This window comes from Colossoma macropomum, unplaced genomic scaffold (genome assembly GCF_904425465.1).
Source record: "Colossoma macropomum unplaced genomic scaffold, Colossoma_macropomum, whole genome shotgun sequence".
Lineage (NCBI taxonomy): Eukaryota > Metazoa > Chordata > Actinopteri > Characiformes > Serrasalmidae > Colossoma > Colossoma macropomum.
The window spans coordinates 6639808-6709193 of record NW_023494789.1 but is presented as its reverse complement, the minus strand read 5'-3'; the positions used below and the strand labels follow the sequence as shown (position 1 = coordinate 6709193).

The following is a 69386-nucleotide window of genomic DNA, read 5'->3' as shown; positions in this document are numbered from 1 at the left end:
CAAACAGTATAGATCCTGTCTGGTGCCAAAAACAGTGTTTCTCCATTGACTTCCTTTGAAAATGACCTTCTTTTTCTGGTGTGTCATGTTTTATTGGCTTTCTGGACAAAACCTTGCATCCCCTGGAGTGAAATGTGATCAAAACACAGCCACTTTCTTATTCCGAAAAATCTGCTTATATCTCTATCCTTGATAGGTTACACTGGTTTCTAATAAATTTTCCAATAATGCAAAAAAGAAAAAACGACAAAAGTGGAGATTCAAGGTCTTTGCGTGACAGCGACTATATGCAATATTGGTACAAATAATAATAAATAATAATAAATAATAATAAAATAATGATAAATCTCTGTGTGACAGTATGTGTTTATTATCATAAACTATGTTACAATATACTGTTCTGAGTATATCATGGCTAACATCAGCAATTCTACAACACTGAACGAGTGCATGTATACCCTAGCAACCACCTGGAACATCTTATCAACCACCTAGCAACGCCCTAACAACTATCTGCAATACCAGCCATATCAACCACTTAGCAACACCCCAGCAATCACTTAGGATACAAGAGCAACAGACTACCAATACCCTAGCAACCACCTGGAACTCCATATCAATCACCTAGCAACTGCCTGAGGTACCGTAACAACAGCCACCTACCAACACCCTAACAACTATCTGCAATGCCATAGCAACTGCTTAGCAATAACATAGCAACCACCCAGAATACCATAGAAACCAACTGGCAACACCCTCTCAGCCACCTGGAATACCATAGCAACTACTGGTTGAAAAACAAACAATATAAAATAACATAAAAGAACCCAAAACAATCACATAAGCACATCATGAACTCAAAAAATATATATTCCTTATTTTTAAGTGTCACCTTGCACCTTGGAACTGAGTTACAGGTGGTAGTGGTTGAAATCTTCCTCTACGAAATGGGACCCTCAAATAAAAAAGAACATTACTTCATTAACAGCTACCAGCGCTGCTCTGTAGGCGACTCTGCCAGTCTGCAGAGATAGCAGAGGAGGGTAAAGTTCAGCTCCTCACTGCTGGGCTTTAGTTACATTTAGGGAATCATATGTCTTCAGAGAGGGGGGGCAATTATTTATTATCTCCCACCCTTAATTTTTTGGTGATATGAAGCTGAAGTCAGATATTCGCTAGCTTCTTGTTGGAATTTTCCTGTTCCACTTTAAACGGTGCACCATTTAAGGTGGAACGGAAACATTTATCTAGCTAACAACTGACACATCAGCAAACTACTAGCGATTTTTAATGCTTGTTATGAAGAAAAGGACCATAATACATTGAAACAACATTAAACTAAAATAATACAATGATTATCGGAATTTTTTAACTGAGAAAGTTCTCACATGTGTGGGTTTCCTTGGTCGCTTGCGCAGCCATCCTGCTGTTCATCTCATAACACAGCCTTTGAAAACCTCCTTTTGGAGGGCCATGTAGGCCTAACACTTCGCCCTCTATCTCAACAAAAATCAGGACACCCCATCCCTATTTGTGAATGTGCAAAACGGAGGGGTAAGGGCTAAATCTGATATCAGAAGTTTTTATTTAGTTATTTTAATAAAAAACATTTCAGAGTCGATTTCCATTCTGCCAGCAGAATGGCCACTAGGGGGCCTATGCATCATGATATTAGATTGTCATTGGCTCAAATGTTGGTGTTCCCACAAAGCAAATATGGTACAGGACACGTGCATGCGCCACTGACCAAATCCCATTGAAATGAAAAGGCGTTGATGCTAATAACTCTCTACAGGTCCTTTAATACCATCACAGCAGAGACTAAGGTGCAAATGTTCATATAATTGTGCACTTGGACTGGGTTATTTTGCTCTTACATCCCCCGAACCACACACAAAATCTCTCCAGTGAAGTCCAGTTAGGCCTTCTTTATAAAGTGCACATTTTACTCTCAGTGTTTCGCCTTAATGTCTAATGGTACTATTTTCCCACCCCCTTCAAATGGATCTGGATCATTTTGTCACCTCATGATGTTAACCTCAGTGCACACATGCCATTAGAAGGGCTCAGCACTGCGCTTCTTTTTTTAATCTGTAATGACTCTTCTTGGCTTGTGGCTTCAGCTGCTCATTAGCGGAAGCCTCTTGAAGCCCAGGAGGAGTTCATCAGAACTCCGCTCATGGACAGATTTAGAATTTGGATAAATTGCCACACATGGATGGATTCGGAATGCCTTTTAAGCAGTCGACCCATTAGCGTTTTGTCTATTTCAACAAAAGGGGTCTATAATTAAATCATAATTAAAGCCTGATATTTGTGATAAATCTCCATTAGGTGAGTCAGACGTGGTGTCAGGCGTGGAGCGCAACCCATCAAACTCTATTAGAGAAAGAACAAAGTTACGGCTTTGAATGCACCATTGTCCGCAGCAAACCCCTTCCACGGTACACCGTTTGAAAAAGCTTAATTGTTAACACTGAAAGTCCATTTATACCTGCATAAGCTTCATCTCATTTAGGAAAAGTCGGGCTGAACAATCAGCCGCTTCCATTATTCAAGTGTTTTCATGCGTTCCTACTCCTGAGCTGTTTCCATCGTCGGTGTTAACCTTACGGCATCCATTACCATCCACCCTGCAACCACAATTGCACATTAGTTCCCTTTGAATAATTGCCAGTTAATTGCAGTCTTTAGAGTGCCGTGCTGTTGGGATGATGGCGTCTGAAAAGATGGAGCCTCCGACTGGCCTCTTCATGCCTGGGCTGAATTTATGAGTGCAGGTTTCATTACAGCCCTTTCATCAAGCTCCTTGATGAGCTGCTAGTGGCAAGGGCATTGAGGCAGCCTTCGCATGTGAACCTGCTCTCAAACATGATTGGAAAAGGCTCTCGGATGGCTTGCAGATGTGTATTGCAGGTTTGTAATCAGTTAGCATTGAGCTAGGAGTGCCGCTAACTGTAATGCAAAAGAAAGAGTGAAGTCAGAGTACATCTCAATCACCGGAACAAGGGGTACAAATGCAAATCGGGAACTGGAGAAGGTGCAAGACTGGGTAGAGGAGCCAGCAGCAAGCTAAGGTCTAGTTGAGTTCAGTTCAATTCAATTAATTCGTTGTATCTATGTATTGCTCATCAAAAGTTTGGGTACAACTTGCCTTCTTTATGCATTTTTCAAGAAATGTTTCATTTTCACTGTTACTTTTTAACTGAACTGTACAAGAAAAACAGTACCTACAAACAGCTATGTGCAAAGTGTATGGGTAAATTTGGTTATCCTTGGTATGAACAGTAGGTTTTCCACAGATATATATACAACCCCATTTCCAAAAAAGTTGGGACGCTGTGGAAAATATAAATAAAAACAAAACGTAATGATGTGCAAATCGTTCAAACCCTATATTTCATTGAAAATACTACAAAGACAACAAATCAATTGTTGAAACTAAGAATTTGTATTATTTTTTGAAAAATATTTGCCCATTTTGACTTTACCAACAACAAGTTCCAAAAAAGTTGGGACGGGGGCATGTTTACCATTGTGTTTCAATACAGTTCAGGGGCTCATTTGTCACATTTTTCATTTTATAATGTTTTCAGTTTAGCACCCAGACTCTTTTAATATGGAGTAATGCTGTTGTAATACATACAGAATGCGGTTTGGCATTGTCTTGCTGAAATAAACAAGGCCTTCCCTGAAAAAGACGTCAGCTGGATGGCAGCATATGTTGCCAAAACATGTTTATATCGTTCAGCATTAATGGTGCCTTCACAGATGTGCATGTCACCCATGCCTTGTGCACTGATTACAAGCTGAGTGGTCTTTAGCCCGGAGGACACAGTGTCCATGATTTTTTAGAAAGAATTTCAAATGTTGAGTCGTCAGACCACAAAACACTTTTTCACCTTGACTCAGTCCATTTTAAATGAGCTCGGGCCCAGAGAAGGTGGCAGCATTTCTGGATCCTGTTTATTTTGACAACATTGCATTTTGTTTTGATTTACATTTTTCACAACGTCCCAAGACTGTAGTCCATCTGTTTATATACATACTTTGTTGACCCCCTTGTACCCTGTTCTTCAATGGTCAGGACCCCCAGAAGACCAATACAGAACATGTATTATTTTGAGTGGTGGATCATTCTCAGCACTGCAGCGACACTGACGTGGAGGTAGTGTGTTAGGGTGTGTTGTGCTGGTACAAGTGGATCAGACATAACAGTGCTGCTGGAGCTTTTAAACACCTCAGTGTCACTGCTGGACTGAGAACAGTCGACCAACCAACAATATCTAGCCAATAGCGTCCTGTGGGCAGCATCTTGTGACCATTGATGAAGGACTTAAGGACGACCAACACAAACTATGCAGCAGCAGATGAGCTACTGTCTCTAACTTTACATCTACAAGATGTAACAGCATGGTGGGTGTGTTTAATAGAGTGGACAGTGAGTGGACAGCAGCACTGCTGTTCTGGTACTTCATGTACTCCAGATTTGGTTGTTCAGCTATTTCATATTTGCTTATTTAGTTTTACTGTGTGTGAATTTTGCTGTGTGACAGACTGTAATCTATAAAAACAGATAGAAGCACATCATAAACAAGATGGTCCATTTTTATAAAGAACAGTTTGTCACGCAGTGTCAGAAACCACACGAGCAAGTCTGTTCATCACTTAACCTCAGTGTGGGTTGAGGCAAGTGTGGGGTGACTTAGCAAGCAGTTTGCACAAGAGCTGCTTCTTTAGAACCGTTTCTTTAGAACCTCCAGCCCTCACCACTGCTTTTCACCCTGCTTTTGCAAGTTTAAGACTAACAAGCAGAGCGCTATTTATGCACACAGAGCAGCAGGTAGCAGGCAGTTCAAAGGCAGTTAGTACCTGGGGATCCACCTCCGCTTACTCATTTTCACCCCCTGCTGGTCAGGAGTATCTGGCAAGCACAGCCTATGAGTCATCAAAGGGCTTTGGGGTCAGCGCAGGCCTCTCAGCTCGGCAGGTTTGTGAGGCTGCAGTGAGTGTTTGGAGTTTCTCTCCAGCTTCAGAATCTGACTGACGACAAGTCTGAGGTGCATTTGGAGATGCAATTCCCATTTTGCCTCATTATCTCCACAGCATGAATATTCACTGTTTCATTATCTACAGTAGAGTAGGCGCGAAATTCCCCACCCTACACTCGAAGTCCCACTCGCCCAAAATGCAGCATTTGCTCTGTCTTTGCTTTTTGACGTTTTGTTTGTTGGTTTGTTTGTTTGTTTACTGCAAGAACAAAATAGAAACAAGCAAAGGTGAGCAATGTGTTTTACTTGTTTACATACTCCTCATCTAATTAGGCACAGCCAGCATGCAGCAATTACATATACTGGGTAATACTTTATATGGATAGCCACTGTAAATCCTTCGCAGATGCTTTGCTTGTCATAAAACAGAGGTGGGTAGTAAATAGTCACATTCACATTTAAGCAAAATATTGATGGATTTGTACTTTTATGAGTATTTTCAAATTGTAATACTTTTCCTTCTACTCAAGTGTATTAGTGAGTAAAGGAATCTATGTTTTACTCTGTTATATTTTAACTACTCTTATTTACCATTTTGTGTTTAATTTTATTCTGTTTTGTTGTTGACAACATCTGTACTGCTCTTTTGACTGGTCACATCTCTGACTTTGGAGCCTTAACCTTTTATTTTAGACCAAAATAATACAAAAAAAAGAAGAACAGAGCCATACAAACTTCAGTGCCTATGCTGACTCATGCTGGATTTACTAAGAAATTCCAATGCAGTTCAAATCCAAGCAGTTCAAATCAAATCAAATCAAATCAAATCATGTTTATTGTCATGTTTATTGTTGGACAGAAGATACCAACTATGAAGCGATAATGGAATCATGTTTAGATTTAGGTGACACCAATTTTGTAAGTAAAATGTCACTCTAGGCCTTCTGGATGTCCTGGCTGTAGTGTCCCCAAAAAATATTTGGACACTTTAACTACTGGCAAATTTAGGTTACTTTATAAAATGTTTAACCCTAAATTTAAACCATTAAATCAAAAATCTATCATTTCTGTAAAAACAAAACCTTGTTTCTCAGTTTCTGTTGTTTTTCTTTTTATCTGTGTTTTTTTTACATAATTTGTAAATAAAAGCTGGTTGTCCTTTACATTGTCAAATTAGATATGAGATTTTGTTCTGTACATGGAACAATACATTGTTAAATATGTGTATGTGTAATCGTTTTGCCCAGTACACTACCAAAAAAGGCACAGGAAAATCCCTAAACCTTAACACTCATTAAGAATGTGAAGAGTTATGAATATGCACAATTATGCAACTATATAAACACCTCCTTGACTCCAGGCCCCCTTACCTCCACTCCTCTGCACAAGGGCTTTCTTTCCAAACATTCCAAACTGCAATTCCAAGTCATGGGAATTGATTGAGTCAATTCCAAAAGCCAAAAACTGATTCCAAAAGCTGATTCCACACAATTATCTTGTTTCCAAAAATCTAAAAAAGTTCAATAATAAAGCTGCACTATGTAAGATTTTTTGTTAAATGTGAAAGGAGTAGCATTGTGTACCTGCGCTTCTGTGAGTTGCCCTGTAAAGCCTCAAATAGTCACTTTAAAATCAGAAGCATCCGGTGGGATTTCACTGGAGTTTTTCGGTAAACATTGTATGTTTTTACGTGTTAACGTCGCTTGCATAGGCTCAAGAAGAAGGTCTGGCTCAATTCATAGGTCTCAAATAGCAATAGGAGATCAGCCAGCGAGTTCTTAAGTGAGATGCTTAGGTGACAATAGTAGATAATTCACTTACGTCCTTGGAAGTCATGTCGATCACCAGGTTTTCATTAAGTTATCTTTAAATACTCTTTTAGCACGATCATCATATTCATTGGATATTTCAGTAAAAGGGTCTGAAGCAGAACCAACAATACAAATTCTTCTTCCGCACGTTCTGTGCAATTACATATTTACACCAGAGAGGTCTCTAAATGCCTTACAGTGTGGCTTTCAGTACATTAATTAATATTTTGATCAATGAATGACGAGGAATCTTGACATATTTACTTCACGTCGTAAATTACTAACAGCTGTTAATGAGGAACACAAGATGCCAGTTTAATAATACAGCATATTTAACCTCAGCAAAGCAGTTCAGAGAGCCAAATGAACTTTGGTGACTATTAGATTTTACAGTTGACTTTTTAAAATCAACCCAATGATTGAATTATCCAGAAATGAATTGTACAGGTAGTACAATGTACTATAAAGTAAACATAAATCTACATTTAAATATACAAGAGCAAAATTACAAATATATTCTGTCATTAAATTATCATACAGACATAAAATCTGAAACACAGCATATCAGAAAGCCTGAAATGGTGGAGGTTCTCAGTATATTTGTTCTTGTGTGCAAACACTGACTGCTGATTATGTCTCTGCAGAATTCATCCAGTTCTTTCTGTCTTATGTAAAGCAGTAGGAGGAAACCAATTAAGCACTGGATATTAACATGAAACATCATGAATTATGTATTATGCTAACTGGGCACAAACAAAAGGCCTAACAAATAGCAACTGATCGATTGATTAGGGAAGCTGCATGTCAGCCTGTTATTGATAATCCTCTGAGATTGTCTGCATTCAGCTACAGCTCCAGTTCCACTCTCTCTCTCTACTGCACCACCAGACTCACTGTATGCTTTAATGCCCTCTTCAACACTGCACACATATATATGTGTGCCATATCTTACTTATACTGTTGTATGCAAAGTTTGAAGAAACCTGGTCAAAACTGAACAAATTTAAACGTTTTGAACAAATTTAAATATGACATTTCTCATCAAATTTGAACGTTTTATGTTTTATTTTTTCCCAATACATTAATTTCAGCAAACTGTAATCAAGCATTAAAATGTGCAGTCTTCTCTGTAGAGGGTGTGTTAATTTATTTTCACTTAGAAAATCAACAGAACATGTCATTTCACCAGAGCACCCAAATTTTTCTATACGACTGTCTAATGCACTACTCTGAACATACCACAGTATACTGTATTACCCCATACATGACATCTTATGTACACTGTATTAACAAGGATTCAGACACTTTTTTTGTTTTTGTCATTATCAATATACTTCCACTGTCCAAAATATCCACTTCAAATTCACACACATACTGTCTCTTGATTTAGTGCTATAAATATGAACAAAAAAGTCTGTATTCATTGGCATAAACAAAGATATGTTCAAAAACAACACTGATAGGGGAATTGATTGGGAGACACCACAAATGAATATCATTAGTTCTTTGTGGCAAAGCTGTTTTTGGCAATTACAGCTCAGAGACGCCTACAGTAAGAAGCAATTAGCTTTTTTGCAGCAAACTGTAAGTTTGAGGTCTTTGTCTTCTTTTAACATCCATCTTCTCCCCAGATTCAGTTTCTTGGCCAATGAAATTAAATTCTCCTCTAATATTCCCTGGTACATCGCTCCATTCATGTTTCCTTCAGTGTTGTGTAATGCAGCATATCATGATGCTGCCAGCTGTGTACTTCACTGGGCATGTTCTTGGGGTCATGGCACATATGGAATTACGCTTAAACAAATCAAAACCATCCAATAATTCTTAAAAGTAACAGTTTTATTCCAAGTATTTTGGAACATTGTTTGTCATTTTACAAAATGTCTGCATAATTCAGTTGTTGAGGTGTAAACAAAGTCATTCAGAGTGTTTTGATGTGAAATGGTTCACTGTAGAGAAACTTCCTGAATGTGATTTATTTGCAGTGGTGATGAACCAGAGGTCACTATGTTAACAACACAAATATGGCCATTTTATTGACTATCAAAATGACCAGTGAACCTGCATATCTATTTAGAGTTTCATAGTTTTCACCCTGCTTGTACCTCTCAGTCATGAGGAGATTAAACATATAGGTTTTAGGCAACAACTAAAGGGCAGATTTAGGAAATTTGGAGAAAGACTGTTGATATTTGAACTCAAAAGCAAAACAAATACACTCCTCCCTTCAGAAGCTCCACCCACCAAATTGATGGACCCACATTGCCAAGGTGAACAACACTGGGCAAGCAAACTTGTTTTTTAGATCTTTGTGACCTTAAAACTCTTCACTAACGTTGTATGGAGAAATACCATGATATAATGTTAGAGCGAACAACCACACAGCAAGTAATGTAGCTAATATTAGCTAGGTTGTGGGTTAGCAAACTGTCGCTACAATTGCTGCTGTGAAGCTAACCAGTTGCTATCACAAACATTAGCAAACGGGACAAAACAGTACTGCCCTATTGGGTTAAAGTTTAATGTCATCCACCTGTCAAGCAGAAACAGAGCAACCTCCTCATCCTTTTTCATGCCATTTAAGTCTCGATGACGGTGAAGTCACCTTCTTTTACGCCAGCTTCTTGTTTAAGGTGGAACAGGATAATTCAAACAAGAAGTTCGCGAATAGGAAGCCAACTTCAGCCTTGTCAACTCTTTCAGGTATCTCCGTTGTTGAAGTGCACAGCTCTTTGCCCTTAGCTGATCTAAGAACCTCTTTCTCAGTCTTTGATCTTCAGATGTTCTCCTTTTCGGCTGTTTCTCGGCCATCTTTCCTTCTTGATAATGCGTGAGTTCAGCACGTATCATGTGCCGGATATACAGTCTCTCCTGCCCTTCCCTTCCCCCAGTCTTGTGCATGAGCATTAACACCCCTATTGCTGATTGGCTGGAATGGTGATGTGTCATTTGGTCCGAACCACCAAACCGCTTTGTTTGATTTACAGAACTAGGGCTGTGTATGAACACCAGATTCTTTTTCCAGCACAGACAGGACGAACAGCTAGCGGATCGTGAGTGAATATTCACTGAATTTGACGAAAAATGTACTGGATTAACATCATTTACAGCCCCTTTAATCTCAAAACAATCATAAAACAATGTCTCAGACACCAGGTGGCATATTTATAACCATTCCATGTAGTAACTTTCTGTGAGGGAGCTTTTTAGAAGTCAGACATCTGGTTCCTATCACCACCACTGTAAACAATTCTGACTTTCTCTAGAACAGCGCACTTCTCATCTAACCTCTCTGAATAACTTTGCTTACATGTTAACTCTTTAATTATGCAGAAATGTTTAAAAAGTAATGGAATTCTGCTGTAAGCATGAGCCTGTACATGAAAATGTCTTTAAGCTGATGAAAAACATACATTCAAATCAGGTGGTACAGTGTGTATCCTGTAATTGAAGTGCACTGTGATTCCTCTGAGTGCACAGAGCGCTGTATTATGCATGCAGCCGTGACGGGTGTGTGGAGATAGTGTGCATTATCGAGCCTGAAACTCTACACATCTCTTGGGCTTCTATTATGAAGGCCTCTTGGCTACTACCGCACTGCTTTTCATGAAAAAAGATCCTTTCACCGAGCATCAGCGCCTGTCATGAAGCACTAAGATATGGCCTAATAGTGAACATTTGTGAGGCAAATGATGTTTTCCAGGAAAGTCTTTTCCGTCCTTTATCAGGGTGCAAACCTCATATTCAGCTGAGCGTTACACACACACCATCAATCAGACCATGCGTGGTGCTGTGTGAGTTCAGAGTGATCCCTCTCTCTGCTCTCTCTATGACTGTTCTCCTCAAGCTCCTCTTTACAGGCCTCCTCTGACAGTGATTTGAATGACGTGCTGCTGTTTGATGGATTGCTGGTGTTGACCGGTCACTCGTTGGGATTTGATATGCTTTATTGATTCGCCGTGTTTGAAAACGACGCCAACTGCTGTGTGTGTGTCCCACAGCGAAGAGGAGCCAGCGCACACTCCACCAACAGCACACACACACACACACACACACACACACACACACACACACACACACACACATCTGGAAAGAGATTTACACACACTCACGCACACAAACACATACACACAAACACAACCTCATACACACACACAGCTAACATATGGAGAGAGATTCACACAAGTGCACAAACTCATATACACACACATGCACAAATACTCACACACACACACAAACTCATACACACACACAAACTCACACACACACGCAAACTTATACACACACACAAACACACACACAAACTCATACACACACACAGCTAACATATGGAGAGAGATTCACAAGTGCACAAATTCATACACACACACACACACACACACAAACTTATACACACACATACACACAAACTTATACACACACACATATATGCACAAATTCATACACACACACAAGCACAAATACACACACACAAACGCATACACATATATGAACACACACACACACACACACACACACACACACATACAAACAAACTCATACACACATTTGTTTATGTAATAATATGAGTATAAAAGTGAATGTATAAGTACAAGTTATTCTTTTTTCAGGAGACTTTTAGAGGATAAGTGGATATTACACATAACACTGCATTCATCCACTTACATAAAGAAGGGAAAAGCAAAGTTAAATAAGTGAAAAATTTATGAAATGATCCAGAGAAAATGGGACTCCTAAGAACCGTGCAAGACCTGGTAGACACCAACACTGCCCCCATCAGATAAACAGAACTCAAAGCTTTCTACGAAGCCCTGCTGGTGACATCCCGTATAAATTAAATAATGTGTAACCACAACTTAGTAAGGCACTGGAACAAGATAATTAAGTTGTGGCCACGACTTAGTAAGGCGTGGGGACAAGATCCTATTGCGTGTCCATGACTTCGTAAGGCTTGGCAATGAGACAATTATGACTTGACCACAGCTTAGTAAGGCTTGATCTCGTTCCTACGCCTTCATAAGTCATTGCCACAACTTAATTATCTCATTCCTGTTCCTTACTAAGTCGCGGCCACACATTAGGACCTCGTTTCCATGCATTAATATGGCGTGGCCACACATTCTTTCAATTCATACAGGAAACATACAAACCAGGAGAGCATTTGCAAATCGGTCAAAGAAGCTGCTGGTGTTCTCAGAAATGAAATGAAATAAAATGAAATTAAATTAAATAAAATGAAATAAAATAAAATGTGTCCCATATGTATTATATATCTATGAATCCCGTATGTTAATGCAATAAGTACATTATTTGACACTATAATGTAATAATAACCTTCTAACCCTAATCCAAAACCTAACCCTAATCTTAACTACAGTAATCAAAAATAAATGTTTTTGCACTTTTAGCTTCAAACAAATGAAAGTATGAAGCTTTTGTAAAAAGCACTTTACAATGTCAGGCCTACTGTGGTGATCCTGACAGTGTGGATCAGCCAGTTAGGACATTTTAGCCCAAAAACTTACAAAAACAAGCACATTCTGACACACACACACACACACACACACACACACACACACACACACACTGCTTGAAGAAGGCACACTGAGCATGTGCTCAGATCAAACACTTCCCCGCACCGCCACACTCCACATGTTTGGTTTAAAGACCACACTGAGAAGGAGCCGCCGAGGGGCCACAGCTGATTAGATCAGGGATCAGACTCTCATTCATTCAGTTTTCCCTCCACCACGTGTGCAGGTGGTGCTAAAATGAAGTGCTGTGTTTTCAGCCTTATTGCTGAAGTCAATGCAAACGACAGTGGAGCATGACGAACGATTTGTCTGAGAGTGAGAGGGTAACCGAATGAAGGGGATGATGACAGAGAGAGAAATGAGACGGATCAGTCTGAGCACTGTAGATGTGACTGATTGATGGTTTGTGTAATAAACCCTCCTCAGGTGAGTCTGAGTTAATGTACCCTGATGCAGTAAAAGTGCCAGAATTCAACAAAGAACCTTAAAGAACCTTTGAAATGAGTGGTTTCAATCCATTAACTGGCTCTTATGGAAACTAAAGGTGGTTCTTCTATGTCGAGGGGTCTGAACTTTTCATCTCAAGGGGCTAAAGCGCAATGTTGGTGGTGAACTGAGGGCCACAATAATCAAATAGAGAAGGTAGGTGGGTTTCAAATTTTCAGTTTCAGTTTATGGTACTTAAGAAAATAAGAATTAAAAATGTATTTAATTCGGCAAAAATAATTTGCTTATAAAAACATTAAAATTAGAATAAATACAAATAACAAACACAATAAGTTGTATTTTATTTTATGTTAGTGTGTTTGTGTAAGCATTTCCAGATCTCTCCTGGACGAAGTCCAGTATTATATAAAGTTATCATCCACTACTTATTTTAGCCAATCAATGCTTCATTAAAGCATGTGTGCTGGTGGTGGAATGTAACTGTATCTATATGAGGGCAGGGAGCGTTCAGGAGTCATCTAGAACCAAACTTGGTCCTTCAAACAAAAGCTCTCAAGATATCACTGACTGTTTTCAAAACACAAAATCTTTGTAATTTTTACTGCGATTATATTTATTTGCATGTTATATAGTGTCTTTACATACCAAGGTCACTATTCATATTTAAGCAAATTGACAGTAACCATGTGATGGCCTTTTGTACAAAAAGATCAGATTTTTTTGGTCTTATTCTTTCTATTGAAGCTCGTGTTCAGACGCCTCTGAGGTTGATTTGATTTGATCTGCTCATCAGAGGCTTTTATCACTGTTAGTGGCAGTTAGTGAGCCGTGCCAGCTCGAGTGCATGTGGTCATATAATGGAGTTATGTCATAACTGAAGTTTGGGGGGAGGAACATGTCTGAAACCCTGCCTTCTTCCAATCTAACACCCTATAATTTCACATCCTCACCTTCTGATACTGTGACAAAGTGTTCGCAATCCCCAACACCACCCCATCTCTTCCCTGTTCCTCAGTCCAGCATCAGTCCTACTACAGCTATGACGAGCTGTCTGGCTTTCTAGCTACAGGCAGAAGCTGCCCAGAACTACAGCCAAAGTTCTCAGAGTTCTTCCCCTCCTCCCTCATTCAGTCTTCCCTCATACTACCACATACTACTAAACATTTTGTGCCATATTAGAAAAGACCCTGACTGTACGTCTATATCATATATATATATATATATATATATATATATACACATATGTCTATATATATATATATATATATATATATATATATATATATATATATATATATATATATATATATAATGTGTGTGTGTGTTTGTGTGTATCACACACCAATAAAAAAGCTCCTAAATGATTTACCTGAAATTACTTAACTTTAATTAAAAGTTGAGGATGTTTTTGCCCTCCTGTATAGTTACTATTTAGGTGATACATGTTTTTCTTTGGACAGTGACATCACAAGAAAGCAAAAACCTTAAAAAACATTCAGGAGAAGCAAACACTTTCTTAATTTTCATGTAAGTTAATGTAAAGAGATTTTGTTCCAAGCAATTTTGGAATATTTCTGTTGGTCCATTCATCATTAAATTTTCACACAATGTAAAGGACAGCTGTTGTACTCAAATTATGTAGAAAAATCAGTATCAAAATAATTGGAGATACATGTTTTTCCTTGGACAGTGATGATATACAGTATACAGTATATAGTATATCATGTATAACACAACCTTTTCATACAGCACTGCTCAAAGAACCCTTTTTGCTCTTTATTTGTAAGAGTGAAGACAGAAAAAGCCTTTTTTGGGAAAACCTCTTTTACCAGCACATCAGTGACAAAGTCATTGTGAGGTCAAAGGTGCGAAGACTCTTGACCACAACCGAAAGCATGACACCTGAGGTTCCTGAGCATGTCAGCTGTTCAGTAAGCTCATCAGCCAGTGTGAGAAACACTCTATCGCTCCGGTTAAGCTTTGAGTTGAGGATGAGTCATCATAAACCCCCGACCTAAAATCCTTTCTCCAATGGAAAGCTAAGAATAAACTTCAGAAAGGCAAGCGCGAAGATCTGGATGTGTTTCTGACTTTGTTGGGGGATTCTGACTGGCAGCGAGGACGAGAGGAAGAGAACTATTCAGAGGGATCTGATTTCCTGCCTGCCTTTCAGCTCAGTGGAAGAGGTGTGTACTTTCTCAGTGAGGGTTCGCCTCGATTCACCGCATGAACAGGAAACCAGCCGGCTTCTACGGCACTGAGGAAAGAAAAAAATCAATTGCAGTGGTGTCTAGTTCTCTCTTCCTCTCCTCCACTGACTCTGGGTGCCTTTGTTCTTTGTCTGGGACAGGGGGGCTGAAAATGCTGCTTAAGGAAAAGCACTGCTGCTCCTGCAGTGATCGTTCATTTCATTTGGCTAGTGAAACTACTGATAAAGACACATTGTTGTCAGCAGCAGTGAGCTGTCTATTCAAAAGCACTTGAGTAATTACTTTGTGTTCTTCTACCCTTAAGAAAAAGAAAATGTATACGGGGCAGTCTCCATTTGGAAGGGAAACCATGTCACAAAGGTTGCAGGGCTTAAAAAGATGCTTAAAACATTAGACACAGCTCCAAAAGTCGCTGTGTACATTTACACAGTTGGCCTAAGATGAAATAACACATTTCACTTATGATTTCTCTGATTTTTCTTTTTTTATCCTGTTTCATAGTCGCTCTGCATCTGTAAAACAGCTCGTCACATAATCAATTTTCAACATTTGAGAAACCATTTTTAATATAAAAGTATTTTTGAGAGGTTTAACTTGTATTACATGTTAAATTTAAATATATGTTAAACTTGTATAAAACATTGTTTACTTTTTATATTGTTAATATATCAATATATATTATATAATTAACATACTACATTTAAAAATATTAAATTAAAAAATTCATTTGTCACAGAGATTTTGGTCGCTGCTGTTATCAGGACTCTTATGTTACATTTTAACACAGTTTTTTCAGCTCTGTTAAACTGCTTCTTTGGGTCGAGGCTCATCAGAGAGGAAGCATCTCGAGGCATGAGACGGTGAGTCACACTTGCTCACTACATTTCATTAATTTATTAATAAATTTGTTTATCAGGCAGCTCATAACTTCTATGTGTCTATGTGTTATGTGCTTTAATGGCTGGGTAATCAAAATTTTGTCAAAATAGTGCCAAATGTCATTTATGTTACTGGTTTTAAATAGTTGCACAAGGTCACCTGACCACAAAGGGGTCAGCCAATTTACAAAATCCTAAAAGTTTTAACCAGGATGTCACTGGAGTCACCGTCACTGGTGTTACACCATATTCATACAACACCAGTGACTGTAAAATATGTTTGGAATTAAACTCCTTTTTGAATATATGATAATAGGAGATGTTAATAGACGTATTAAGATTATTTAGTTTTGGGATGAAATTGTTTTTTTAAAAATGTATCTACCTGAATTCCCACTCCAAACGGAGAATGAGGCCGTCTTAAAGAGGTGTAGTGTTTATATTTCTGAAATGACAAAACAGAAAGAACATAAGACTGTATTCTCCATTGTACCTCATTCACACCTGTACCTACACACTTAAAAATGATGGTTCTTCTGGGGTTCTTTAGTAAAGAAAATGGTTCTATATAGAACCATGAACACTCAAAGAACCATTTACATGATTGAAGCGTTCTTTGTATCATGAAAGGGTTCTTCAGATTGAAGGAGGATGTGCTGTATATGGTTCTATGTAGAATCTTTTTTGAAAAGGGTTCTAGCACCAAAAAGGGTTTGTCTAGTGCAGGGGTCAGCAACAGTCCTGAATTAGATTTGTAGGTAAAAATAAAATAATCCTCCTTTGCATTAAAATAAAGCTCTGTTGATCGTTCAACAACAAATGGTCTTAAACGCTGGAGTTAATGTCGAACTGCTAATTCACCCTTTAACCCTGAAGGCTGGCATACAGACTGCTGGTCACCATAGCAACACAGCAGTCTCCCCTAGCTGGTAGCTAACAAAACGGCAAAGAGAAAGATTTGAGATGAACATCGATAATTTGGATACGAATGGACTTATTGTGTTTATAATCACTCCAGCTGGTTTCCTGATACGTTTAATCTGCAATCAAAAATACTAAAAATTCGCGAAGCTGACATCAGTTTCTCATTCGCCAGCTTCTTGTTCGAACGTTCCCGTTCCACCTTTAATGGTGCCGCAGTTACATTCTGGCGCCTCAGGCACCATTTAGGGTGGAACAGGAAAGCAGAACAAAAAGCTGGTGAATGAGAAGCGACTTCGGCCTCGTAAAAAGTCGAACGTTGAGAGACATTTTACAAGAAACTATTCTACTTTTGTGGAAAAGTTTCCTGCTGGAGATGTGAGAAAAGCAACTACAGCTGAGCTAAAGCTTAAAGCAGAGCAAAGTAAGTCTGTGTTTTTGTTTTTATTACATTTTTTAGCCTATACTTGTACATCAGGACATACCGAGACATATTTACAGCCAAGATGGTAAAATGGACATACAATGTTTTGGCTCCCAAGGCGGTTTGATTTTTGTAGAAAGGACAAAATGGCTCTTGTTAACCTTTGGGTTGCCGACCCCTGCATGTAGCACTGTGCACTTATGATTGGAAGTGTGGATGTGGTCTTAGCAACTTTGGGTGGTCACTGGCAACTGGTGGGCTTAAAATGATCACATGATCAGCACTGATTGCCTGCTTACTGACCACTGGCTTATTGTATCATGTCTGTTTATATATTTACCATTAGTACATTGTGTGCCAGCTTCTTTTGTGTTCACATGGTGTCAGAGAAGTTTCCCACTTTTATTCATGACCTTGTTAGCTGTTCGACTGCAATATCTTTGTGGCAAATATAGAAATTCACAAGTTTGCAGGGACCATTTTAAAGCACTGTAATGCATTACTTTCCAGCTCTGGTCTGGGTCAGATCTCCAGACCATATCCAGACCCACGTGAAGCAGGAATGAGGTCAAGCCACACTGTTCCTGATCTGGTTTCATGCATGAAATTCCTGATACATTCTTGCTCTATGGGAAAGGCTAATAACTCGCTCTCTATAGTTTAACCACCTAAATAGAGCAATAAGAGCGACGGTGCGACACGGTGCCTCACAGATATGAGAGAGGAAGAAATTAGCACTCTCCATTAGAATGAAATGAAGTCTTCTGAGAGAAGCGGGTGAACTCTTTTATAGAGGTCTCACTGCAGTCCTGGTACTGAGAGCACTAAGCCTGCTGAAATGTAGCGGGTACAAAAGAGGAAAGAGGGAACTGTTCCTTCTAAAGCTTTTAAGATGGGCTTACTATGAATTAGAGGAGCCGAGTAAGAGCGCGTTAGCGAAGGCAGGTCATGCTCAAGCTCATTTGAAGAGAATTAATTTTAGGTCACTCCTGAAAAAAAAATTAAATTAAGAAAGTAATATATTAAAGCTTTGATTTACATCAAAGATTAGTTTATTATGCATGAATTAGTTTAAAAGTTAATAAGTTTTAAAAGTGTAGTTTGAAACACAGTAAGAAGTTTTTTATTGAATCATTGCTTCACAATACAGGCCAAGAGTTTGGAAGTAACATTTTGCAAAAATAAACAATATTTAAATAATTTTTTTTAGAGATAATGAACCATAAGATGTTTATTAACAAAGAGCAAAGTTTTATTGCAGTTCTAATCCACCTGATTCTCCCATTCAGGTCATCCTAAATGCTTGGTGAACTGCATCAGGTGTTAAATTCAGAGTTTATAAAGAATTAAAAGTGGTTAATGTGAAGAACTGCTATTAACAAAGACTTTACACTCATTACACTAGCACCCCATTTACACCTGGTCACTTTATGCATCTTGAGTATCAGGATTATATCTGATGAGGCCACATAAAAATGCAAGTGTAAACACATCCAAGACGCATTTAAATTAGATACAAATCTGATCACTCAAACCACTTCAGGAGGTGGTCTGAGACGCATGTGAACCACATTATAGCAGCATAAACGCATCCGTCTCTCCAAAACACACTCTATAACCAAAACCCCTCCCAGCACAACCAAAACTCCTCCCCCTGCAGGACGTCACTGGGCACGTGATCCGTGTCTGTGAGGGAGATAATCATGGGGGACGCACGTGGTTGCGGACCAGATGAAATGAAATGCTTAATAGCAATATGGACAGACATTACTGTGCAAAACAAACTGCAGATGACTAAATACATAGTTGGTAACTTGTTGCCACATAACAAGTGAATTTGCATATTTCATCCCACAAAGCAATCAGATTTCAGTCTGACTAATTAATAACGTATTTGACTACCAGGTGTAAATACATGTGGCTAAAATCTGGTCAGGATACAATCCAGATACTAATTACATGAAGTGACCAGGTGTAAACAGGGTAGGAGAGACTGGGGCATCTCGTCACACAGGTGAGTTGTCACACTGTTAATATTTCCAACATCAGAGGGTGCTACCCAAAAGTGTAACACTAATTTTGTGCATCTGTTTGATCTGATGTCACATCAAGCCTGGGAAAAAGAAATTTGCAATTTTCCACATTCAGAAGTAAAAATAGAAACTTTTTTTGAAGTTAAAATCTTCACTTTAATTTTACATTTGTACTTAGTAGAGAAGACTATAAAGTGTCTTATTATACTTTTCCTAATGTCCTGCACTAAGATAGCTTTAACCCTTGTGTGGTGTTTAGGTCTGTGGGACCCATTTTCAATGTATACCAAAAGAAAAAATGATGCAATTTATTATTATTTCAACCTCAGATTTCTTTTCTGTGGAGGACATATAAAATAACCCATTTTCAGTGTCTTCACTCTGTTCACCCCCCACACATTTATACTACACATGTGGTGTTGGGTGATCCTGCGGGGAGTAAAAGTGTGGAGGTGCTGTGTCCCTTCGTTCTCCTCCTACATGGCCTGCTGTTAGTGTGTGTCTGTGTGTGTGTATGTGTGTGAGGGTGGACAACATGGACAGGCTGCTGACTGGCAACAGCTGCTAAAGGAGAACCCTACGCTGACCACTTGTGATATTTTAAACATCTGGTATTTTTACATAAATTGTTAGGGCTGTATTGATTTGAAAGCCCATCAGACCACTGAGTAACAAACATCAACACCACACAAGAGGTAAAATATAGTAAACATGACAGTTTGGGGCAACTTGTCACAGCAATTTTGGGGCAACTTGTCACAAATAAAAAACTGTGATTCTCACTGACACACCAGTGAAAAAGGCACGTGAACATAAAACGCAGGCACAACCAAAAAAATGTTTTCCAAAAAAATGAAAATAGGGGGTGGGGGACATTTTTGAACAGCCGTCCAAATGAGACTAAGGGTCAGCGTGTGACATGCAGACAGTGGGCTCCTGAAGCACCCAAGACCAAGCAAATTATGTGTGTCAGAACTGTGATTCTGAAAATGAGTCCGATCAGTGAAGTCTGAGGTCAGATAACCTGATACAGACCGATACAGTCAGGAGTTAGGCCTGCCTTAATGCCTTGGCTTTGTAACTTTGTGTCTGGCCGTCGGCAAAGAGTTCGGTGTCAGAGCTGCTACTCTGATTGGCAAGAGCTCACTGGGGGAGTGGCACAGTGTACAGTACTGGGGCCTTTTATTTTCCTAGCCCTTGTAAATGAAGCTGACATCGATTTTGAAAATCGAAGTATGTGGATGATTTAAACCTTATCCATGTGTGTAAAGGTCCCAAAGTAGTCAAATGACATTGAATCCAACCAAATACAACATCATGACAGTGACTTTAAAGAAGAACCCACCTCCAACTACATCACAACATGCAGTTGTAAAGAAAGCAAGACTTAATTTCTTGAGAAGATTAAGAAGAACTGGAGTGGCTATCTCAGACCTGACTTTGATATACACTGGTTATGTTTGTCCCCTACTAGAGTACGTCTGCCTAGCATATGCATATCAAGAAGCTTTTCAAGCTCCCGCATTACCCACCCTTAAAGAGGGAAGGTCTATACTGTTTACTTAGCCTTCAGTATCCTAAACCCCTCTTTCAGAGAGTGGCTACCACCTTCAAGAGCCCAGATATCAGGCTGGAGAACCAGAGACTGTAATAAATCACAGATCCCAACAATGAGAACTGATAGGTTTCGAAAGTCACCCTTTCCTTTTTTACAAGAATGTTAAATGGAGATTTATACAATGGTTTGCGTCTCTATGAGGCTCTATACAGTGTCTTATTTTATTTATTTGTTTATTCCTTTATTTATTTTGCTTTCTTTTTTTTCCATCTCTATTATATTCTGTTATAAATGTATAAGTTGGCATTGTAAATACTGAGTTATTCAGTTTTGCTTTCTGTAAAACTGCAAAATGAGTGTGAAATAAATAAATCGCTGTTGTTAGAAGAAAACCCTGTATCTCCATTTTTGACGCTTTTCAGTTTTTGACATAATTTGAAAATACCTGTTATTCTTTACATTGTATGTAAATTTCATGATGAATGGACTAAAAGAAATGACCCAAAATGGCTTGCGAAAACTCCTGGTTCCATTGACTTACATTAAAAGTAAAGTTTGTTTTTTCCTTCTCCTTAAAGTTACCATTTTGGAGATACGAAGTTTTCTTTCGACAACAGCGAAATACTAAATCCTAAATCCATAATCCAGAGCCTACTGGGATAAAAAATGCAGGTAGCATTATAGTTTTATTTGAATGATTGAAATGTTTCATTTGAAAGATTTTGAAATGATTTTCTAGTTGTTGCAGTTGGGACTGTTTTACTGAGCTCTGCCACACCGCAGGACTGACCCAGCTATTGATGATTAATCAAATTCAATAATTAATCAAGCTTTTTTTCTGAAGTGACATATATTTTGAATTTGAAGTACAAAAAAAAACATTATTTATCAACAAATTTGTTTTTATTTGTTGCAAAAGCCAGTGTGATGTCTTACCCTGTACTGACATAAGATATGAAAATGTAATGAACACAAAACATAACAGAGACTGAGGCCTGTGCTTTCGCATGATGTTTGTAACATTATAATCTACTCATCCCACAATATATAAAAAACTGTGAGAAGTGTGACAAGATGCCCCGGTCTCCCCTACATCACTGCAAACCAATGGAATGTTTTGACAAATGTGTTGTGCTGCTGTGTTGGTTACTTAATTTTAAAATATTTAAAATATTTGATTGGCTCATATAATGGAAAATCAAGTTCTCCTCACTTTTAAAAAAAAATCATTTTAATGTATCACGTAAATATCGATGAAATATCATTCGCTCCCCAGTTCATACAGTCCATGTGTGAAAACTAAGCTGCAGTTTTGAATTGGTTGTTTTTGTGATGTCATGAAGACCAACGTATTTCCACAAATCTGTCAGTTCAATTTACAGCAATTTAGCCCCACCCATTCACAATGTAGTTATAAGGTGCATTTTAACCTGGATTGTGTTCTGAATGAGTTACAATAGGGGGCAGCCAATCAGAACAGCTTCAGTTGTATGCAAAGGTTTGAAACCCCCCTGGCCAAATGACACGTTTTGTTGATTTTCTAAGTGAGATTAAGTTAACGCATCCTCAACAGCAGGCATGGCAAACTGTGGACCTTCTGGGCCAAAGTGCATCTAATGCTCTGTATTCAGTTCATGAAGGCCTTGCTAATCAGCTGAACCAGGAGTGTTTATTGAGGCAGTGTGTTGAAGTCTGCAGTGTTTTGGCCGTCGAGGACCGCAGCCTGACACATGTGCTCTACAGGGACCAAACGTATTATTTTATTTTTTTGTGTTTACCATGTTGGAAAAATAAGCTTTCACATACACCATATTTTCTGTTTGTTTGTTTTTTTTTAAGGAAAATATTTAATTTAGCAAATAAGCAGTAAATGTGCATTGAAATGTGCAGATGTGTGTTCTCCATAGAGGATTTGTCACTTGGAAAATCGACAAAACTTTTGCACATAACCATAACAGTGTTGTGGCGTTGGGAGAGACAAAGAGGCAAATTCCTGGATTTTATTAAAATTCCATGACACAAAGGTGACAAAACGAAGACAGAACACTACTGAACCATAAGCAAAACCAAAGACAGAGGCACATGAAGAAAACTCGAAAACAAATGCAAGTCAGCCAAAACAGGGCCTGAGAGAATGAAACACCAAGCACTGACAAAGCACACAACAAGGGGTATAAATACACATGAAACAAACCAGAAACACCTGGGACTAATGAGAGGGCAGAGCTACAGACAACAGACAGGTGGGACAAATGACAAGGAGACAAAGGCCAAAACAACAACAGAAGCACATGACAAGACCAACGAGGGAAGAAAAACCAAGGCAGACACAGACAGAAACAAGGAAAGACAAGGCAAGACAAGACAGAATATGGATGTAAGACATGGGACACAGCTTGCTTACAAACAAGCTTGACCTGTAGTGTACATGAAGTGAGAAACAGGTCATTACAACATCAGTGATCATGTTTGTCCATGACTGCTGTAAGTAACCAGCTTACTGACTCACTCTCTCAGTGAGCAGTAGTGACCATCTGTTAGAGCTCTAGTGCTGATAACTCACTGCCCCACACAGGTTCACCTGTTCCCTACCCTAGAACACCTGATCAGCTCATGAAGCGCTTGGTAATTAGTGGGATCAGGTGTGTTGGGACAGGGAATACTTGAAATTGTGTGGGCCAGTGCCTCCCTAGGACTGGCATTGAGAACTCCTGCCCTAAACAGATGGTTACTACCATCTGTTGTGAGAGAGGTGTTAGTTATTGCTGTCTGTCTGTGCTGTGAGGGCCTATAGGAGTCTGTGTAGCAACTGAATCTTCTAAATGTCTGAAAGTCTGTATACACCTGCTTATTCAGCACTTTCTTCTGAAATTAAGGGTATTAATAGGGGGTTTGTCTCTCTTTGCTGCAGTAACATCCTCTACTCTTCTTTACACTAGATGCTGGAACTTTGCTGTGAGGGTGTGGTTGACAGTCACAAGATATATATCTCGCTTCTGTCGGAACAAAACAAAGAAAAAAAATTATTATATTATTTATATATATATATATATATATATATATATAAATACCCGCAGGCATCTTCCCATTTAGTGCAGAATTGGTCAAATCAGTTATACCTTTATGCAAATTATATGTAAAATAGACAATTGCACATTCGTCATTACAATTCAAAACTATTATAATGCAGACTTGTATGGGCTCCAAAACAAAACTGAACACAGTGTCATTGGTAAGATTAGGCCAATAAAGATAATGTCCCTCTTAATGACGTCAGCAAGGGTCACTCTGCGTCAGGCCCAAGGCCTTGAAGCTACCAGAATGGTCACGTTTCATCCAATTATACGATGGACAGATTGGAGACAGGAATAAACAAGTCCTTATCTCATGTCACAGTGTACTTCTCAAGGAACATACAAACAAGCCTCTCGAGGCACAAGAGCCACAGAACGATGGGCCTCATTCACCAACCGTTCTTAAGAAGACATTTCCTCTTAAAACCTACTTATGCAGTTTTCAGAAAGATTCTGATATTTTCATATTTGGGATTTATTCTTAGGTAAGAACAGTACCTGCGCACACAGTGTCTATAAGCACAAAGGTGCAAACAGTTCTGCATTATGAGAACAATTTAAGAAAAACTTAGGAAGGTATTGTGATGTTCCGAGGTGTAAGAATAACAGAAATTAAGAAAAAAAAATCTACATTAAAAAGATTCCAATTTGATTAAGGGAGCTAATCTACATCCCTTCATCAGGTACTAATATTGGATGATCAGTTCTAGACCGCCACTCCAACTCATCTCAAAGGTTTTGAGTGGAGCTCCATCACTCCAGAGAACACAGTTTCACTTGGCATTTTGACTTTAGGCTCATGTGTGGCAGTTTCAGAGCTGAACATGTGTCAGCAGTAGGTACACCTTAAAGCAGCTGAATTCACTAATTACAAATATTTATAGAATTAGTTTGAGCTGCAAGGACTAAAGGAAAAGTTTTGAGGCTCTAACTGAAGCACTACTACTGCATACATTGGAATCAATGACCTTGAATTAGCAACTCATGCAGAGGCTTTACGTGATATTTTGCCAGTGGCACAGATTATGGTCCTGTTTTAATCATTTTTCAACATGTTCTGACCAGCCTCAAATTACCACTTAAAAGTGTGTCACCCCTTATGTTACACAAGTGTCCACTCACAGTGGAAAGAGGAAGAGGATAAAATCTTTTCAGTCAGAACATGCTGACCCTCTGTTAGGCTAAGCTCAGTGAACTAATTAGTTAGCCGTGTAAATTTTGTAATGCAAAATATTATTTTGAGAGGTTTGAACATAAACACTAATTGTGTGAATAACTGTGTTTTGTGGTTATAAGCTTTGGTTTAAAATCGTGACATGCTGCCTTGCCTTTTGTTGTTGCTAGCTGTGTAGCCTTTAGCTTGCTAACTCTGAAGCTAGCAAAGTCATTAAGTTGTATCACCAGTTAAGTATAAAAGCCGAAGCAGTTTGCTACATAAAACCCAGTTTGAGCATCACAAATCAAATGTTATTGTTTTGAAATATTAAGTAGTTGTATGTATATAAAAGTATTGTTATTGGTTCTAAACGAATTTTGGGGGGGTTTGAAGAGGGAACTGAGTCCATTTCTGGGCACATTCTGCTTGTGGGCTCATCTAATAATACTCACTTGAGTTAATACAGTACTGGAACAGCCCTGGTGTGGAGGATTCCCTCAGGAGAAATGGTGATGCCAAGCTGACGTTAAAATAAGCTGAATGGCATAAAAACAGTATATTAAAAACAGTATATTTAAAAGAACATTGAAATAGGCGGTATCTACAGTAAATGCCCTAAAACAGGGGTGTCTAATCCTGGTACTGGAGATCTACCACCCTAAAGAATTAGCTCCAACCCCAATCTACCACACCTGATCCAGGTAACAAAGGCCTTCAGGGCATTCTGAATATTAGAGCCAGGTGTGTTGGATCTGAACTCTCCAGGGTGGAACACATTTCAGGGTTCTTCGCATCGTGAAAGGGTTTTTCAGATTGATGGAGGACGTGCTGCTGATGGTTCTATATAGAACCTTTTTAATAGGTTCAATATAGCACCAGAAAGGGTTCTTCTGTTGTTACGATTTCAGGTTTGTTGCAATAGAAGAACCCTTTTTGGTGCTATACAGAACCCTTTTCAAAAAGTTCCTATATAGAACCTTCTACAGCACATTCTCCATCAATTTAAAAAACGCTTTCATGATGCAAAGAACCTTTTAAACATCCAAAGGGTTTTTAGAGTGTTCATAGTTCTATATAGAACCATTTTCTTTACAAAAGATCCCTTGAAGAACCATCATTTTAAATCTGTACATCTCCAAAACATATTGCAGCATTGCTCAGAGGAAAAATCAGCAGAAGCCATGTTCTGTTTAGAAAAAGTCTCTTTTATAAAGACAAGAAGAAAATGAGGCACTCGGATTAACTGAAATGAGGGCAGGTCACTCCTAGCCCTTTACTTCTCCCAATGGTCAGCTCCAACCCAGTTTAACTAAACCCATACCTCCAACACAAAACCCCATATAAAACACACAAACACATCTCAACCCCTGAAACATCAACAATAACTGTCACTTAAAATGGGGGGAGGGGGTACATGCCTCCCATGAGCCTCTTCTTATGGCCCTTTTTGCATGCCCACTTGCAAGCTCCAATGGGAGCGCAGCCAGTGGCAGACGCCGCAATATGCTGATTTACCAGTTGTGTTACCTGTTACTTACACTCATTGGCCATTTTATCAGAAAGACCTACCATAGGCTTCTTGTAGCCACTTAACAGTCTTTCCATTTTTGTTTTTAAAGTTTTCACTCGCTCTTCTTTGCAGAACTCTTCTAGTTCTGAGACACTCTTGGGTCATCTTGCATGTACAGCATGATTGAGGTCTTTCCACCTATTTTCAAAGATGTTGAAGTCAAAGGAACTGCGAGGAACAAAGTTTTAACTTGTGTTTCTAGACGCTTCTTGACTGACTGTGCCTTCAGAATGTGCTGTTATTTAGTGGAATTCATTCTTCTATCTATCTGTGCAGCGTTTCCGGTGTTACTGTCTACCACACAATCCCAATGCATTATAGATCCACCCCCATGCTTAACAGTTGGCAAGGTGTTCTTTTCATCAAATGCTGCTACTTTTTCCTACAAACACACTTTGCATTTTGTAGGTTTACAATTACAGACTGTAGCCCTGTATTTACACAATTTATCAATAACACTCACCATAGGACCACTTAGAAACGCTGAGCAAGTCCTTTGAATGATGAACTCTGCCAGACCGTGGTGATCCCATCTTTGTGAGATAAATCTGTTGCATTGCTACACTTCTCTGATCTCACAAGATTTTTTTTCAGAGGATAAAAACATAATTATTGGTGTATATTAGAAAACAGAATTGAAAATGAAAGAGTACAATTAACAAGAAGGCGATGAGAGGGTTGAAATGAAATCTTGAAGTGATGAATATTTTCATTATAAAGGTCACCAGGCATGTGTACCCTCTGGAGGAGCACTTCAGTTCCTCTAATAGCTGACCTCCAGCAGGCTGGACCGTAGCCTATCAGACAACAATGTGTGTGGAGAGAATTTAATTTAACATTTCACTGAACCGAGAGAGAGACAATGGCTTGCAACCAATCTCAAGCTGATTTGAGATTCATTAGCCCTAAACCTTATTTGTCACTGATTACATGCTTCACAAATGCACTGTGCAGCATCAAAAAGAAGGAAATCTGAGTTTATCTTGCTTGTATTACAAAAGATTGTCTGGGGATTATAAATATTGCATTTCTAGAGGTTCTTGACTGTGTCTCATTTGCTTTGTCCAATGTTTAACACTTGGCAAGGTGCTCTTTTCATCATATGCTGCTCGTTTTCTCGAAACATACCATTATTACTTTCTCAGCCCACAGCACTAATTTCCAAAATGTCTGGATTATCTAAATGTTGTTTTGCATATTTCAGGTGTTGACATTTGTGATGAGGCTCCAGATGAAGCTTCCCTTTAAATCGTGTTTCTGCAAGCAGTGCTGCAAAGGAGAACGATGCACCACCACCCCTCTGTCAGCTAAACCTTCCTGCAGATCTTTTGCTGTCATATGGGGGTTTTGCTTGGCATTTCTGGCCAGCATATGAGCAGTTCTACCTGAGAGTTTTCTTGGTCTTCCAGGTCTTGCCTTGACTTCCACAATTTCCCATAACTGACATTTCTCAATGGCATTGGAAACTGCAAGATAGAAGTGCTTTGATATCTTTTTATAGCCTTCCCCTGCTCTGTAGGTATCGTTTAGGTTCATTTTCAGATCCACAGCCAGCTGCTTAGAAGAGCCCATGATTGTTGAGTGTTAGCAGCAGGTTTGAAGAGTCAGATAATTTGTTGCGCTCTGGAATTGTCAACAGCTGACAATTTCTAATGACTATTCTTGACCTGGCTAACCAGTGCTAATGAATCAATTAAGGCCTAACGAGTTGATTAAGTTCTAACTTTACAACTGAAAGGTTGTACAAACTTTTGCACATACGTCAATTACTATTATATTTTTTATTAAAGTTTCTTTTTTTTTTAAGTTCATCAAATATAAAGCAACTAGTTCATTGCAGAGGTTGTGTTTACTTCTTTTCACTTCAAAAATCAACAAATAATGTAATTTGGCCAGGGGTGCCCAAACTTTTTGGATCATCTAGATTGTAGAGAGAGCCGAGTGAAGTTGTTTGGAGATATGTACGCTGTGGCCATATGGCCTGGTCTGCTCTTGAGCTTTGAAAGCAGTGCATGTTTGTCTCCATCTAGTGACAAATCAGACCACACAGTGATTGGCCCTGCAGCTGGAGATCACTCAGTCATAAAGCACAGATGATCACCCTCCTGCCGCACACTCAGCAATCTCCTCTCACACGCCCAGAACACAAGTGGGCATCCACTCAATAACCTCCAGCCCAATCAGGTACTGCTCTGATTATACTCTGCCACTCACCCAGCGTTAGCTAATAATAACGACACGCATGGACGTGTTTTGCATATTCTCTCCTTGGCTGGGGGAGGCAGGCAGGTGTCGGGGGTTCCAGCAGCAGGGATGATTGATAGGCTCTGGATAAGATTTTTAATGAGCTGTGTTGTGTATAATCCCACGTTCCCAGGAGAGAAGGAGGGAGAATGAACAGATTCGGTGCTCGCGTCCTCCACGCCTCCAAGGACACTGCTCTCACATCTCACCTTTTAATTAGTGTAATTGGCGTGAGAGGATGAGTAATACAAACTCTGTACAGTTCAATACACACTGCACAAAACGACCTGCCTTTCAGTGCCTCCGTTCAGAAATTCAGAAATTCAAAGGTTCAGCATCCAAAGTCCCTCATAGACAGCAGTGGATATCTCATGTGTGGCTTTATTCTTTTTGTGGGTTTCTGATTTTGACTCAATGACTGGTTTTATGGGAAGGTTTTGGAGTAGGGCACTATTTAGAATAGAATAAAGCTCAATACAATAGAATAAAATTTAATAGAATAGAATAAAACCAAACAGAATTTAATAGAATAGAAGGGAATTTGTTTGAATAGAATTTAATAGAATAGAACAGAACTATTTTGATGCACTCCAGGTTATGCCGGCAGGTTGAATCTAAGATTAAGAATGTTTTTCTTGTGGTATTGTTTGAAAATCTTGGTGTGTTGGGATGTGTATGAGTGTGTGTGTGTGGTATATAAACTGAGGTCACCAGTGAATTGAGCTGTTGGGGGCTATTCAATTCATTGTTTTGTCTGTTGTTTGCCATTCTGTTTTTCTCCACTTTTTTGTTGTAACTGTTTGGTTCCTCAAATAAAAATGAAAAAAGAATAGAACAGAACAGAATTTAATAGAACAGTATAGAATTTAATGGAATAGAAGAGAGTTTAATAGAATAGAACAGAACAGAAGGGAATTTAGTAGAATAGAATAGAACAGATAATGAATAAATTACCAAGTCTGATATTTTTGTCTAATTTCACCAGTTTTAGTTGGTTCTCTTTATCTACTATTAGGACTGATAATGTTTTAGGTCAAATTTCTGCAGAAATATAGAAAATCATAAACTTTCAAGCCCCAATATATATATATATATATATATATAGAGAGAGAGAGAGAGAGAGATTAATGTAGTGTCTAAATATTGTTATTATTAAATACTGTTCAATAATGTTGTAAGCATAAATCTCGACACCTTCAGTGTGATGCTTTGGGAAACTCTGGCTGAGCTCTGCTCTGTAATCTAAATCTAATACGTCTTTTAATAACATTTATTGATTTTCAACCTTGATCAAAAAGTTCATAGTGCAGTTCCTGCAGTCTGCGTGTGACACATATCAGGTAAACTGTGCACTTATACCATTCACTGAGGACCAAACAGGACCACTGAGGTCAGCTGACTGTGTTAATGCTGCAGAATATGAATACAACACATCCTGTATTGATCGCAGTGGTGTGATGAAATACCGATTGAAGACAGTGACTGCTTTGAAACCAGTCAATCCTCCAGAGCCTGAAAGCTGAAACTCACACTGTGTTACAGTCAGAGGAGTTTACTATGCAACAAATTGTGTTTTCCCTGTAAGGTAAATGGCATTAAAGCTCGAGCTTGTTTGAGAAAATTGCTTTCTCGAACAGCGCTGGCAGACCATGAAATACACGTCCACAGACTAGATTGTACATTTAGACTTTATTTCAGACCTCAATTATTTTCCTGTGACCTAGGCTTTTTGGTAATTTGAAATATTGAAAACTTTTAATGAACTCAGTGCTGCTCCAAAGAGCCTATCGGAGAATTTTCAAGAAATTAGAAAAAGCAAACAAAGAACGTACTGGGAGTAAATGACTTTGAATATGTTTGAATATGATTATTTTCTGTCTTTTTTGGTTTGATCAAGTTAATGAGATTGTTTCTTGTGTTGTCAAATAAATGAAATAAATGTGAACCACACTGGCTGATTGGCAGCACAAGTTTTGAAAAGCTGGGCTAACAAATTAATATTTAATGTTATAATGTAACACATTTGCGAAATCATGTACCAGCCTCAATATGATTATACAGAATTGATCTGAATCCACTGTGAAATCGTGTGACCGCTAGAGGGCGACACTGGAATGAATTAGTTTAAAAGGATCTCGTGGACCTGCTGAGAGGAGCTGGATGATGATCACACGCAGCCTATTGAAGCTGTTTGTTCCAGAAATGCACTGTGTTCCATTTATTTCTGACAAAGATCATCTTTTTATTCCTGACAATAAAATCATCACTTTTGTTTCAGTCATGATGGAAGCAGTACTATCAGTCTTAAAAAAGATGGTTCTTTGAGAGTTCTTTAGTGAAAACCATGGTTCTATTTAGAACCATGAGTTCTATATGGAATTATTTCATGCTTAGATGGTTCTTTGCATGGTGAAATGGTTCTTCAGATAGATTAAGAATATTGTACATGGTTCTATATAGAAACTTTTTGAAAATGGTTTTAGCACCAAAAAGGGTATCATAACAATAGCAGAACCCTTTTCGGCACTATGTAGAACCACTTTCAAAAAGGTTCTATACAAAATACCAGGTACAGCACATTCTCCATCAATCTGAAGAACCATTTCACCAAGCAAAGAACCATTGAAGCATAAAATGATTCCATATAGAACTCATGGTTCTAAATGGGACTATTGCCTTTACAAAATAACCCTTAAAGAACCGTCTTTTACCAAGAACAATCTGAGTATAAATAGAAAAGTTATCAGGTTGAAGAATGAGACCTGTAAGAGTCAGAGTTCCCTACAGAACCTCAGTGAAACTGCCGGTCAGCAGAGCCACTGAAGTTTGTTAGGTGCTGTTTTTCTCTTTTTTGTGATTCTTTTGGTCTGAAATAAAAAGCCAACTCAAAAGTGAGAAGCATGAGCAACAGCAGATCAGTCCAGGCAGCAAACCAACAGAAGAGAATTGAGGACAAAAAACAAATTACAAACTAAACATGAAGCACTAAAACAGAACTGAGGGAAGAGTAGACTCCTTCTCTCACAGATATGCAGAACGCTTAAAGCCCCTAAGGTGATACTGTGATTATTTTACAATAAGACATTTCCAAACTAATATATTAAGTTTCTTGTGGCCTCAATATGTTAATTTGTGGTCTTAATAGATTAATTTGTGGCTTTAATACATTAATTTGTTAACATGCAGCTTCAATATATTAATTCGTGACCATGAGAAACTTGTGGCCACAAGAAACCTTTGGCCTTAATATATTAATTTGTGGCCTTAATATATTAATTAGTAGCCTTAATACATTAATTTGTCAACATGCAACTTCAGTATATTAATTTGTGGCCATGAGAAACTTGTGGCCTTAACATATTAATTTGTGGCCATAATATATTAATTTGTGGCCATAATATATTTGTGGCCACGAGAAACTCGTGGCCTTACTATATAAATTTGTGGCCATAATATATTACGTTTCTCGTGGCCTCAGTATATTAACATGCAGCCTCAATATATTAATTTGTGGCCATGAGAATCTTCCTACAGCAGTTAGAAATCAGTGTTTTTGCTGTCCCGTCCCACAAAAACTACACTTTACCTTGAAATGTATTGAGACACGTCAGAAATCGTGTTATTTTTGCACTAATGTGTGAATCCATTTACCAGCTCATGCTTGAAACATGTTTTTCATGAGTCATCCGTTATAGGTCAAGCTGTTACCTGAACACACTCACCCCAAGAATCATCTAGAATATTTCACAGGTCACATGTCCAGCAGGAAGTTGCTTTATCCAAATTTCCTGAAAATCATGGAAAAAAGATTTTTTTTAATCACAAATTAAATAATACAAAAATACAGGGACACAAGCAAGAGAAGGAAAAAAGGGAGAAAAATATTAAATAACAGCACTACAATCTGTTCAATAAGAAAAAAGACTTTATTGCAGAGAACATCAGGAGGAGAATCACACAGCAATCATCTATGATGAACCATCTAAAGTTCAGTTCAGTGGAGGTAATTCTGGCTTTGTGAGAAGAAATTCTCCCAAACGTTTTCTTCTCTTTCACGAATATTGTGATTATTGAGTGATGAGGTCACTTTGAAAGTTCAAAAGTTGCTCAAATTATAGATATAAAGTAAACAATTAATGTACAACAAATTACATTTTGGGGAAATCAGTACAACATCCTTAATGCCCTCATGCCTTTAGCATCAATATTGATTAATACACTGTGGGGTATTTGCTACATCTGAGCTAAAAAAATCAATTTAATTTACTTTTCAGCAAAGAAACCTTGAAGAAAAATTAGATATTGTTCCTAAGATGAGTTCACAGATTTTTTTTGAATGGTGAAATGCATGTTTTATTAAATTCAGCGTTGTTGAATTATAATTAATATAATTAATATTATATAATATTAATATTATAAACCCTAATTGTGGGATCAGCCATTTAAGTAGAAGCAAAACAAAGTTTGAAAATTCTCAAAAGTCTAAAACAAGTACATGAGGGAACAAAAGATGAGCGCTGTTGATCAATACATTTACATATTTCATTTTTTTTTCTTATTTTTTTAATTTCTTTCTGCCGTCGTACTGTTTTTTTAATCATATAATTCGTGATTTTGAGGACTAAAAAAAAGCACACGAGGAAACATAAGTAACTAAGCTACTACCCACCTCTATCTATTAGCCAATCACAGCTGAGTGGGCGGGGCTTCGTCTGAATACGGGTGGGGAACACACTAGCGCGTGAGAGCTGCAGGTTTACACGCTTTACTTTGTGCGCCGTGTTTTACAAACGCGCGAGGCGGCGGAGTGAATTTGAGTGTTTTCTGCTAACGCGGCTCTCCTCACACAGACGGGTTTATGAAGAGGACAACTTCATCCTGAGACAAGAACCTCTGTGTTTAGGTGAAACGTAAGTTCATTTTGGTTTACTTTGTTCTGTCGTCTTGCTGTCATCCAGTGGGCTGTGTGAAGTGTAAAGGGGGTCGTGTCGCTGTACGGAACAGCAGAGATTCAGAAGTAGTGGGCACTGATGACGCTGATCAGTGATTCACAGTAAATGTGTGAATCTGACAAATAACTGAGAGCAAACCTGTGAGAAGACCTTTTAATATTATCACTGACTGAGCAGAGAGCCTGAGGCTGAACTCACTGATGGCTCAGGACTGCATGCTTTTCTTTTCTGTTCTTCTTCACTTGTTGACTTTAAATTAAAGTTCCCCCAGTTTTAGGAAGTTTAGAGTGAAGTTACGAAATAGAGGCAAACACTGTCACCACACAACAGGAGTGTTGGCTTCAAGTCCTGAACCCCATGCTTTGGACACTTGCACAACATTGGACGTTCAGAGTCTATTGTATCTGAGGCTTGGGAGTTTGTGAGACTGTACTGAGGCTGTATTGTTATGTTGAGAGTCTGTTCTCAGTATAACACTGCACTGTGCAGAGTGTAGAGTTGGGCAAAAATGAAAAAGTAGTGATGGCTAAATACTGAATACACTGTCCTAAATGTGATCAGTAACATATTACATTACAATAACATTACAATAGTTAGAAATACTATTGCAACGTATTACATTACAATAGTAATGTAATAATAGTAAAAAGTTATGTACATATAGAATACATTTACATAGTGCTAAGGCACATGGCAAAAACCTACTCAGTTCTCACTGTTCCTCACTTCTGTTAACACAAATTTCGCTTATCTTTTAAATTTAGTTAAAAAAAGTCTCTACATTTTTTCTCTCCAGACCCCTGATGCTAACCTTATCACTCACTAACATGTCCTCTACTGTGGAGACTGTTAGTTTGATCATCCCTCAGAAGAGCTCAGTAACACTGAGATTAATAACTGATCATCACGTTGTTTTATCAGTCTACTCAGGCTCTAGGAGGAACCTCAGTGTTTGTAAAGATGCCGTTTGAGTCTGTCTAGCAGGCATGTTTGCTACATGCTGTGTGCTGATTTTAAAGTAGCTCATTTTTGTTATTTATAAAAATGTATTTATTTTTTATTTAGTTGGTAAAAGTAGGCTAATCTTGTAATACCATAAAAAGTAACTGTATTCTGAATATTGCATGTACAAAGTGTAACTTGGGCTGAATGCAGACACTTCTGTATTCTGAATACATATTTCAGATATTTGTGTTGTTACATCCCAACCCTGATGCTGTTTAGCAGACACACTTTGGTCATCCTAAAACTGTCTTTTTGTTATGTAGCCTAAAAGTGAATATCCATGCGTTTCTTAGCATCCAAAAGCTTTTACTGTAGTGCCACAGGGATTGACTTTTAGTGAGTGATTTTGATCACCGTTTATAGCATCTTGATTAGAGTTAAACTCCTACCAGTAGCACCTTCTAGCTTTGATTTTGTTGCATTGTTCAACTGAATTTCACTGACACTACTGAGATGGACTGAATTGACTCTGCTGAAATGTTTAAGATAGCCTGATATATATTTAAAGAGTAGAATGGCTCAGTCTTAATCTAGATTATAGATACTGTGCGGTAATCCCAATACAGTTTTTCTGTCACTTTCTTTGAAACTCTGTCCAACTCGAATTATCACTACAATACATTTTAACACCAGTTAAACACGTTGAACTGATATTGCTTGACTGCATAGATCAGCACCCTTTATATGTATGTTTAAGAAGCAGAATGGCTCAGTCTACCTTAATACACAATCTAGAATAAGACATTTAGATTTTTGTAATCTAGATTAAGACCAAGACTGATATTTATAATCTAGATTGAGTGACAGTACACTCTACAGAAGCATTCACAAACATGTCCACTACTGAGAAGACACTCATAATAACACTCACATTGACATTTTCTTTGTATATAGTACTGTGCAAAAGTCAGAGATCACCCATAATTTATTAAATTTCTAGTCAGAATGGCCATCAAGTACAAGTTGTTCATCTGTTAGGAGAGATTTCCAAGGAAATTAGATATTAAATAATCCACGTAAATAAGGAAGAGGAAAGTCAAATGAAAAATTTCCAAAAAAGTTAAAAAATAATGGAAGACCTGGTAGACCACCAAAACTGTCCCCATCAGATGAAGAGGAGAAAATCAAGCTCCACTCTTGCTTCAGATCTGAATAAATCCATCCTTCCACTGTATGTGTAGCTGTCAAGAAGCTGTTACTGAGAAAAGGAAACAGACAAAAAAGAAAATTTGCAAATCAAACAAAGAAGCTGCTGGTGTTCTCAGAACAATGGACTGACCACCACAGAGTCCAGACCTCAACATCACTGAGTGTGTTGAGCGTTATCTGGATTGTGAGAAGCAGAAAATGCAACCAACTTCTAAGACTGAACTTTGGATCTGTGGATTTCTTTAAAAAACAAAACTCCGAAATGAACAAAAGCCTTAATAAACGCAGAAGGTGGATTTTTCCCTGATGCTGAAAAAGAATGACGTTTTGACTGGAAATAAATGGTGGTCTTTGACTTTTGCACAGTTCAGTATGCTTTATATATATAAAATACTATATGGTGTTTTTTGTCTAGACCATACATTTACATTGATCAAGTAATATCCATACATCAATATAATACAGTAAAAGAATATCTGCCTCTAGTTTATATCTCTGAGGGTGCAAAGTGGAAAATTTTGGTTTGATATCCATGGGTGTTTCCCAAGCGGATATAAGTTAAGCAAACTGTCAGCGCAGCTGACAGGAGCTTCCTGATTTAAGGGCTGGACAGTGACCAGCCAGGGGCCAGGGCCCAGAGATAGACAGATAGAGAGAGAGAAAGGGAGAGAGAGAGTTATTAGGAATGTAACATCCCATAAACCCCTCCTTAGGCTCTTCAGGAAGGTCAAGAAGTTATCATGTTTCAGCCTTTTGTTTTCCTACCAAGTGCTGCAGTCCATCCAGACAGCCAGTGCCCAGTCATTCAATCTGACGGGACGTGTTTCAGTCCAGTCTTTTTTCAACCTTATCTTCATTCAAATCTGGCTAATGCTTTGGCACAAAGTTGCGGATCCGTTTCATGGGCACTGCTTCTTAGATGGAGACATGCTGGTTTCAGTAGCGCTTTCCTGTCCAAGGGCATTCCCCACCAGGCCATGAGTGAGTGGAGTATAGATGAGATCTCACTGTTTTGTTAGGAGAAGCAGGAGTGTAGAAAGAAAAACAAATAAGTCACTGCCTTTTGAGCTTCCTGGTGTGACCCCAAGCACACCCAAGGAAATCCCAATATAGATATGGAAAGGCCTCCATATCGCAGTGCACCGATGGCTACATAAAAACAATAACAATACAATAACAGAATGGAATAATTACCTGAAAACCTTCCCTCATTTGTTACTGCCCCACCTTTTATGACTCTAGACTGGGGGGCCAGCTCCTGACTTGGAGGACCAGAGTCCAGCACGGTTTGGTGATTTCCCTGCTGAATCACACATGATTCAAATCTCCAAACTGTGCTGGACTCCGGCTCCCCCAGGAACAGAATTGGAACCCCATGTTCTAGACTAAAAGAGATTGAATTTAAATGATGAACAGCATCTAAAAATTGTTTTTTGCCATTTGAATTGTACCATAATTACATTACATTACATTATATGAGGAATGTAGCACAACAGCAGTGGATTTTATAGAACATAAGAACATCTTAAGTTAACTCCAACCTTTTTGTAATGAAGCTAAATTAAGATAATTACAAAGGAGTTGTTCTAACATAGCGTCGCTGTCCACAGAAAACCATGCATCTCCGTTTTTGTTGATTTTTATTTTTCAACGTCATTTCAACACACCAGCTGTCTTTTATGTCATGTGAAAATTTCATGATGAATGGACCAATAGAAATGCTCTAAAATCACGTGGAATAAAATCTCTTTACATTAACTTATCTTGAAACGTAAAAGTGTTTTTGCCTTCTCCTGTAAAGTTACTATTTTGGGCTACCGGCCCACCTTCTTAAAAATAGAAGTTTCAGAGAAATCACATTTGGTCCCCTAAAGAATATTTTAATCAGTGGTAATTGTAAGATATTTTAGGTGGGACAATAATGGGGGCCACAGTTTCTGATTGTGCACTAAATTATGCAGAAAAATGTCATATTTAAGTGTGTTCCCTGTGGAGGAGGTGTTAAATTAATTTTATTTCCAAATTAACAATCCATGTCATTTGAGTCTTATTATTTCACCACAACCATTAATCATTACTCGGCATGCTTGGAGGTGGTGAATGACAAAAGAAAGGCACTTAAAGGCCAATCAGATTTTCACCTGGGCCAGTGTTGGTCCTGGATACTCCCCTGCTTTGAATTGTATGATTTCAGTTGAGGTTTTTAAGAACCATACTTTGAAAGGTTCTTTAGAAACCAGAAGTGGTACTTCTATAGCATCACTCCAAAAACGCTTCTTGTTATTAAGAGTGCAGGTTACCTCAAGTTAGCCATTCCCATGCTACTTCGTGGTGGACTGCCTTAATAGTGATAAATGTAGCATATAAAAGTCCACTTGGAAGGTGATTACAGTTTGCACTGAAGATGTTCTTGGGTAAAACAAAACAGGCATGTGAAGCCTCATGATGGCATAACGGCAGATGTGTTAAAGGCAACATTCACCCCATATCTGGGTTGTTACGTCATCTTTTTTATTGTGAAGTTACATGTGGACTGTAGGGCAATGACAGTGTATTAGGTCAAACTGCAGCCTAAAGCTTGGCCTAATTCATTCTTACTGTAAAACAAGACCTGGATCTGTAGTGGAAAAGCCCAAAATGTACCCCCCCCCCCAAAAGTTAGAAATTCCTTTTAATCATGAAATTGTCATATTCAGTAGATATTATGTTCTTATCCCATGCAAAGTAGAAGTAACTAGTAAGTGCTTTTATTGGCTACCTGAGTCTGTGACTCCAAGTTCTGTAAGCTTTCTCAAAGAGTGAGCTAATGGTAGTTACACTGTTTGGGCCAGTTTCCCAGACATGGATTGAGCTTAATCTAGGACTAAATTACACTGCCCGTGGCGAATGACCATTGGAAATTCTTTTTAGTCTAGGCGTAGTTCAGGTCTTAGAAACTGGCCTATAGTGATGCCAATATGGAGCTCTAAAGAACCTTTCGGGGATGGCTCTTTAAGAGCTATTTTTGTAAAATGAGATGTGCATGTGTGAAGAATCTGTTTAAAGTAAAGCTGTTCCAAGAACAGCACATCCCAGCCAAGAACCACTTCTTAATTAACTTTTAATTGGGTGCCTTATTTCTCGTCCCAGGTGAGAAACTGTGTGCCGTTTGGATCTCTGTTTGTTTTTGAATGAATGACAAATGAGATAAATGCAAAAGTTCTTTATATATGGCTCCTGTCCTTTCACAACTGGATCTGTGATGTTTTATATGTGGACTGAAGAAAGACTTTTTCAAAGACTTCAGTCCAGAAGGTTTCCATCTGAGACATTTAACAATGGTGCATTATGACAAAAGGCCCACAGCAGGCCAATAAAGCCTCTCGTTAGATCATATGCCCTTTTGTAAGTACGGATGCACCTCTCCTGCTCGGCGCTGTCAGCGAGAGATGCTGAGAAAGGAATGAGGGAAGGAAGGCAGGAAGGAAGGTTTAAAAGGATGGACGCTGCATATGGTTTTCAGCACCATTTATTATTAATGCCCGCAAAATCAAATGCCATGGTTTATGAAAGAAGATGTGTTGGATTATTATAAACTGGAACTACTGGAAAACCAACAATAAAGCGAACAAATTCCAACAAAGTTAAATCAATCTCGGAACTCAACTAAATCCAGATATCTCTAATAGCTTTTTAACACAGGTTATTCTTCTTTGCAAGGTGATCTTGTCCTCTTACCGTGATCAAAGTCTCCATGGCGAGTGGCATTTCCTGGTGGAACGTGTTTTCCATTCAGATAGAGAGTTAAAAAAAACTCTTATTAATTCAGCATGTCTGTCTGGACTTCTCGGAAGCGTGTCCTTTACTGTTCCATAAAGGCAAAAGGCCGATGGATAATTTTCCACATGAGCCCAGTCATCTGGTTTCGTTCCCCCCATCCGCGCAGGAAATGTTTGGAGGCCAAACAAAAGAATCACATGGCGTCTCGTCCCCTTGACCACAGCCGGACCGACAGGTCCTGTCTTAAAAAGGAAAACAACAACAAATCCACTAACATGTCAGAGGTGCTTTAGAGAGCTGTAGTGGGTAACATATGGAGGGTCATTGAGAAAAGTCTGTCTGGGTTGAGTCTCTTAAGGCCTTAAAAGAATACAATAACAAACTGTTTTCAGTGTTGTACAGTATGTTATTGTATTTTGCAATGAATTATGGGAGCTGATGTCCATTCTTAATACATACATACATACATCATCTAAACCGCTTATCCTTCTGGGTCGCGGTGGGGTGCTGGAGCCTATCCCAGCTGTCATTGGGCGGAAGGCAGGATACACCCTGGACAGGTCGCCAGTCCATCGCAGGGCAGACAGACAGACATACATATACAAATCACACACACATTCACACCTAGGGTGGTTTAGCATGTCCAGTCAGCCTGACTGCATGTTTTTGGACTGTAGGAGGAAACCGGAGTACCCGGAGGAAACCCACGCAGACGCGGAGAGAACATGCAAACTCCACACGGAAACGACCCTGGTCGCCCGGCCGGGAATCGAACCCAGGCCATTCTTGCTGTGAGGCGACAGCACTACCCACTGTGCCACCATGCCGCCCCCCAGTCTTAATAGTACTGAACAAATTACAGTAGAGTTTCGGAAAAAATTAGGTATCCCAGGATTCCCTGAAGTCACTACAAAAGTAACATGAAAACTAAGGACAGTATTTCAGATCCTATAACTTTAACACGATGAACGAGATTTCATGAAAAGACTGTACAGTAAAGTGTAAATGCATTAGATGTATTAGAAAAGTGAGATAAGCCTGCTAGCCATGCAGTAGATTAGTATGGTTTTTATAGTGTGTGTGTATAACAGATGTCATTCGGTCAGTACACTGTTGTATATGTAGTGTTGTCTCAGGTTGGGCAGAAGAAGCCCAATGGGAAAGCGTTAGCTAGCTAACTAATAATGTTGGTGAGAAAGCCTAATGTTAGCTATAAGTTGGTTTGTGTTTAGATACTATACTGTTTCAAAATAAAAGGGTTAGAAAAAAAGTTAGCTTCACTTCCAACCTCATTATCTAGTTAGCTAGCTCGCAAACGCTAAACGAATGAACTTCTTTTCATTATGTTAGCACCACATACCTTCTCTGAAACAACTTAATTGAGCTAAACTTTTACCTAGCGGTGATGTGCGCTAGCCTAGCTCACCAGAGCCTCGACTAGCTAGGTAACTTAGGTAGCTGGCTAGCTAATTGGCTAACTTCTGCCAAAGGCTTCTTCCGCCGAAGCTGAGGTTTTGTCGAGCTCCAGAAAGCATACATATTGGTCCACTGGCTTGATAAGGTCAGCACCCTGCTGACTGTTTGCCACTGCTGGTCCACCCTCGGACCACCCAGATTACTGCAGTGCATACAAGATACCTAACTAGTTTTTAATCTCCTCAAACAAAGTTTAGATGTACATAGCCTTATTTTGGAAAATAAACTTAGACAAATATTAAAACAACCCAGAGAAAAAAATATTGACTAGGCCTGATATCATATGGTTTTGTTGAAAATGTTCTTGCTGTAAAACTGCTAGATTCTTTCTGATAACTAAAGGAAAAATAAGAAAACTGGGCCGTGAGTGGAAAATTAGCAATAAAATACGACTCTGCTTAACCACCAGTGGGCCGCTCGGCAAAAAGTCAGTGGGCCACCAGCTTTGTCATCAGTGGACCAACTGCGGCCCCCTGTCCTTCTGCTATCTGGGGCATGGGGCAGTGTTGCTGGGGCTTACTAGTTAGCAGAGCAAGATGTGGCCCCCAAAAGTATTTGGACATTTGTGTCAGACTTAAAAATGTATTACGTTTGTTGTGTTGAAAAAATAAATTGTCAAATCAAGTAGCAGAGCATTCCAAGACTGTAATTTCCTTTTAGGAAAAGTGTTCTTTCAAAAGGCGTCTGGTGTTTTTCAGATGATTATCGTTTGAGCACTTTCTTTCCAGACTTCTGCACGTTCACAGTCAAAATGCCTTTGTACACCACTGAGATCATGATCCCTTAAATGAACACATGCTCACTCACACCATTGTAAGAAAAACAGGTCTGAACTTTGACGTTTCCACCTCTGTGCTTTGCAGTAGCGTCTGGTTGAAATTCTTGCCCACACAAAGAGTCAATCATGGGATGCTGTGCTTTTTTTCTCTGATGCAAATATCGTTTCGTTAAACGTTTAATGAAGTAACTTAAACTTCATTAAGGTTTCACAATAATTTAATAGTTAAAGAGTCCAAGTGCTTTTGGTTCGTACCAGTGAGTTAACATCAGCTGTAGTTGTGTTCAGTAATTGACCTTCATTGCAGTTACTCTCATTTGTTGTATTTTCAGTGCCTTCTTCACTATAGTTTTATACTTACTGTACTCGCTAGCTGTAAGCAAATGTCCAGCATTACTGTAGATATACATCAACATACTGTGTTCACAATAGTTACTGAGATTTTAATGGTATGGAATTACAGTAAAATTACTGTAAAATACTGTAAATTTTACAACTTCTTTTTTTTTTTTTACAGTGTTTTATATTAATAATAAATGACCATTAGTGGTGATCTAGGTCCTGTTGTTGGATTCCTTGAGTAATTCCTCAAAACATACAACAATGGTTACTCGTAGGTGGCACTGAGGTTTCCTAGAGACACCACAGCCTTTCACCTTCATGGTAAACTAGAGGTCATTCTAAGTAAAAGCCATCATAACACAAATACAATGTGTTTTCTCTTTTTTAAAAAACTTGGCCCTGGCCTGGTCCTCCACAGCCAATACAGGCACAGCGAGTTTTGTAGTGCGTGTCTCAGGATATTCTTGCTTCCCTTGTGTTGTAGTTGGAGGTCCCTTGACAGACTGAACTGTTATGTCAAACAGGCCTGGATTCTTTCCACTTGGCTTCTGTTGACTCCATTGCCACAATCCTGGCTTGAAGAACCCGTTGATAGATCCCCAGCTATTTGCTCAGGGAAACTTGGAGTTTACTATTACTTACTATAACAAACCCTCAGAAACACACTGTTCTTGTCCATCCGTCCCTTTGTTTGAAGTACAGTGCAGTTAGAATTCAGATCACTTCTATTTAAAGGTGGGGCAATACGACAGAAGTCATCATGGGACAAGTCATTTTCATGATAAATTATATATATATATATATATATATATATATATATATATACACATATATATATATATATACACATATATCATAAGAAGTTGGAATGGGTAAAATGCACCAGCAAAATGTATGAGTACCATTCAGTGTTTGCAACAATGAACTATTTAAGTAGGAAAAATCAAACAGTTGTTAAAAACAAAGCAATGGGCTGACGGTTGCTTGTTACTATGCAGTTTATGCAGTTACTCTGGCTGTTGTTGTTTACAGGCTATAATTGGTTGATCTTTTTTATGATGTGGAGGTGCTTCGGTGTCCTAGAAGTAGTGATCATACTCACTCGGAAAAGCATATTGTGACATAAATTTTTATCACTACAATAATATATTGTCACCTCTAATAGTATGTAGAGTAGAGAGAGTTACATGCTGCTTATTCACTTTTCGAATTTACAAGTAGCCGCTTTCTGCAGGCCCTCTAATGACCATTCCACCAGTGGAAATCAATCAAAGATAATTTCAATGAACATAAATAAAATATTTTCCCTGTTGTTATCAGATTAACTAGCCATTATTGACTGCCTCACTGTATCTGACTGTTGAGCTGCTAGTGAGCAATGAGAAGATAAGGGGGGTGAGAACCCACACACATTTTCTAGGCCGCTTATCCTTCTGGGTCATGGAGGGAGCTGGAGCCTATCCTAGCGGTCAATGGCAGAAGGCAGGAAACACCCTGGACAGGCCGCCAGTCCATCACAGGGCAGACACACAGACATATACATTCACACACACACACATTCATACCTAGGGGCAATTTAGTGTATCCATTTGGCCTGACTGCATGTCTTTGGGCTGTGGGAGGAAACCGGAGCACCGGGAGGAAACCCACCCAGACACGGGGAGAACAGGCAAACTCCACAAATAAAGAACTCTGGTCGCCCAGCCAGGAATTGAACCCAGGCCCTTCTTGCTGTGAGGCGACAGCGCTGTCCACTGCGTGCCGCCCAGGGTGAGAACCCCCTCAAATGAAAACAATTCATACCTCTCCACAAAGATGGCTGTGTTGAGAGGCAGCTTTCTTTATTTCAAAAATCACGTGCAACTGCCACAATAAAAAATAGCAATTAAACACAATAAAACACTTTTATAAATGCTGACCTGCTCACTGATCTACAAAGACAGAAATCCAGTTCATATCCGCTTTTATAAATCATGCACGTTCCCATCAAAATATATCCCATAAATGTTCTTAGAGCAAAAACTGCATAGCTCTGAGGGACCTCCTTCAAAACAGCGAGAAACTGCATTTCATGGCTGTCTAAAGGGTCTCATTTGTGTCCATGTGTGCCTCCTCATTGCAAGTTAGGGGTCATTGTTGACTGCATCACAGTGATTTGACACATTTCTCTTCTCTTTGTTTCAGGACATAGACAGGCACCATTGTCCAGTCATAGAACAGACAAACCATGTCTGGATATTGGTTGACCTCATTTCTGTTACTGTCCACAACCTATGAGGTACAGTATGCCTAATCATTTTTGCAGTGTAAAAAAATAAAAAAAACATTTTTATTAACATTTTATTAACTAATCCTTACAGCTCTTCATAGTGGCCCTTTCAGTGGAGAATGACACACAAGAGAAGTCTAAGAATGATGGTCACGAAATGGACATCACCCAAAGCAAGATTGTAATGGCACAGTTTGAATGCTACCAGAAGATTGCAAAAGATCACTCTGATCACAGTCAAGCAGGTGAGAAATCCAGGAATCTTAATTCTGGTTGGATAGAGTCTTCTGGGTAGAACAGCTGCACAGTCTGTCATCAGATATTGTGCTAAAAGTGTTTTTTTTCCTCTTAAATATCATTTTGTTAAACAGTTTGTGATGTAGCTTAAAGAACTTCATACTTCAAGTTTACCAAAAGTTAAATGGGTAAAGTATCCAAGTACTTGTTGGGGTTACTTCAAGTGAACTGGATGTAACATAGTAGTTTATACCAGTGAGTAAACAACACCTGTAGTTGTGTACAGTAAAGTGCTGGCATCTGAACTGACCTTCAACAATAAATATTATTTGTTGGAATTTCACTTTTATGCCTACTTTACTATAATTTTATACTTTCTGTTAAGCTGTAAACACGTTTAGTATTACTGTAGATATAGCGGAACATACTGTGTGTTTACAATAGTTACTGTGATTTTAATGTTATGAAATTACAGTAAGGTTACTGTAAATTTTATAGGATTTTTACAGTATGTATGATAGTCATAGTAAATGACCCTTAAGATTTTTTGTGAGTTAAATGTTTAGATATATGGGAACATACTGTGTGTTTACAATAGTTACTGTGATTTTAATGTTATGAAATTACAGTAAGGTTACTGTAAATTTTATAGGATTTTTACAGTATGTATGATAGTCATAGTAAATGACCCTTAAGATTTTTAGTGAGTTTAATGTTTAGATATATGGGAACATACTGTGTGTTTACAATAGTTAGTGTTATTTTAATGTTATGTAATTGCGGCAAGATTACTGTAAATTTTATAGGATTTTTACAGTATGTAGGATGGTCATAGTAAATGCTTTTATGCCTATACTCTTTAGCTGTAAACACATGTCTAGTATTACTGTAGATATAGCGGATCATACTGTGTGTTTACAATTGTTACTGTGATTTTAATGTTATGGAATTACAGTAAGATTACTGTAAATAGCATTTTTACACTATGTTACACTATGAAAGTCATAGTAAATGACCATTAAGAGTTTTTAGTGAGTTAAATGTTTTTGTTACTGTCTTTTGCTGTACAAATGATATGTAATGACATAATGACGTAATTAAATACATGGTTAGTTTAGGGCACAATTTAGGAGACTTGGCCCTCTCTATTTTAGGGACTTGTTGACAGGCACACAAACTTTTGTCAGATGATTCTTTGCTTTTACGTGTAAACGGCAACTGACTCACTGGAATGTCATTGTATGTTGTGTTGGGTGTGTCCATAGGCATGCATTGTTCTTCTGCAAACACTCAGCTATATATTCCTGACACATGGCCTGGCTCCAACCGCTTCCAGGCAGAGATTTGTTTGACATCAGTTGTGAAGATTGTCAGTGCTTGTCTAGATTGAGCTTTGAGGCTTTCTGTCAGCAGCGAGCATAAATCAGGTTTATGTCTCCCATAAGCAGCACTTAAAGAAGACATAGCCAAGATGTGTATTTCAATGAGAGTACACTCTTAAATATAAAAGTTCCTAAATTGTTCTTGGCTCGGACACACAGTTCTAGGAATTTCAGTTTCTTTTTTACCCAGTTCTCCCCCCCAATTTAGCCATAGCCAGTTCCACCCGCTAACTAGGTCTCCCCCATCACACGATGCTACCAAGCTGTCAGGGTAAAAGTTACGGGCTTCCTCCAGCTTATCTTTTGGAACTGCTGCTAACCCAACATCGTTGGACAGCTCGACATGCTCTGTTATGTTAGCTCGTCTGTGCTGGCTAGTGTTGTGCTGATTGATAGGGGAGGTGGCCATCCTACCCACCCAGAGAGAGCGAAGACAGTTATCCTCTCTTGGACTTCCGGCTGTGGAAAGCTGTGGCATCACTGGCGTAAAAGAAATTGACATGCGGGTCAACTTTCAACACTTTAAAAGTCACCGTACAAACGCTTATTCCACAGTATGATATTTACATTTCCACGTTTAGCCTGGAATTTCAGTTAGCGTTCATTAGATATACAGGATAAAATGGCCAATGAGAAGTAGAGGCCAGGTACAGGCCTACCTAATAAATTGTCAGCTCAGTGCCTTCTCACTCAATGTAGTGTCTTACTATTGTATATTGCTAGCAAACATGAGTGCCTTACCATATCCACAGACACGACTGAGAAGTCTGAAGGAACTTTGTACGGCTAACCATGATAGCTGAAGGTATCTGTCAACTGTTTGTGTTACACCAGGAATTTAGCTCACAATCTCCTGATGAAGGGCCAGTATTTAGACCACATGTGCCAGGCTCCAGTCTTCGCAGGCCAAAACCCTGAAGACTTCAGCACACCTCATTAAACACACCTGATTCAGCTTTTCAGTTAATTAGCATGGCCTTCTTGAACTGAATTCAGGGTGTTAGATTAGGGTAAATGCTAATATCTGCAGCACTTTGGCCTAGAAGGTCCCCAGTTTGACATGCCTGATTTAGACTTCTGAGCCTCAGTTCGACTAAGATTAAGTGACCTTTATCAGTCCCACAACAAGGAAATTTCACCTCCGCATTTAACCCATCCGTGCAGTGAAACACCACAAACACACTAGTGAACGCACACACACACTAGGGGAAGTGAGCACACTTGTTCGGAGCGGTGGGCAGCCCTATCCACAGCACCCAGGGAGCAGTTGGGGGTTAGGTGCCTTGCTTAAGGGCACTTCTGGTCACAGGGCTGGGGTTCCCTAACCTTGAGCCCATGACTGCCCCAGTTGGTACAGAGCTTCACATTATACGGATGCATTTTAAACTTTAAAGATTCTTCACACTCACAAGTTCATTTACAAAAACACTTAGTGTTTTCTGCTCTTATATATGCTTTAGTTGGATGGGCTGGTAAATGAGCTGAATAATTGTTTCAGGTGTGCTAGAGCAGAAGAACCACCATAATATGCAGGGCAGGGGGTTCAACACCAGGAGTGGGAACCAGAGTTCACAGGCAATAAAACACCGACCAAAACACCATCTTTGGCACCTTTATTAAGAGTGTAGTTGGATTGCATTGTAAAAATGTTGAACGTATGTCTATTAATGTCTGTTTGAAGCACTTAGAGGTGCTTTAAGTTGTCAACTTGGGAACAGTTACTTGTTCATCTGTAATGCATTCTGTAGCACTTTATTTTGAGAGTCCACTGTAGATGCTTTGTAGATACTCACCTCGTTTCTAAGTAACATTAAACCAAAGATCTATTAGATGCGACTAAACTTTTGATTGTAATGAATTCTACTGAATAGATATCCATAAACCTAAGCCTAACCCTAACTTCCAATCAAAGCCTAAACCCCAACCCTTATCCTAACGTAGAAGAGATCATTTGTGAAGAAGTTGAGCACCTGTAGATAATCTGTAAGATCTGTAAGGGACTATCGAAGTAAAGTGTGCTAAGAAATTCCTGCTATGTTTTTTTCCTATCAGTAGCGAGCAGTGAATCCAATATGGTAACTCTTGTGCTGTGTGTTGCCACAGGGGTGCTGTCGTGTAACCGCACATGGGATGGTTGGCTGTGCTGGGATTACGTAGAGACTGGAGTCACCGCAACTCAACACTGCCCAGATTACTTCCATGACTTTGACACCTCAGGTATGTTTTCGCTCCCACTTCAAATGCAAGTTGCACTGCAGTCTCACAGTTAAATAAATAAATAAATAAATAAATGTACCTTAGATATTAATTAATAAGTATTATGCATTATTTGAGTTGGCATCATGAGCTAAATATAAACATAATCATCATTTATAGGATATTTTATATTCCCAAAACCCTCAACCCCTAAATTTCACCTTGTAAAAAAAAGTTTTAATTTTTTTTTTCCAATTTCTTTTTTTAAGGATTTTTTTATTTCTTTTAAAATAAAGTTGAAAGATTTAATATTTAAATTAGAAAAGTTCAAAAAAGGCTGTTCCCCATTTCCATGTCTCTACTGAAACACAAAGCATAGAGCAGGAAGTGAGGCTGCATTCCTGTTAGAGCCCACAAAGAAATGTGTCCCGAAGTCTGAAAATGAGTGTATAACATTAAGAATTATCACTACTGAAACTCATTTTTCTGCACTTAAGTAAACATTTTTGTGTTTCAATGAAAAATATGATAACTTCATGTGTGTACAGCTGTTCAAAGCTGTATTTGTTTATCATGTACAGAACTTTTTAAGTTCTGCTCAAAATGAGCTAAAATTGTCACCACCGAAACAGTCACTACTGAAACATTTGATAAAGTTTCGGTAGTGTTAGTATTGTTTTGGTAGTGAAAAACGTGATTGTTCAATCATTTAGTTTAATAAACACAGTTAAGTTATAGGGTCACTCAAAGCAAATAGATTTTAGTCCAAATTCCAAAAGAGTTAAAAGTCCAACAAGTGTTTTCAACTCTGACTGGACGAGATCGGAGGAGTGAACCATATATCATGTACTACATAGACATGTACATGTGGTTGCCGTGGACACTGCTTCACAAAACTTTGAGGACACCTTTCTAAACATATTTCAAATAATTGAGTAGATTTTCTTTACCAGTTTGCAACAAATAGATTTGCCATTTTTCTTTGAAAAAACCTGCAAAACTGAAGGAACAATAGACTGAAGTACTGCCTGACAAACAATTCATATTTTATCCCCTTGTTTATATCAGCACTTTCAGAAGTATAAACATCTTTGGAGTAGACAGGTTTTAGTTTATGCTTTTAACAGGAGTTTGGAAAAGACTTTCTATTTAGGCAAAACCTGCTGTTCATACCAAAGAAAAGATTTTTTCAAATAAAATTGCAAGTGTTTTTCTTACTTAACGTAAAAGTAACAGCGAAAACATTACGCTGTTCATTTCAAAAGAAGGCAAAGTGTCCACAAACCATTCCTGAGCAGTGTGGGTGAAAGTACAGTCGTGTGCGAAAGTTTGGGTGCTCCTGGTCAAATGACTTGTTTTGTTGTTTTTCTAAGTGAAAATAAGTGAACACACCCTCTGCAGAGAACACACACATTTTAATGTACACTGTTTATTTTCTGAATTTAACATACTGAACCCTGGGGTGGGCCGAGCGCCAAAACACGTCTGTGCTTAAATCTTTGAATTATATGTGCTGTCTACACTTCATGTTGGAAAAAAATATAAAATGTAGCTCTTTCAAAGGTAATGGCATATTAACTATGTGATGTCATTTTTTCCAATAAGTTAAAATCAGCAAATAAATAGAAAGTGTTCACTAAAGTAAAACAAAAGCCATAAATAAATTTATGCCAACCCACCTACAGACAAGCTCATGTCATGGATTTGCATGTAACTAAAACCAAGCAAAATTCCTGTTTAATTCACGCAACTGTGCAAAATTTCCAAATCAAGCTCCAAACACTTTCTCAGTTAGCTTTTATAGTCGGCACCTGTAACTGTCCTTTGCTGTGGAATTACAGAGGAGGGATGTATCGATGTTGGAATTCTAGGCCAATGCTGATGGCCGATATTTTTCATGTACGTAAAGTTCTATATGAAAGTTTGAGCATTCTTGGTCACATTAGATGTTTAGTTGATTTTCTGAAGTGAAAATAAGTGAACACATCCTTAACACACTTAAATGTGGAATTTTTTCTGCAAATTTCAATGCACAATTTCCATTTATTCCATGAATGTAACATATTAGAAAAATATAAAGCAAAAAATATTAAATATTCCATAACTTTTGCACAGGCTATTTTTTGGTTTCCAAATGTGTTAAATTCAGCAAATAAACAGTAATTATGCAGTAAAATGCAGAAAAATGTGTTCACTTATTTTCGCTTAGAAAAGCAACAAAACATCATTGGTGTGCAAACTTTTGCATACATCTGTATCTGCTGGTACAGGTACATAAACATTTCTGAAATATAGAATTTAGGACTAAATCCACCTGGATTATCATTACAAAGGAATAAAACTCAGGCTATAACTCAGCATCACATCAACATTAAATTCTCCTGGAGTACAAAAAATATGTATTTAATTATTGGTTTAATATGAGTTTGATTTAAACATCTGGGTCATTCTACAGAAACGTCCACTTTCTATCTATCCATAGGAGTCACTGGTGTTACTGATCATCATTGGTGTTACACAAGAAAGGTAACACCAGAGACATTTTTAATGAAAAGTGCTTTTTTTTTTACAAAATGGCTGCTACAGAGCATCAAACCACAAGTTGTCAATCATGGAATATCCACTAAATTATGTAATTTAATCCATTTTTATTCTGTTTTGTCACAATTACCTAAGAATAAAGTCGGTCACACCAGTGACTTCAGCTAAAAGCTTCATATGAAATCATGAGATAAATGAGAAAATCTCTGATAACTGAAAGACACAGTGGACTCAGCATGTGCTTTTCTTCATAGATCCTCAGAAAACAGGTAAAAGGAAGTCAAGTGATGTCATCAGTGTGATTTTTTTTTCAAAATAACAGGCTTTTTGTTACGCAGTAACACCAGTGACACGACTCCTGGGGACAACTTACAACGACAGTAATTGTTTTTATTTTAAAATATTTTTGTTTTTGAAATGTAATATATCTGTAAATGCTAGGGACACAAAAATGGACATTTCCATAGAGGGTCTTATCTGTTTAATGATGTCTTTAAACAGCTATGTGCCAATACTATTTAATTCCAATATGCATTCCTACTACAGAGCATTACAGCCTTGATCGAGGATTTCTCTTTATTGTTTTCTGAGATATATACTGTTTTTGTTTAGCGGTGGCAACGAAGATCTGCACGGAGGATGGCCATTGGTTCGTCCACCCTGAGAGCAACAGAACATGGACCAATTACACAAGCTGTTCAACACAGCTCAACACCGAACACGGCAAGGTGAGCTAGAATCTGAAATGTTCTAAAACTGCTGTGAGGTCATCATAAAAAAGACAAAGATACACAGCACATATCAGCTTTATATGAGGCTTCAGATTTGAGGACACATGCTAAACGTCTGACTGCATTGTTTGTTTGTTGTTTTTTTCCTTTAGACGGCGCTGAACCTCTACTATTTGATTCTTATTGGTCATGGATTGTCTTTGATATCTTTGTCTGCTTCTCTGGCAATATTTTTCCATTTCAAGTAAGTCAACTGTAACGCCACTACATTTTAATTGTGCACTGTTTGTACCGATAACTAGTGATGTTGCTCCATGTGGACTGATTTATTTGCTTTACCCACAGGAGCTTAAGTTGCCAGAGGATTACACTCCACAAGAACCTTTTCTCCTCCTTCGTCTTATTTTCAATTGTAACCATCATTTGGTTCAGCGCTGTTGTCAACAATGACAAGTTAATACAAGCAAACCCAGTGAGTAGTCCACTTTTTCTAAGGGATAGTGTTATTATATGTTACTAATCTGAACCAAGGACCTAGAACGTAGAATCTGTACCCTGGTCCTTAACCCATCACATAATAGCCATGTTTACATGCAGCCTAATAATCCATTAATAATCCGACTAATAGTTCAATCGGAATAGAATATGTCCATGTAAACACCTCAGTTGGAATAGACTAATCAGATTGGGGCCATTCGGAATACAGTTTCTATCCAATTGAGCGAGGTGGGTAATCCTGTAAATAATCAGTTAAATAGAAAAATAATAGCTGTGCAAACGCCTGTATCTGATTACATTCCCTATCTGTTTAAGTACGTTCTGATCATGTTCGTTGCGTCATAGTAAAAGTTTATAACGTTCAACATGGCGTCTGCAGAGGAGACGAAGTATATGCTCTGATCTTTAAAAGACGGTGGTGGGACGGGCGTCCAGCTTATGTGTCTCAGAACACGACGTCTTCCTCTCGGCCTTCTTTAATAAGGACATGTGAAGGATGTTTTCCTGAGTCTGACATCATTTTAAAGTAATTAAAAACACAAGTGCTGCTCACTGCTGCTCGTCTCACTCTGACTGGACTTGTCATGGTAACGTCTACACTAAGTGGTTCTCTGCACATGCGTATAATGTCGGAAAATGTCTGGTGTGAATGTAAACGGAGATTTTCCATCAGATTGTTGAGTAGAGTGCCTATAAACACCTTAATCTATCAGCTTAAAGAACTATTTTTTTAGTTAAAAGTATTGAAAGATGTCCAGAGTTAAGTAATTACTGCTATATATGTATATATACACTGATCAGGCATAACATTGTGACCACCTCCTTGTTTCTACGCTCATTGTCCATTTTATCAGCTCCACTTACTATATAGGTGCACTTTGTAGTTCTACAGTTACAGACTGTAGTCCATCTGTTTCTCTGCATACTTTGTTAGCCCCCTTTTACCCTGTACTTCAGTGGTCAGGACCCCCGTGGACCCTCACAGAGCAAGTACTATTTGGGTGGTGGATCATTCTCAGGACTGCAGTAACACTGATGTGGTGGTGGTGTGTTAGTGTATGTCGTGCTGGTATGAGTGGATCAGACACAGCAGTGCTCCTGGAGTTTATTTTAACAACTGTGTCCACTCACTGTCCACTCTGTTAGACACTCCTACCTTGTCACTCCACCTTGTAGATGTAAAGTCAGAGACGACAGCTCATCTGCTGCTGCAGTTTGTGTTGATCATCCTCTAGTCCTTCATTAGTGGTCACAGGACGCTGCCCACAGGACGCTGCTGGCTGGATATTTTTGGTGGGTGGACTATTCTCTGTCCAGCAGTGACACTGAGGTGTTTAAAAACTCCAGCACTGCTGTGTCTGATCCACTCAGACCAGCGCAACACACACTAACATACCACCACCACGTCAGTGTTACTGCAGTCCTGAGAATGATCCACCACCCACTACCTGCTCTGTGAGGGTCCATGGGGTGGTCCTGACCACTGAAGAACAGGGTAAAAGGGGGCTAACAAAGTATGCAGAGAAACAGATGGACTACAGTCTGTAACTGTAGAACTACAAAGTGCACCTATATAGTAAGTGGAGCTGATAAAATGGACAATGAGCGTAGAAACAAGGAGGTGGTCATAATGTTATGCCTGATCGGTGTATATATAAATAGTGTGCCATAACTTTCACATAGGTCACCTTTTATGTTTCCCTAGTATGTTAATTACTGCGACTGAACAGTAATTCACTTAGAAAATTAGCAAATTATCATGTCATTTAACCAGGGGTGCCCAAACTTTTGCATATGACTCATACTCGCTTGTGCCTGTTTTCTCTTCCAGGTGAGCTGTAAGGTGGCCACGTTCATCCATCACTATATTCTGGGCTGTATGTACTTCTGGATGCTGTGTGAGGGGATCTACCTACACACGCTCATTGTGGTGGCTGTGTTTGCTGAGAAGCAGCACCTGATGTGGTACTACCTGCTGGGCTGGGGTGCGTTCATCATGTCTCACTGTTACTGCGATTTTTTTGCCTCTGCTTATCTATGATTGCCAGTTTCAGACACAAATTGATGACGATGTGACTGAGCATTTGTTTCTGTCAAACGTTTTCCAGGATTTCCTCTCATTCCGGCTTTGATACATGCTGCAGCCAGAAGTTATTACTACAACGACAAGTAAGTTTATGCACTATTGAAACTCACTGAAACCACAAAAGAAGCTGTTGATGTCATTAATACACAGTCGCCCTGTGTTATTGCACTGAGAGGAGTGTAACAATGTGAAAATCTGCATCTTGTTTTCTCCTCGCTGCAGTTGTTGGATCAGTTCAGACACGTCTCTGCTTTATATTATCCATGGGCCTATTTGTGCTGCTTTACTGGTGAGTGCTCTCTCTCTCTTTCCCTCCTTTCACCAGCATGTGCTTTTTTGCCTCTGTGTTTGGACTGGAAATCTAATTTGAATTGTTTAGTTAGCCGTTCTGTGTAGAATTAACAGAGAACACCTTGATTTTATGGAACTGTTCCACCAGCAAGTTCGCTGATTAGATCTCTTTCCCACGTTCTGTGATCTTAATTGAGTTTTTCTGATGCTGGTGTTGCCGCTTGCATTGTAATCAGTGCACACAAACTGAGCTAAAGCAGCTTTCTTTCCTTGCCCCCTTCCATTAATAACAGACAAGCTTGTAGTTATTATGATTTAAAATGCATGGCTCCTAGAAGTAGAACAATTCACATAATTTAAAATTCGGTCTGAGACATCTTTCAATGCAGCACAAATAAGGAGTGGCTGAAAATGTGTCTTGATGTTTCCATTTTCAGTTAATTACAGCATTCAACATTACAAAACTGCAATATGTAAAGCAAATGTTATGCTTTATACTGTGCCGCACAAGTGCTCTAGCTCAGGGGTCGGCAAGATGCGGCTCTTTTACTGCCCTGTTGTGGCTCCACAGCAGAGCTAGATTTGTAGGTAAAAAATAAAATAATCCTCCTTTACAGTAAAATAAAGCTCTGCTGGTCATTCAACACAGTTTAACAATAAATGGTGTTAAACACTGGAGTTAATGTAGAACTGCTAATTCACCATTTAACCCTGAAGACTGGCATGCAGGCTGCTGATCACCTTAGCAACGCAGACATCTTGCCTAGCTGGTAGCTAACGAAAAGACAAAGAGAAAGCTGGTTTCCTGTTACGTTAAATCTGCAATGAGAAACTGTCAAACACTAAAACATCACGAAGCTGAAGTCAGCCTTTCGTTCGCCGGCTTCTCGTTTGAATTTTCTCCTGCATTTAAGGTGGAATTTTAAAAAGAAGCTGCAAGTGAGAAGCTGACATTTTACATTAAACTATTCTACTTTTGGAAAAAGTTTCCTGCCGTAAATGCAAGAAAAGCAGCTATAGTTGAGCTTAAAGCAGAGAAAAGTAAGTCTGCGTTTTTTCGTTTATATTATATATTTTAGCGGGGCGGCACCGTGGTACAGTGGGTAGCGCTGCCACCTCACAGCAAGAAGGGCCTGGGTTCGATTCCCGGCCGGGCGACCAGGGTCGTTTCTGTGTGATGTTTACATGTTCTCCCCCGTGTCTGCGTGGGTTTCCTCCGTGTTCTGTGGTTTCCTCCTACAGTCCAAAAACATGCAGTCAGGTCGATTGGACATGCTAAATTGCCCCTAAGTGTGAGTGTGTGTGAATGTGTATGTCTGTGTGTCTGTCCTGTGATGCACTGGCGACCTGTCCAGGGTGTATCCTGCCTTCTGCCCAGTGTCAGCTGGGATAGGCTCCAGCACCCCACAGCGACCCAGAAGGATAAGCGGTTCAGATGGGGTGTGTGTGTGTGTTAGCATATACTAGCACATCAGCACATACTGAGACATATTTACAGCCAAGATGTTAAAATGGACACAAAATGTTGTGGCCCCCAAGGTGGTTTGAGAGTAAGACGCAGTGGTAGCCATGGCTTTGGCTACACACTTCTCCGTGACGGCGACCCAGGGGCCAGTATAACATCTACACATAACTTGGACTAATAGACAACATTACCAACACAAACAGTGCCTTTGTTGGAGGGTGCGCACATACCATTAGCCTTTACGTGAGACCATTTGCATAACCACACTTCCAGAGTCTCCTAAAGCCAGCGCCAACCAGTAGCAGGTCACTACAATATGTTAACCCCAAGCTAACACACTAGCCTAGAGTTAACATGCAAGTCACGATGCAAAGATACGGTGTGTTGTACTATTTCCTTCATAGCTCCAGTCGCTTCTTTGTGCTGGTGCATCTACACCAGGAATACAGTTCTCATCCAGCCCTTCAGATGAATGTGGAATCCATGTTCTAAATTAAAATCAATCTGAGGATCATTTACAAAATAACGATTGACACGTCACTCAACCAATCACAAACATCTTTAAGCGCTACTTTTTCCAACAAATGAATTTAAAAATCCGCCCTAACTCTTCAGAAGAAGCCTGGAGTGAATGATTCTGCCGGTAAATCAGTCGCAATTAAGCTAAGAGACGTGAAAAGGTGAAACTGAGAAACGTGTAATTCAGACACTAATCATCTGTAGGTGGCGCTGTTTTTATTCCATTCTTGAAGCTGAAGGAGTTTTGGGTTAAACTGTGAGGCAGACCAAACTCAGAGCTCAGTGCCAAACTATGAAATCATTTTAATATGATGTCTAACAATAAATAATAGCAGATTAATGTTAAGTTAGCTAACTTAGCTTTTCTTGGTTTACCTGCTGACACTGATGAGCCCTCTAGGCACTGCTTTAAATGTTCGAACCCTGTCTCTTCTTTATCTCTGGTTTTCTCAGGTGAATCTGTTCTTCCTCCTCAACATCGTCAGAGTATTAATAACCAAGCTGAAAGTGACCCACCAGGCGGAGTCCAGCCTCTACATGAAGGCTGTGAGAGCCACCCTGATCTTGGTGCCTCTCCTGGGCATCCAGTTTGTCCTATTGTCCTACAAACCCGCAGGACGACTCTCCTTTGAAATCTACGAGTATGTGATGCACATCCTGATGCATTACCAGGTGAGAACTGCTGGAGAGCAGCAGGAGAGCGCCGACAGACATGTCGGAAATGTTGTTTGTTTTCCTGTGTTATGTTTTACACCAGAGAGGACAATAATGTATCGTCGTTGCATTGTGTAGAGTACATTAACTAAAGCCGAAATGAAGCACTGTGAACCAGTCTCAGTACCAGAGGCCTTGAGCCCGAGTGCTAAAGGTGTGTTGATTTTAATGTAGTGTCAACACATTGAAAAGATGAACGTTCGAAACAGTGTGTCAGAAATGAAAACTGTATCGACAGGATGCCCCTCAGTCTCTCCTGATGGTCTCTCATTTGCTGTCTTTTTTTGGAAACCGCTGTTGACGATGACAACTAGGCAATTTTAAGTCACTAATAAATTCTAGAGTTTATGTGTTGAGTCAAGAAATTTTAATATATATTTAAAATGGAATCAAATCTTGAATTCAGAATCCAAAGTCATTCTGAATATGTCCCTTTAAACCCCTACTTCATGCAGAATTTTAGTTCAGAATTAAGTGTCACAGAGTGCAAGAGTAAGACAAAGGTTTTGTTTGTCCTTCCACCATCAGATGTCATTTTCCTGAGTTCAGAAACAGGTTGCTTTAATCAAAAAGCAGACAAATCGGTCTGCTCTGGTCTGGGTACCAGATACCTTGAGTTGTACAAGGCTCTCATTGTTTGCTCATCAGCAGAACCTTCACGGCTGCCCCTATTGTCCTTCCCTCATATAAGCCTCTGTAGCAAGTCAACTTTATTACACCTCTTATAGATAGTAAAGGATAAATTTCAGTCTGTCCTTATCAACGTATGTTGGAGTCAGGCCATCATCTCAATAAAAGAGATTCAGAACTTTAGGTTAAATTTGCTGAATTACAAAACATGTAAAAAGCATGTAATTGCCTCAGTAATGGCCTATCTTGTTTTTTTTTATTTGAATTTAGCCTTTAATTTAATCCATTAAGGACATAAGCACTGGCAAGCACTGCAAGACACTTGTAAGAAAGAAAGGGAAAGAAAGGGGTCACAATAAACACACACTTACCACACACACACACACACACACACACACACACACATACACACACACACACACATACAAATAAATAAATTTATGAACTAAACTGAATTAAGGTAGGGGATTGTATCATTACGCGTAGATCCTTTGTTAATTATCTTGGATATTTTTAGATGAAAGTTTGTTGTGTTTTAATTTAAGTTTGTTGTGTTTTAATTTAAGTTTAATTGAAGTACTTAACTGCTTAACTACTAAGTTCCTTGCCAGACAGACACAGTTCCTGGACAGGGATTGTTTGATGCTGTTGGCATTAAGTTTGTTTAAGTGGCATTTTGATAATGCCAGTAACTTCTAGATGGTTGATTTGTCAAAGGCCTGGGAAAAGAAATGACAGATATCACTGAATAAATTACATTTGATGTACATTGGGGTTACATCCCTGGGAACAAATTGGTAGAAGTCAATTTCAAGACCTTAACTGTGGAACTTAGAGCAGCACAGCTTAAGCTAAATATGATACTGTTTTTAACAGTTAGTGAAAGACACATTTGCAATACAAGACATATTACTGCAGCTTATTTTAGTTTGATTTAATAAGATGATTTTTAAGAGGTCTTTTTTCAATATTCTGGAATATGTGAGTAGAAAAGCCTGCTTAGTAAGACCAGTGGTACATCTAATCCTGTTAGTTTCAGTAAGAAAATAAAGACCTGGTTGCTGTATAAAGTACCTGATTGATTTTTATCTTCTTGACTGTTTGGATGTATGCAAAATGTATTGGATGCTGCTTGTTGGTAATGTAAATTGCAGCATCTTTGCTGTTATATATCAAGGACCACAATGGAAATAAGTCTTAGACTTTATTGTGTTGTCCTTGACAAAGGAGTTGAGCAGTATCCCCAGAATTTAAGGCTAATCAACAGTCCATACTTTGATCTGTAGATGATCTACATTATCTTATCTCTGTACTGTTTTCTCCCACGCTTTAGGGTCTCCTGGTGGCCACAATCTTCTGCTTCTTCAATGGGGAGGTGAGTCATTGTGCTGGTACACTTCAGCAAATTTTAGGCAAAGTTGAACTCAGTTTTCATGGATTTTAAGTCATGCAAACATGTATCATCATTTTCTCTGCTGAGGTGCCAGTTTATTTTTTAAGACATCATCACATGGGCATAAACAGCTGACTGGACCAAAACTTGTATCTCTCTCTGGCCTCTAGGTCCAAGGTGTGTTACGGCGGCACTGGAACCAGTACCGCATGCAGTTTGGTGGCACCTTCTCCAATCACGAAGCCCTGCGCTCTGCATCCTACACCGCCTCCTCCATGACGGAGGTGCATCGTTGCTACAGCATCGACGGACACATGGAGACACTGAACGGAAAGAGCTTCCACAACATGGAGGCCACCATCCTTCGATCAGATAACCTGTACATGTGAAAAGGCCACTGATGTGAGCATTTAACTCAGAGGACCTGACTACAAGACTTAAGGTTCAAATGTTCCCACTGGGATCTATTTTGACTGGACCTTGAAGTCCTTTCGGGACCAAGAAAGGGCCATTGAAAAAGGCTTTTAAACAACACCACTCTCCTTGATTTCTTAAGGAGGATAGGATTCTTAATCACGTGGAGTACAGAGGAAAGCTAGCACATACATTACTGCGTCCTTCAACCAGTTAACTCTGAAAGCACCATCCAATGGTTGTGTCTTCCAGCCTTAAACAGGACAGCGTTTGGGATTAGCAACCAGCAAGAGTCTTTAAACGAATTAATGTGGATTAATGTGGATCACTCTGGCATTGAAAAGAAAGTTCTATGAGATTCCAAAACTGGTTTCTGTACTGAGGGTGTGTTGATTGTGAAACCCCATCTGTTCTTTGTTGTTTCCGCACGTGTTGGCTTGAAATGCAATGTTTCTGAAAAGTGGACTTTATACTCTAAATCGAGACAAAGACAAACCACAGCAAGGAAAAAATGTATTTATGGAATGTCCCGATGCAAAGCTGTTATGTCTTAAGCTCTGTATGCTAGGCGCAGGGAAAACCCACAACATCCGAATGGTAATGAAAAGGAATGTCCAAGGATCAAATTCAAAAGAATTCCAAGCGTTATTGGATAACTGTGATTTGGACTCCACATGGAGTTGTGTCTTTAGCAATGACTACTTATGGAGAGTCTTGAAAATGGATAATACTGACAATATAGAAACCGAATATTCATTATTTCCTGAGGTTTGTCGGACCTGTATAGATCAAAAATAACTCCACCACAGTTGGCCATTCCGCATAATCTTGTCCTCAATACAGTTCCGAGTCTGGCTGTACCCTAAAGGGAACAGTTACTTCTCTCACTTCACTGATTTTACAGTCAGCATACATGAGTTTACAGTAAGGTCTTTAGAAGACAGGTTCTAAATGGAGATCTCATTCAGTGTGTCCTTATGTCTGGAACATACAGGCGCTTTTGATGGTTTCTCACGTTTCTCTTTTAGGGCATTTCAGTCTAATGTTCATATGCTGGAAAGGAAACTACTCACACTTGGAAAATGTAAATATATTTCTCGTTCTAGGTGTGTAATGGATGTCGGATGTCTGTGTGAGTACAATGTTTGTATATTTATAAAGGCATAATATGCTCACTGTCAATATTCGTCGACATATTTTATGTGTAGGCATTATTAATGGAAAAAGATTCTTAATACATTTTGATCAGCTGGTTTACTCTTTACTGATGTCAGAAAGTGCAGGTCGTGATGGGATAGTACATTGAAATTGTCTCCTCGCTCATGTTCAGATGCATGTTGAAAACATTGTGTCAATGTTGCAGTTTCCTTTGTGCCAAATTGTACTTTGGTATAACCTTTTAAGTTATTGTACTTAAAGACAAATATATCATAGGTCTTGAACAAGTTGCAGTCCTCCTGAGTATTTTTGGGTGAACTTGTTTTTAAGAACCTGAAAACAGACGTGTAAAAATATGTTTAGAGAAGCTGCCAGTGGGTCCATTTCAGTGACAGGAACAAAAACAGCTCACGTATCATGTGTTTGGTGGAAATCCACCTGGTTAGCTGCATTTGATACCTCCCAGAGCTAGTCGATCTGGAGCGCAGGCTCCAGCTTTTAAGAAAAAAGATCAGAAATTAAATCAAATATTTGAAGTAAATCAAAGAAGTATGTGCTGCCTTTGCTTTTTACTATGATGTTTGGGATTAGCATCTCTGAGGAGAAGTAACAGAGCTGTACTGGGCGGGACCAGTGGTCAAACGAGGCTTTGCTATTTGACCCTGATTAGATTTGAAGAAATCTTCATGGCTGTAAAATCACGAACACGCAACATTACATAAAAATTGGTACAGATGGGAAACAAATGAAAGGAAAAATCAACAGAAAAAAATCTTAGTAATGTGTTGAGTCACGCTGAGCCACTAGAACAGCTTCACTGCGCCTTGGCATGGATTCTGCAAACCACTGGAGGGATGGAACGCCGTAATTCCAAAAGATTCGCAGCTGGTGTTTTAAACACGTCCAAAATCCCTCCTAGGTTTTAAACTGTGTTTAGATCTGGTGACTGTGATGGCCATTGCATATGATTTATGTCATGTTCATACTCACTGAATCATTCAGTGACCCCTCGTGTCCTCTGGACGGGTACATTGTCTTCTTGGAATAGGCTTCTCAAATAAGGACTGAAATGTTACACAATAAAAGTGATAATTCATGATAACTTATTGATAATGCATTCACTTGCAGCGATCTTTTGGTGCCAGTAAGATGTTAGTCTTGCGGGGCCAGACATGATCTTGTAACGAGAAGACACGTCTAAAGACAACCTGTTAAACCTTTGGTTTGAGTGCTGTTAACAAGTATACTTCTCCTCTAAAACCAGCCCCGAATCCTTCTAAGCCAAACTTTTCTAACGTCCAGAATACAATCGATAACATAAGTAAAACAAGCTATCTAGAGAAACACTCAAATACTATTAGCTTATATTCATTCTTCAAAATGAACATTTTGGAAATGCCCTCCAATTAAGTTTTGTCAGAGTTGTCTGTTCAGTGAAGCCCCTTCAAATCAGAAGCATAGCCAAGGGGTGGCAGGGGTGGCAGGGGTGGCTGGAATAAAGCATGGCCACCTTTGTGGCGGCCCCCAGTTATGGAAAGTGAGATAGTCAACCATCATCGATACAGCATCTATTATGCCTTATGGTGAAAATCTGCCATCAGTGCAGTTACCAACCAGTTACCAATCAGAGTCTGATGATGCTGCTTTCAATAATTAGAGTATCTTGCAGCGAAGGTCTAATTTACTCAAAAAACAGGAGTGTGAATGTGCACTGGGTCCCTTCACCAGTGCTGCTCTAATGATGTAGGCTATTCGATAGTAAGATGAGTTAACTACCCTGACAGCAAGAGGACAGTGGACCACTGTCGGCCCACTGATGGCAAATCTGGTGGTCCACTGGGTGGTCCACTGGGCGGTCCGCCAGTGGTTAAGCACAGTATTAAACAAAATTCCTCTTATCTTCACTCATTTTTCACTCACAGCTCAATTTACTGATTTCTCCTTCCTTCTTTTCTTTAGTTATACTTTGTAAATTAGTTAAGTAAATAGTTTTAATCTAGAACAGGGTCAGCAACAACACTTTCCATAAAAATCATTTAATATCTGGCCTAGTCGTGTTTTTTTTCTCTCTCATTTGTTTGTAATAATTGTAAGTTTTTTTTCCAAAATAAAAGTCTGTGTGCATTTAAAATCTGTTTGGGGAGATTAAAAACTAGTTAAAACTTGTATGCAGGACAGTAATCTGGGTGGTCCGAGGGTGGACCAGCAGTGGCAAACAGTCAGTGGGGTGCCGACCTTATCAAGCCAGCAGACCGATATATGCTCGCTATCAGGGTATTATCATTGATCATGCTGGATAATTTCCTTTTACAGTTGAATACACGTGTTACCTTATACAGTGCAGTCTGGCTAGCTTTCTTATCATTAGACTCATGTATACCCTGTAGAGAGGGCAGCCTAAAGGGATAACTTTCATGGCCTATCTATATGTTTATAGACCTGTCTATGAACATTTTTAAAAAAGTGGTACATTGAATTTACTTGACTTAAAGACATAATTTAATCATGGATTATTAAAATATGTTACATCAATATGGTTTTATTTTTCAGTTTACTTTCAGCAATAGTTGTATGATGTAATGTTTTATTTATGTGGAAATGGTGGACAGATTTAGTTACGTACAGAGAAAAAGCAACATATTAATTTATATTTTAATACAGTATAACTATATTTTTTTAATTGATTTGTTTTTTTAATTGATTTATTCATTATCTTAGCAGTGTCACCCCAATAAAATCTCTAGGTCTTACCTGGCCACCCCATCCTAAAAGTTCTAGCTACACCCCTGCTTGTTTGAAGACATTAACTCAGCAGAAAAAGACGCCTTGGCTTGTTTGCCAAGAGGGTATTGTAAACGTTTAGTCTATCGTGCCTGGCCATCTTTTTACAACTTGATGTTTAAAACACAAATATTGGTCTTGTTGTATAATGTATACGTCCATTACTGTCCAGAATGGAAGAACAAGTTTGTGTTTTAAATGCTAAGGGGACGCCAGTGCAGAAATGGATGATAAAATAGCTTCAGGCGATTTCAACACTGTATTTGGAAAACCATAAACAATCATCGGCCAAGACAGATGGAGACACACACTTCAGACCAGCTTATTCTGTCAGCGGCTCATTGGAGTAGTGAAGTCAACACAGTTGCTCAGTAGTGATTATGCGTATTTCTGTATTTTCAGCATTATTGTTGTTTGCTTGCTTTCGCATGCTGCATAAGTGAATACAATTACAAGCATTCATTTTTTTTACGAAAAAAAAAACAGGCCACAAACAGCTGCTGGTAATCTATTATCAACGTTTATTAGTTGCCCAGTGATTTCATTGAAAGCTGTTGTATAATCTATTTTTTTCTTTTTCCCCTGCAAGAGGTAATGTCTATTTTCACCACATTATGTGTTCTCCACACACACAATACACATTCTTGTGTATGTGTGTGGGGGGCAGAGTTCAGCTATGCTAACTTACATTACAGAGATGGGCTAACTGAAGGCTTGTTGTCCATCAGACATTGTTAATGAGCGTACAATTGCCCCCTACTTTTAGGTGTTGGATGGGTTTAGAAATTTGACTCGCAGTTTCTCTATGCTAATAAGTGTCCGTTCCCACCCACATTTAGCCTAGAATTTCTCACAGTTGTCCCCAGACATTCTTGGTACCCTGACTGGTTTGACGAGACTGGTAAGTTATTAGCAATGTTGCTCATTTCTGACCATTTTAGAACGCATAGCTTGTTTTATTGTCCCTTTTGGAAAACGAGTGCCGCTGAGGGCACTTCGTTCATCTTGCCAGGTTGCTAAAGATACTGTGAAGGTCATGCTGTTAAGTGATATGTGACTGCCGGTGGTAGCTTTAGTCCAACAGGATGTGTCACTTCCTCACACACACACACAGACACACACACACACACATACAAGAACACACACGATGGAAAATGGAGATGCAGAAGTAAACAGCCCACAGCTGACATGTGCTTCTGCCTGTGGGAACAGCACAGGAAGAAGCTTCAGATTTGGTGCTGCCACACACTCTTGCTGACACCAGAATTCAACCCTATGTGTGCGTGTGTAAGTACGAGCATGTGTGCGCCCCTCTGAGTGCATTTGCAAATATTTTTGTGTGAAATTACAATCAATTTTAGAGTTTGCTACAAGCCGAGCATCTGGTTGTTGTGATCCCTCCGCATTGGTTCCATATGCGGTAATGAAAATGCCAAAAGGGAAGGAGTCTCCCTCCCCTTTCACCAGCTTTAAGATGAATTACACACAGGAGGGCCTGAGAAATGACAAAACTGGGGCGCCGTGGGCCTCAGATCTCTTTTAGACTGCGCAAATTGTGCTCTTTCATCGTTTTTATGCCAGCGTCTTACTTTTGAAATGAACAGTTTAGGTCAAAAGCAATTCATTTCTCCAACAGTCATGGAAAAAAGACAAGAAAACGTTGAGATGACGTTTAAAAGGCTTTGAAACAGACTCTTCGGCTTCACCCATCGCAGCGGCAACAAAGAGGCCTTCAGGCCAGGAACTGAATGTTGTTTGTGGTCTGTTTAGCATCAACACAACAGAACACAGCTCCGTTCCCTTCTTTAATCAAATCTGCTGGAACGAGTCTGAGCCATTTCCCACTTCTATAATTATATCACTTGAACTGTTGCCCTGTCTAGTGCTGTTAGCTGTGTTTTCAGCTCTTTCAAAGCCCAGCAAGTGAGTCCAATAATGTCATTACTGTAAAGCTAAGCAGACGATAATAATAATGTCATTACTGTAAAGCTAGGCAGAAGATAATACTCTGGCTCATATTTCCCCCGATATTCACCATCCTGCGGATGCCATTGAGCTGTAACATCAGGATCCTGAACGCTGGACAGGACGACACTCGCGCATTCCACAGCTAAGCTTCATATTGTACTTGGAAATGATGAGTTTAAAAGGACAATAGGGGTATTTTAGTTGTTTTGAAGGTTTCATGATTTCCAGGACACCAATGCTGCCACTGAAGCTAGATGTCCTATAGGGAAAACTTACAGGAACACAGTTGCACAATAATCCCACAACAGCTACACACGTACAAAACTAGTCAAAACTTTGACTAGTTACAATGTACATTGGCTGAATGTAAGTTGTTCACCATCCTAAAGTGATTTGCATCTAAAGACATGATTAACCCTTGTGTGGTGTTCAGAAATTATTATTATTTCACCCTCCGATTTCTTGGCCTTTGCTCATTTTCTGTGAAGAACATATAAAATAACCCATTTTCAGTGTCTTCACTCTGTTCACCCCCCACACATTTATATTACACATGTGGTGTTGGGTGAACCTGCGGGGAATAAAAGTGTCGAGGTGCTGTGTCCTTCACTCTGTTCTCCTCCTACGTGTCCTGCTGTTAGTGTATGTGTGTCTGTGTGTGTATGTGTTTGTATATGTGGGTCCACCAGACCACTGAGTAACAGCAACATCAACACCACACAAGGGTTTAAGATAATAAAGACTTTTTTAAAGGCTAGAAAGTTGTTCCTGAGACATAAATAGCAAAGTCAGTGTCTGTGTAAGCATGTGCCAATATAAATATGTAATGATCATTACCTAACCTTTTATCATTGTGTACATTACTATTACAAAATTATATTAAGAAAACCTACATTACATGTATAAGACAATACATGTACATACTTCACTGTGCAAAAGTCAGAAACCACCCTTCATTTATTTAATTTCCAGTCAAAACAGCCAAGTACAAGTTTTTCATTTTTCAGGAGATATTTCTAAGGAGATAAGATATAAAATAATCTACTCGCATAAGGGGTCAATGGAAAAAAAGTGAAAAAAACAGGATTTTCCCAAATTTGAGTTCATAATATTATTAATAGATATAGAGAAAACACTGAATGTGTTTGACTTTACTTGGATTGTAGAAGCAGCAAAAACAACCAACTTCTAAGACTGAACTTTAGAGATGTGGAAAAATATCCCTGCAGATTTCTTTGAAAAATTGAGAGCAAGACTCCTGAGAAGAATGGAAGGATAAAGAGTGGACACACTAAATGCAAATGTTGTTATATTTACTTGTTGAGGCTTCTGATATAAATATGTTTTTTCTGCTTTTTGTTCTGATGCTGAAAAATGAATAACGTACTTGACACACCAGTCTTCATTCATTACTGGAATCTTGTTTTTTGACAGTATTAAAAGGCTTTACGTTTTTGGTTTCCCTTAAATTTTTAATTTTATTTATTTATTTTCCGGCGTGAGTGATAGACCATTAGACCATGGTGGTACTTTAGTTTCCTAATCACTGGACTGTCAGGGGGGGGCAGTGGTCCACAATCCACTTAATTTTTTTGTTATTTTTTGTTCACTGGTACACATCACATAATTAATTCAATTTTTTGTTGTTTTTGTTGTTTTTCAGTGGGCTTTCATGCTTTTTAGTGATAATTAGGTGGGCCTTGAGCTGGAAAAAGTTTGCACATAGCACATCATGTATGAAAGGAAAGTGCTGTGACATGAGACATGATTTACTGCCCTGTTGCGGCTCCACAGCAGAATTATTTTAGGTAAAAATAAAATCTTCCTTTGCAGTAAAATAAAGCTCTGCTGATCGTTCAACACAGTTTTAACACTAAATGATCTTAAATGCTGGAGTTATTATTCACTGAGAGATGTGCATCCATATTGCCTAGTATGGCCAGCTAATCAATATCTTAAATTCAATATTTAATCAATAGGCCAGGGGTCGGCAACATACGGCTCTTTTACTGTCCTGTTGTGGCTCCACAGCAGAATTCGATTTGTAGGTAAAAAATAAAATAATCCTCCTTTGCAGCAAAATAAAGCTCTGCTGATCGTTCAAACACAGTTTTAACAGTAAATGGTCTTAAATGCTGGAGTTAATGTATATCTGCTAATTCACCCTTTAACCCTGAAGATTGGCGCACAGACTACAGACTGGCAGAAACAACAATCTCGCCTAGCTAGAAGCTAACAAAATGGCAAAGAGAAAGAAGACAGACGCTGATAATTTGGAGACGAATGGCCTATACTAGGACATCAGCCCATACTGAGACATATTTACAGCCGAGATGGTAAACCGTTACTTCAATAAAATGGACATCAAACGTTGTGGCTCCCAATGTGGTTTCATTTTTGTTGAAACAAAATGGCTCTTCTTAATGTTTGGGTTGCTGAACCCTGCCGTAAGCTGTGACGATGCTTAGACCAATAACAAAATACGAGCTGTCAAATAAAGCATGAAAACAGGGTGTGAAAATGTAGTCTTGTGAAAGCAGAGCTATTCTATGTACCTAAAAATCTCTACGACTTGTTTGACTGAAATGTAGTGATGGTACTGAAGTGTCAGTGATAACAATATTGTATGTGTTGAATATTGCAGTACACCTTATTATTGAATATCGGCGTATGTCTATGTCTGTGTGTAAACTCTAAAAAAAAATGCAAATGGAAAGAATAAGAACGTACTTTTACAGCAGCCGAAAAGGTCTCCGCCTGTGTGTGTCTTCTTCAGGCCTGTTGGAAAAGCCTCCCAGGGTCCTCATGAAGCTGCTTGAGAGAATGCCAAGAGCGTGCAGTGCTGAGTCAGGGCAAAGGCTTGCAACTTTGAAGAATCTAAAACAGAAGACAGTTTCGACCTGTTTTACACGTTTTGGTCACATGTTCCATTTTTACATTATGTGCTGAAATTCCATTATTATTCTAAAATAAAGAAAATAAGAAAACAGACAAGAAAAGCCTTTCCTAAAGAGAACTTCAGACGGGTTCTGTAGATGGCAAGGAAAGAACATTAAAAAAAACTTACAAGCAAACAAAGCTAAACAGTACAAAATGTTTTCCTTATAAAGTAATTATATCGTGTTCTTTGGGAGTTTTATTGTTCTGCAAAGTTCTTGTGGCTTATTATTCCACAACATTTTGCCCATTACGTGACTGTGAATCCATGTTATATATTAGCCCCATTTAGGCCTATTAGTTCTGGTCCTAATTACCAGACTCACACTTTGATTTTTTGCAAGTGCCGTATCCCACATACCAGGAAGTCCCACAGTTCAACCACAAGCACTTTATATGGAAGCTGGAAAACACAGTCTTGCGTCGTTTTGCAGCACATTACCCAACGGCATCATGACGCATGCTTATTGGCTTGAATTGGGAGTCAACACCGACTGGAGGCGTTTCTCCCAGCTCTGATGTCATTGGAACTAACATATGGTCATTGACATGGGTGACCTGGGTGGCCGTGTTTGCGTTTCAAGGTTTTAAAAAATTGTTGGATATGCTGCAAACACGTCAGTTTAACTGTATCATTTCAAATTTCAGGTAAATACAAAATAGAACTGATATCTGAAATTGCATTTCCATTAAATATTATGATATCTTTGAGAGTTTTGCCAACTCTCAATGACGGTGGTGCATTCATTTATATGAGATATCCAGATTTTGACACGTTTTAACAGAAGAATGATCTTTGAGATGTCCCATATGACCTGCCTATGCTAGAGATTCAAATTATGTCTTTGCATTTTGTGCCCTCAA

General features: G+C 38.9%; 1 protein-coding gene across 1 annotated transcript; it reads left to right on the top strand.

Annotated features, from left to right (window-relative positions):
• The first annotated feature begins 33580 nt into the window (after nucleotides 1-33580).
• On the top strand, nucleotides 33581-60044 carry calcrlb (calcitonin receptor-like b). Its single transcript, XM_036569911.1, has 13 exons — nucleotides 33581-33761; nucleotides 44497-44590; nucleotides 44673-44826; nucleotides 48304-48417; nucleotides 51550-51665; nucleotides 51821-51912; nucleotides 52014-52140; nucleotides 53998-54151; nucleotides 54275-54335; nucleotides 54475-54541; nucleotides 56981-57199; nucleotides 59205-59246; nucleotides 59435-60044. Exons 2-13 carry the CDS (start codon nucleotides 44540-44542, stop codon nucleotides 59651-59653), a joined length of 1416 nt encoding a protein of 471 aa, XP_036425804.1. The 5' UTR covers nucleotides 33581-33761; nucleotides 44497-44539; the 3' UTR covers nucleotides 59654-60044.
• The last annotated feature ends 9342 nt before the right edge of the window (nucleotides 60045-69386 follow it).

What these genes read in the sequence shown, in the direction of transcription:
- calcrlb (XM_036569911.1), top strand. Translation starts at nt 44,540, where the DNA reads ATGTCTGGATATTGGTTGACCTCATTTCTGTTACTGTCCACAACCTAT. An exon ending in TCAACACCGAACACGGCAAG is followed by an intron (nt 51,666 to 51,820) that starts GTGAGCTAGAAT and finishes TTTTTCCTTTAG; the next exon opens with ACGGCGCTGAACCTCTACTA. An exon ending in TCTGCTTCTTCAATGGGGAG is followed by an intron (nt 59,247 to 59,434) that starts GTGAGTCATTGT and finishes TCTGGCCTCTAG; the next exon opens with GTCCAAGGTGTGTTACGGCG.